This window comes from Sinohyriopsis cumingii, chromosome 18 (assembly GCF_028554795.1).
Source record: "Sinohyriopsis cumingii isolate HCF-2022 chromosome 18, ASM2855479v2, whole genome shotgun sequence".
NCBI classification, from domain to species: domain Eukaryota; kingdom Metazoa; phylum Mollusca; class Bivalvia; order Unionida; family Unionidae; genus Sinohyriopsis; species Sinohyriopsis cumingii.
In genome coordinates this window covers 92,550,336-92,612,809 of record NC_142978.1, presented here as the reverse complement: position 1 = coordinate 92,612,809, position 62,474 = coordinate 92,550,336, and the positions used below count along the sequence as shown (strand labels likewise).

The following is a 62,474-nucleotide window of genomic DNA, read 5'->3' as shown; positions in this document are numbered from 1 at the left end:
AACAAACAGAATCTGTAATAGATAACTCGAAAGTCGTGTTCTTAGATTCATCGTGCTTTCATTAACATTTATTTTGTTATGATGTCATCTGTAATTTGTGCTATCTCTGAATAATCCTTTTTTTCACAGCTCTGAGTGTGTTAGTTTTGAAAATAATCTCGTTAATTGTTTAGGTAAAATCATTTAGTATATTTGTAATCTATTGTTAATTTTGTTATATTTCATTATTCAAGTCTAAGTGTAGCTTTTTCTATTTAGGTATCAAAACATTTTTAATAGAAATATTTCGTTTACGCCTTCTCAGCAGTCTCAATGTACATTACTGAAACCATAAAACCTATTGTATTTTAAAGCTGTTGTTATTTTTGAACGTTGGACAACTTGCACGATTTAATCTATCTAAACTTTAAATGTTTGCAAAGCGTGTATATCATTAGACAAAATGTTTAATAGATATTTTGAACAGGTAACGATCATCATAAATCTTTTTTCTGTTTTCTTTTATTCATCAATCAGGTTTAGTAGCTATGTTATTTTCGAACTTTTCTCATTGCCATTCATGTTAATTAATGTAAATGTAATGTAAACTTGTTGTCACCATAAATGACTTGTTTCAAATTATTATCTTCACATCTGACTATCAACACATCTTGGGGCAAACTGACTAATTATTGCATCAATTAATTTGAAAGTTAATGTAGATTTATTGTCGACGGCTAAGTAAGAATTAGTTGTTTACTATTGTGATCCATCTTCTCAGACAATGCCGGTGGACTTATGGTTAGAGATACCGCCCGGGATGCGGAATTTCTCGGGTTGGAACCCCGGCCGAGTCATACCAAAGTCTTATAAAATGGCACTAACAGCTGCCTCGCTTGGCGCTCAGCATTAAGAGGTTAGTGTTTGGACTGATCGGCCTAGTGTCAGGATAATGTATCTCGGTGGGACATCATGCATGGTACTCCAATGAGAGACATCACGATAAACTGCCGCACTGCACACATCGTAGCGATATGACTAAAAAGTTGTTAAAAATACGTTAAAAATCCAACACGCACACACACAAACACACACTGATACATCTTCTCCTATTTGAATTTTCTTAATTCGCAACGCTCACACATGAATTATGGCACCGCTGTGTATTTCTGTTTAATGGCATATAACATTTTTATCAAACAAAGTTCGCAGGTAAAACATTATTAGAGTCTAGCAAAGGTGCATATTCTTTTTTAATGAATGTTTTGAATTAATCATTTAATCGAAATTATTGCATACCGTTTTCAGGTTTATTAAACCCACGAACCTTTATGAGATTCCTTATGTTTCTGTACATGCATGTGGCAGTGGCTCTGGTATGGTGTATAAAATATTAGCATTGAAGTTGATTGTTACTCGGAGTGATTTCGTTCTTGACATTAGTAAAATATTGTTTTTGTTCACCGGCAGTAGTGTGATAACTAAAAACATAGTCTTTTGTTTTCAATAAAATGTATAGTTTGCCATTTCTTTTATAAACTACATAATATATTTACTTATATTCGTTTACGTAGGAAATAAATTAAAATATGATAAGTTATGTTTCGGTTTAATTTTTTATTCACCAAAACGATGTTTCGCAAATCTTCTTTTACGTTTTGGTCGTCCCTGTTTTGTAATAATATGTTTGTTTCAATTACTTTATCGCTCGACTTTATTTATTGTTTATTTATGTTTGGACTGCAATTTGTAACATGTCTTTTCACTCGCTGATGGGTAAAATAAGCACCACGTTGTTGACTTCGCTGTCACTTATTCCCTTGACTATCGTGCTGTCGATGTCACATTGTTGACTTCATTGACACGTATTCCTTTGACAATCATGATGTCGTTATTACATTGTTGACTTCATTGACACGTATTCCTTTGACTATCATGCTGTCGATGTTACATTGTTGACTTCATTGACACGTATTCCTTTGACTATCATGCTGTCGATGTCACATTGTTGACTTCATTGACATGTATTCCTTTGACTCTCATGATGTCGTTGTTACGTTGTTGACTTCATTATCACGTATTCCTTTGACTATCATGCTGTCGTTGTTACGTTGTTGACTTCATTGACACGTATTTCTTTGACTATCATGCTGTCGATGTCACATTGTTGACTTCATTGACACGTATTTCTTTGACTATCATGATGTCGATGTCACATTGTTGACTTTATTGACATGTATTCCTTTGACTATCATGCTGTCGATGTCACATTTTGACTTCATTGACATGTATTCCTTTGACTCTCGTGATGTCGTTGTTACGTTGTTGACTTCATTATCACGTATTCCTTTGACTATCATGCTGTCGTTGTCACGTTGTTGACTTCATTGACACGTATTTCTTTGACTATCATGATGTCGATGTCACATTGTTGAATTCATTGACATGTATTCCTTTGACTATCATGCTGTCGATGTCACATTTTTGACTTCATTGACACGTATTCCTTTGACTATCATGATGTCGTTGTTACGTTGTTGACTTCAGTATCACTTATTTTTGTGGCTATCATGATGTGGATGTCAGATAGTTTATTTCACTATCACTTATTCATTTGCCTATCATGCAGTCGCTGTCACATAGTTGACTTCACCGTCACTTATTGCTTTGCTTAACATACTGTCGATGTCACATAGTTGATTTTCAGTGTTGCCTATTCCTTTGTTTATCATGCTGTCGATGTCACATTTTTTTATTTCACTGTCACTTATTCCTTTGCTTATCATTCTGATGATATCACATTGTTGACTTCACTGTAACTTATTCCTTTGACCATCATGCCGCCGATGTCACATCGTTGATTTCGCTATCACTATTTCCTTTGACTGTCCTGATGTCAATTCACATAGTTGATTTCACTGTCATTTCTTCCTTTGCTTATCATGCTGTTGATGTCACACTGTTGATCGCTGTTAGTTATTCATTTATTTATCATGCTGTCGATGTTACATTGTTGATTTCACTATCATATATTCCATATATATATATATATATATATATATATATATATATATATATATATATGGACATGGCAACATAGTGATGAAATAGCAATATGCGAGAATATGGGCGGTATAATTTTTCAAAAGAGTACAATATGTTATATATTATAGCCTATTCAAACACTGAAAATGTTCCGTTTATGACCAAACTCCACCAAGCATGCTATTGTCAGTGAAGATGACCTTCACATTGATCGTTTCATTCATTTCGATCATTTGTGTTGTTTAATTATAAAAGCAGGAAAATTATTAGACAGCTGATAACAGGATAATAGAAGAACATTTTCAGTAATTTAAGCTTTTGGCAATATCATTGAGGATATTTGTAATGATACGTTCTATTCTGTTTGTTCCGCATGACTTATTTTCATGGTAAATGGCCACTCCTGTGATGATAACAAATGTCATTTTGTTGTTCAATGCACACAAAAATGATCAGGAAGTATGAAACGATCCAAATTTATTTATCAACACATTTTCGTGTTAATATATTTCTTGTATAGGCAGCTAGAGTGTTATAAGAGGTGTCCACAATGTGAGAGAGATATGCTAACTTAGCTCTTAATCGACAAAATCGAGTGTAATTTCTAGTACAATTCGATTTCATGTAATCTTCTACACGCGGATTCTATAATATGCTAATCAGTGATGTCAAAGAATGCATGACATCATCTGATAAATTATTTAGGAATATTTGCACCTCTGTCATTGACGAACATTTCATATTTATTTTTGATTGGTTCCTCGTTCACTGTTTTCAGCTCTTTTAATTTAAATCTTGACCGGTTAGTTCCTTTGTAAGTTTCAACTTACATTTGTTATGCTCACTTTCTGTTTCTGATTTTATGCAGACTGTAATATTTCGTTTTAATCAATTAAAATCTCATTTATTTCTTCTATGACTGGTTGTTTTCAAATGGGTCATCGTCAGATGAAGGTATTTTACATTCAAAATCAGTTGTTGCATCTGAAAAGAATCACTAAACCTGCAAATGTTTTAAGCAAATACCGTATATATTTAAATGTATCATAACACTAAAATCAGATGTTGCCGTCAACGCCTTAGTTTAGTTGATAATGCATTGGTCGCACATCACACTGGTTTATTTAGCCCTAATCGAGAAACTTTAATAAGTGGTTATCAAAAATGTTTATTAGATTGCATGTCAAAACTGCATTTCAGTACACTAAATTCTATATGGCAAAATCGTTTTGATATCTTTATTTAGTTATGATTTGATAACCGATGTATTATATTAAATTAAACAGCAGTACAATGACAAAGATCTGATTTAATTAGTTGACAATTTCAGCGTCGATCGTCTTAGGCAATGATGAAGGCACAAACACATTTTAGTGAAAGGTTGTCACTGTATTAATGGAACTCAAGTGCCTCCAGTGTTATCACCTTGCTCTGCACGTGGGTTATGGGTATAGCTCTGCACGTGGGCTATGGGTATGGCTCTGCACGTGGGTTATGGGTATGGCTCTGCACGTGGGTTGTAGGCATGGTTCCGCGGCAAGGCACCTCCGTTTTGCATGTGTCTATAATGTCAAAGTCTAGATATGTCAGTACATGATGTCCATTCTGTATGTACCATCGAATTAATGTGAATTAACATTTCAGGCTTTATTAGCAAATAAGACTTCAGTTCCTGAATTCCATATTCACATGCACTTCTTTACTGGTTTCTCCGTCTGCTAGCCTATACTACCAGTATAATCTAATTTATTGTATAGTCTTCACATTTACATTCAGTATTTCTTTCGCTCTGTCGGTTCTTCTCAGTTGCATTTGCAACATCTAACAACTGATTGTAACTCCGATACACGTTGCTTTGTGTCATATCGAATCATTTATTTATTTTAATTTATATTGTCAAATCAAAGTTATGAAAATGTATCTTCAGACTCTCTGTCTCTCTCTGTGTCTCTTTCCGTCTGTCTGTCTCTCTCTTTCATCCATTTTAAAGACGGTTAAGTTAAGCATCTACCGGGCCGCCATGATACAATGATATTGGCAAACTCACCTTTTAATGAATGTGTCTTTTACTTTGCAGCTTTGACCGTTATAATAAATTTTAGCAAATTGACCATCTCGCGGTCTATAGATTCTGCCGTTGGGAGTAGTTAAATATGAACTCTACCATGTACCGATGCCGGTGAGAGGTCACTTTCTTACAGCAGATCTGTATTTGTACTCTATCATCATACTTTGTGCTTCTTAAAATAAAATTTTCTTTGGTTCATTTTATTTGCGACATTCTAGACAGTCTATTGTGTATGCACTATGAATGTGTTTCACTGCTCCTTGTTCGACAGCCAAGCAATGAAAACTTGTCAGATATTTTGGTAGTTTGCAGTCGTTTTCTTGCATGACTTCTTAAATACATATTGAGTGCACAGTGTGATATTTATTTTGATCTCAGAGCATGTTGATCTTGTGTCTTTATTTAATGGCCGCCTGCGGATAACGAGTTTATTTTCAATTCGATAGAAAATGGTCGTCTCTAGCAGAAACAGAACCTTGTACTCTTCGTTTAGCTAAAGAGTCACGTTAAAATATCATATTCTCTCACTGCAATTACTAAAAATACTACTTTAGAATCCATAACATTTTCAGAGCCTTTCTAAATAGGACAGACGCTAGAAAATAAAAGTATTCAAATTGATGCTGACCTTGTAGTTATCTTTCACTCTTAAGTGTCGTCAAGCGGTTCATGAGCAGACAATCTAGATTGGAGCCAGTTCTATAGAGAATCTGATATAGCTACCCTCAAAACCCCCCTACGGGAATCTGATATGATTATTCTGAAAATCCCCCTACAGGAATCTGATATAATTACCATCAAAAGCCCCATGCCTTGTTAAATTCATGTTACAGGCTATACGGCAAAGCAAGTTTACTTTCCAGCTTTAAGCTATGTTACATATTTACCTGTAATATAAAAGCAGAGAACATCGCGTTTGGCCACAAAGTGTGTCTCCATGGGACTACGACACTATTACTTTAACTTCAGTTGTTGTTGTTATACATTTCTCAGCACGTACTATGCTACACATTGCGGCCAATACATCTGGCTGAGAAAGAATCCGTGAAAACCACGGGAAGAACAACCGACCCACGGGAAGCTGCTATCAAACTTTCTCAAATATCCACACTGGCAGAGCCCGAAACCGAACTCACGCGGACAGAGGTGAGATGTCAGTAATCTATACGATCGACTTAGACCACTCGGCCACCTGAGGTCACCTTTGAATTCACTCTGACCGGTTCAGTACTTTTTTAATTCAAATTAAATATTTCAGAATTATTAGCATAGACAGAATTTGGATTTTAATTTATGGAAATTTGATCGATCTATATATTTATATGTCCAAAAAGGATTGTAATTTAAATAAAAAAATTGAGTGTAGAATTTTATGTAAAACCTTTCTTGCAACTGTAGAATTTTTAAACGTTTTGCGGTTTGAGTGTGTGTGTGTGTGTGTGTGTGATTTGGATTTTAAATGTAGCTTTCACAATTTTTCACTCATATCGCTACCATGTCTGCAGTGTGGCAGTTTATAGTGATGTCTAGCACTGGGGGAACATGTCGCAGACATGTAGCAATGATGTCCCACCCAGTCACATTATCATGGCACCAGGCTGACCAGTCATAACACTAATCTTTTAATGCTGAGCCCAACGCGAGGCAGCTATTAGTACCATTTTGTAAGTCTCTGGTATGACTCGGCCGGGAATCGAACCCACGACCTCCAGTTTCCGAGGCGGGCGCTCTAACCACTAGGACACCGGAGCGGTTTGATGTAATGTTGGGCGTATATTATATTATTGCATAAGACTGTCCTCTTTCCTGAAACTAGATTTGTTGTATAAATCCTGTAAATGTTGGGCTTATATTACAATGATGGTCTAAATATTGGATGTATATAAGGTTGTTTTATAAAACCTGTAATATTGGGAGTATACTAGATTGCTGTATAAAGCCTGCAATGTTGAACGTATTTTAAATTGTTGTATAAAGTCGAAAAATTTTGGGTGTAGAACTGGGCACCAGTATAAAGTTTGTATTTCTGAACATACCGACTTACGTATCACGGTAGATCTTAATTTTAGTAGAGACGAATAACTTAATGTTAGGGGGCAGGGTTCAAACATTTGTTATTTTTGAATGTTGATGTTTATTAGATTTTTGTATAAAACCTGTTATGTTCATGTATATTAGGTTATTGAATACAGTCTGTAATGTTGGGGTATATTAGATTGTTGTATAAAGCCCGTCATGTTGGGGTATATTAGATTATTGTATAAAGCCTGTAATGTTGATGGTTATAAGGTTGTTGTATAAAGCGTGTTATACTTATGTATATTAGATTTTTGTATAAAGCCTGTCATGTTGGGGTATATTATATTGTTGTATAAAGCTTGTAATGTTGGGGAATATTAGGTTCTTGCATACAGTCTGTAATGTTGGGATATATTAGGTTGTTGTATAAAGTCTGTACTGTTGGGGAATATTAAATTTTTGTATAAAGTCTTTAATATTGGGGTATATTAGATTGTTGTATAAAGCCTGTATTGTTGGGGAATATTAGATTATTGCATAAAGCCTGTAATGTTGATATTTATTAGATTGTTGTATAAAGCTTGTAATACTGATGTTTATTAGCTTGTCGTATCAAGCTTGTAATGCTGATGTTGATTAGGTGGTTGTATAAAGTCTGTAATGTTGGGATATATTAGATTGTTGTACAAAGTCTGTAATGTTTTGTATATTAGATTGTTGTATAAAGCCTTTAATGTTGGGGTATATTATATTGTTCTATAAAGCCTGTAATGTTGGGGTATATTAGATTGTTGTATAAAGTCTGTAATGTTTATGTATATTAGATATTTGTATAAAGCCTGTCATGTTGGGGTATATTAGATTATTGTATAAAGACTGTAATGTTTATGTATATTAGATTATTGCATAAAGCCTGTCATGTTGGGGTAAATTAGATTGTTGTATAAAGCCTGTAATGTTTATGTATATTAGATATTTGTATAAAGCCTGTCATGTTGGGGTATATTAAATTATTGTATAAAGCCTGTAATGTTGGGATATATTAGATTATTGTATAAAGCCTGTAAAGTTGATGTTTATTAGATTGTTGTATAAGGTATCACGGTACCACTTGTTTTTCCATATGCCTCAATAATAATGTTTTGTTACATACATATACTGTCTATCCTACCTCAGCACGCATGGCACACATTGTAATAGAGAACAATGTTAGATTGTCAATTTGCAAGGACATAAAACCAGGTACTTCGTTGCATTTAAGAGAGATAACTCTACTGGAACTAGACAGGGGTAAGAGTTTTCTAGTCACAACAAACACATTTTCAGGTATGTGAACCACATTTTTAAAAAATCTTAAAAAATTCAAAATATGATCTAAATATGAATCAACATAATCTTTTATGTTGCCAAGACGATCATCCTTTTTAAGCGTTACAGAAAGTATAACTCTTACATAATGCACCAATCACAGCTAGTTTTGTTGTTTATTTCTAAATACAATGTTCTCTACACCTTAAGTTCCGCCCACCTGGGTTTGTTCATTTGGTACCGTTATGCCATAAGCCTGTAATGTTGATGTATATTAGATTGTTGTATAAAGCCTGTTATGTTCATGTATATTAGATTATTGTACAAAGTCTGCAATGTTGATGTTTCCTAGATTGTAGTATAAAGCCTGTAATGTTGATGTATATTAGATTGCTGAATAATTCCTGTAACGTTGGGATATATTAAATTGTTGTATGAAGCCTGTAATGCTGGGATATATTAGATTCTCGTATATAAATGACATGTTGGGATAAATTAGATCGTTGTAAAATGCATGCAATGTTGGTGTTGTGATGTGATTTGGATTTCTAACGTAGCTTTAACAATTTTTCAGTCATATCGCTACGATGTCTGCAGTGTGACAGTTTATAGTGATTTCTTGCACAGACATCTAGCATGATGTCCCACCCAGTCACATTATTCTGACACCAGGCCAACCAGTCCTAACACTAACCTCTTAATGCTGAGCGCCAAGCGAGGCAGCTGTTAGTACCATTTTTGTAAGTCTTTGGTTTGACTCGGTCGGGGATCGAACCCACGACCTCCCGCATCCGAGGCAGACGCTCTAACCACTAGGTTACCGGAGCGATCATGCAATGTTGGGGTATATTAGATTATTGAATAAAGCCTGTAATGTTGGGATATATTAGATTCTTGTATATAACATGACATGTTGGGATAAATTAGATCGTTGTAAAATGCATGCAATGTTGGAATTTATTAGATTGTCGTATATAACATGAACCGTTGGGTTATATTAGATTGTTGTATAAAGCCTGTTATGTTCATGTGTGTAACATTGTTGTATAAAGTCTGTAATGTTAATGTTTATTAGATTGTTGTATAAATCCTGCATTATTGTGGTATATTAGATTTTTGTATAAACCTGTAATGTTGTGGTATATTATATTGTTGTATTAAGCATGTAATGTTGGGGTATATTATAATGTTTTATAAAGCATGTAATGTTGGTGTATGTTCGACTGTTGTATAAAGCCTGTATTGCTGATGTTTATTAGATTTTTGTATAAAGCCTGTTATGTTTGTATATTAGATAATTGTATAAATCCTGTAATATAGGGGTATATTAGATTATTGTATAAAACCTGTAATATTCGGGTATATTAGATTGTTGTATAAAGCGTGTAATGTTGATATTTATTAGATTGTTGTATAAAGCCTGTTATGTTCATGTATATTAGATTGTTGTATAAAGCCTGTAATGTTGATGTTTATTAGATTGTTCTATAAATCCTGTAATGTTCATGTTTATTAGATTGTTCTATAAAGCCTGTAATGTTGGGGTATATTAGATTGTTGTATAAAGCCTCTAGTTTTGGGATATATTAGATTGTTGTATAAAGCGTGAATGTTGGGATATATTAGACTGTTGTGTAAAGCCTGTCATGTTGGGGTATATTACATTGTTGTTTAAAGCCTGTAATGTTGGGGCATATTACATTGTTGTTTAAAGCATGTAATGTTGGGATATATTAGGTTGTTGTATATTGCCTGTAATGTTGATGTTTATTAGATTGTTATATAAAGCCTGTAATGTTGATGTATATTAGATTGTTGTATAATGCCTGTCATATTGAAGTTCATTAGATTGTTCTATAAAGCCTCTGTTGTTGGGGAATATTAGATTGTTGTATAAAGCCTGTAATGTTGGATGTATGTTAGATTCTTGTATTTGTGTGAAAATCATTTTCATTGAAATAATTAGACCTATAATTAAGACTAATCTTTCAAAAATATTGTCGTTGTTACTGATAAGGTATATGGGTCTGTACGTCATTCATTTTGTTTATTATCACAAACACATTTACGCTGATTAGGTTATGAGTCTTCACGTCAGCGATAACAGTCTATAAGTGTAAACATGTATGAACTATTGTTTTGTCAACATAGGTATCTTATGTGTTTTGTGCGTTTGTGGTTTTATTTTTAGTTTTTTAATAAAAGAAAAAACATTTTTAACGTAGCTTTCACAATTTGAGTCATATCGCTACTACGTCTGCAGTTTGGCAGTTATAGTGATGTCTAGCACTGGGGCATCATGCTGCAGATTTGTAGCATTACGTCCAATCCCGTCACATTCTTCTGACACCATGCCGACTAGTGCTAGCAATTTTATAAGTCTTTGGTAGAACTCGGCCGGGGTTCGAACCCGCGATCTACCGCATCCCAAGCGGACGTTCTAACCACTTAGGCTAATTTTATATTAAACTGTTCTAATGTGCGGTTTGTGTATGTAGAGTACTTGCCTAACAGTTATAGGGGCAGCAATATATAGACTGTTATGAGCTGAAAATTTGCGTTAAACAAAAACAACAACATAAAGAAAGTACACGTTGATTGTGATTTACCAATTATTGTTTTAAAATTATCAGTTGTCAAAATTTCGGTGTAAAATTACATTTTGAAACCATTTAAGTCAAAAACGTTGTGAGGCAAGTAACAAATCTTATTCCACTCGTTCTCATTTAAATGTTCAAATTTTCTATTCCATTTTGGAATAGATGCCGGCTCCGGAATATTGTAATTCTATTGCAGCCTGGCTAATGTATTATCAAAACAGACTGGTGCAGAAACGGATATTGTATATTAAAATCGATACTGGTATCAAATTTCATTTTGTTGATTTTTATGGCATTCAAAAGTCTAGGAGATTTATACAGAATCCTAATACATTACGATACTTAAGATTGATCTATGAATCATCGTAGGTAGTAAGGTCATTAGACAGAAGACTCATTTTTCAATACAGTGTGTGTACATTACACCAAAATTTCCAACAGTGATGTTTTTGTCACTGAAGCCTGTATTTAATGTGTATGCATTATATCTGAACCAAAATGTGTTCGGGTTTTGTTTTCACGTACATCGTTACCCTAGTGTTGTTTATCGCATCGTACATTATTTCCAAACTCAGTTCAGTTTATTCAATGCCGCACGAGCAAAAAGTGCTTCGAGTTAGAAAACCGATTACGTTGAGCTGTCTAGCCGTGGATTGCACCATAACCAGGATAATTATAGCATCACAAAGCAAGTTTTGTTAGGAAGCTGTCCACTTTACGTGAGTAATCTTCAGCTGTAGAGGCATATGAAAAATAAAATTTCATTTTATTTCTGCTTCCATGGTATGTCATAAAATTACTTGATATATTAAATTTTCCAGTATTTATTCGAATAATTTACAGATAGTCAGACCTGTCATATAACGTCATGCTATTAGATAGACTTTAGTCTGTTTTGAAGTCGAACATTTAAAAATTTAACAGATGAATCGCATTCATTTAAATGTTACATGCATGCAGTTCTTATTGTTTTATAAGATTATTCCTATTGATACAGATTAATGTACAAACCTGGTCATTACAGAAATAATCTAGTAAAGGAGTTCTACGTGATATATATCATTGCAATAGTCCTTCATCATATCACATGTACTGCACCGCTGTAGACATTATATGTCCAGCTGAAGGTGTGATATCGGCTGTATAGCAGCCGAGTCGAAGGACTCAGTTAAATTTCGTGTAACGTGTGTGCTGCTGTCGGTGGTGACGCTGGTTCGGAGGAAGATGGTGGTTTCTTTGTGGTGAGGAACCAGAGCTTCGAAATCAACGGTTTGCAGTGAATAAGGGGGCTCTTGAGGGATCCATCGGTAGGTTAGGAATAGTGGGTCAAGCGTTTTGGCTCCTTGATCATCCAACAGAGTGTTGGGACAGAAAATATTGCTTGGTCGTCAACTAGACACCTCACGTTATATCCATGTTTGAATCCATCAGTAACACTATTTGAGTGAAAATCAAATATATATTGATTATCACTATTTGACTGAAATCAAATATACTTGTATATATCCCACTTGATGACGAAACCTTTCTCGCATTTGTACAAATTCCACAATTTGATCACACCTGGTGACAGAATCTTAGCATATCCTTTGTTGTGTAAATCCATATACTTTGATACCCTAAGGAGTAAATTAATAAGTTCAGATTTTTAAAATTTGAATAGTTTAATTTTGGACCACTAATGTAGAGAAGAAATCGGTGACTATCCAATATATTCGTTTGTAATAAGTTACATTACATTCTAATAATATATTTGATTACTTTTATTGTTTTTAAACAGACAAATGTCGTATGTTCCGAAAAATAAAACAACTAATTATACCAGTTGTAGTTAAATAAATGTGAAAAGGTTTGAGAATCGTGTCCAATCAAATTTAAGTTTCCATCTAATAAAAATTGAAATGTCAGTGTCCTTGTTGAAATTAGATTCAAATTAAAATCTTCCCAACGATAATCAGCTGTCTTAGTTTATTGTCTGGTCCTTTTCATACATGTTCAGATTATTGATTTTAAAACGAGTACGGTTTTTCTAATTGTCATACCATTATATTGTAATAAATTTGGAGGATACGCATTTGGCTATAGCGCCCCGTTTTAAGGAGTTCTTAGATTTTTGTGATTACTTGTCTGATTATTGGAATTCGGTTTAATATAAATATTCCTTTGCCCGAAATAATTGGCTAATTACTAGAAGCAAACGGCACGGAGTAAAGTGTTAGTGAGTTTCCGTGATGCCATGGTTCACTAGTAGTGAATTCAGGTCCAAACCGAATGAGTGTCCCTGGAATAACAAAGTTCCTACTAAAATCTAGTAGTGTAATTAGGTGGTGTGACTGCAATGGCATTATTTACGGTAAGAAACTGGTAAATTACACAATGAAATCAATAGGAAGGGACTCGGCAGATACCATTTATGTCGCCATGGTGGCAAATGTTAGATTCAGTTTGATATATAATGATATTTTATGCAAGAAGTAGGAGCTGTAACAGTTGCGTATATGATTTATCAAATTCTTGTGAGTGCTGCACTATTCCGTACATGATTTATTAAATTCTTGTGAGTGTTTCAGCTATTACATACATGACTGATTAAATTAACGTCATCAACTATTTTGTGTATATGATTTATCAAATTCTTGTGAGTGTTGCAACTATTCCGTACATGATTTATTACATTTTTATAAGTGTGGTAATTATTGCATACATGATTTATTACATTTTTATAACTTGCAACTATTGCATTCAAGATTTATTACATTGCAATGAGTGTTGCAACTATTGTGTACTTTATAGATTACATTTTTAGAGTCTTGCAACTATTACATAGATCATTTATTACATTTTGTATGAGTCTTGCAGTTATTGTGTACAGGCTTTATTACATTGTGATGTGTGTTGTAACTATTGCGTACATGATTGATTACATTTTTATGAGTCTTGCAACTATTACATACATGATTTATTACATTTGTATGAGTATTGTAACTTTTGCATGCATGATTTATTACATTTTAGGAGTCTTGCAACTATTGCATACGTGATTTATTACATTGTGATGAGTCTCGCTACTATTGCGTACATGATTGATTACATTTTTATGAGTCTTGCAACTATTGCATACATGATTTATTACATTCTTAGGAGTCCTGCAACTATTGCGTACATAATTGATTACATTTTTATGAGTCTTGCAAATATTGCATACATGAATGATTAAATTTTTAGGAGTCTTGCAACTATTGCATACATGATTTACCCAACTGCTATAAGGATGAGGATCATATGGAAAATTCATTCTTCATGCTAGATATGTTCTTCTCAGTAAATACAGACATTATTATTGTTGCTACTATTTTAATATTACCAATTTTTAATGCACTGATGGTAGTAGTAGTAGTTTTTGTTGTTTACGTTGTTTTTAAGAGTCACATTTTGTCCTCATTTAACCATCCTGCGCCCATCTTTTCTTCCCCTTTCTTGGAACTTATCTACATGATTTCTATAAAAAAATTCCCTTTTAGTTATTGTCGATTTGTATAATTATCAAATAAATTCATAAAAATCTATAAATCGATCATAAGTACTATAACTATGTGGACATCTTTCAAGTAGTTTCATGCGTTTGTTAGTAACAACCTACGAAGAATTTTTTCCTATTTCTAACTATTATGAAGGTGTAAAAATGCCACATTAAAATTGCCTGCTTTGCCTGTCATCTTAAATTTGGTATTGCTTTAGCCTTAAACCAGGTATGAATAACAAAATAAATCACGCGTAACATATAAATAGAAATCAGTTTTAGGTAATCAATGAACACGTGATACTAGTATATGCAGCCTTAAATTATTGAACTATATGCTGCATTTACTGTATAGAATATTATATCTTCGTTTTATCACGAAGAGGAAATCTCCATTGCTGTTACATGAGCTTATACAGACGCTTGACCTGACCTTTTCTGCTTTCACGAGAAAAGAACTTTTAATAGAGAAATGAAGTTTTGCATAGAGAAAAAAATTATATTGTACTAATTTTATCCACAATTTTTATATATTGTCAGGTTCCTCCTCTGTTTATATTGCTCTGACTCACCATTTAATAAGTGATTTTGTAACTGTAGAACTGCATAATTGAAACTCTTGTTTCTTTTTTTTTATAAATAATATATTAGGTACGAACCAAATATGAAGTATCAAGGGAACAATTTGTCACGAGTTATTTTGCAAATGGGTCTAATTAAAATCTTAATTGCCCTAATTACACGAAGTACATAGTCGTATTATAATTAAAAGAAACGTCTAGATGTTTAACTGTCAGTCAAAAAACCAATGTTTTGACCTCTGTCATGCACTTGACCTTTCATGACGGTGTAAACGTTAACTGTATATACACCTTTCTGTCAACCTATTATTTACATGAGAGGAATGAGACATTTATGTTTTCTAAAATGAGGAAGCTATTATAACACTTCACACTTCGTCGTCAATATTGTCTACAGCTAGACGCCGTCAGCGACAAATTTGATGCACGTTGATACCGGTTGAAATCAGAAGACGACACAATGCAGCACTGATTTAATTCGTGCACTTCGGAAAATACAATGTTCATGGAATAGACTTAACTAATTCATTCTCACTGATCAGAAAATGTAGCGTGTCTATTAATATGCTTGCACATGAATGCTCCACACCTCCTTTGTGACAGACATAATTGCGTTCACACCAAATATTCTTGACTATTTCAAGACTTATGTACTATTTTGTCATTTCGTCGACAGTCTCCTTTGTAACTTGTCTTCTTTATATATCACTACCTTTCTTGTCAATTATTCTTCTGTTTCTTGCAGACCCTCTCTTTTCTTCACTGGTGTGCGTTCAATGCTTCTGTTTCTTGCAGACCCTATCTTTTCTTCACTTGTGCGCGTTCAATGCTTCTCAGGGCAACCAATTGATTAATAACTGGTGTTCACATGTAGCCATTGGCAATCAGTTGTGAGTTATGTACTCGTGGTATCAGTAGCCAAAATTACCGATGCGCTTTATCACACCAAGAAATGACGTCATTGCAGTTGGTACACTGAAAATCAGCACAGATTATGACAGTTATGTCTGTCATTGTATTTTCATTTATTAAGGACAGACGTGAGTTGTAATAAGATATAGGCAACTATTTCATGAGAGTTTCTTCCAATTGATTATTTCGTGCTTAATTTTATTACCCAGGATATTATACGTTCACCTAAAGTATGCAAAGGAGAACTACTGGTATAATTGCCATCAGTGAATTACTTGATTTGATAGCAGTAGGCAGAACTCTAAAAGCGCACTATATCGGACGGTATCCGATAATTTTTAGAATGATTGTGTTTTGTCAAGTTGAAGATTCCACTAATACCATTGTTATATTTCATCAATGCAAATAATTCACACAAATATAACTCTTCCCGTTGGCGAATGTTTACGCTTGACCTTTCAATTCCCTGTTTCAGAAGGTTTTATAATGTGCAAAAGCTTTCTTAAACAGAGAACCAGGCTAAAAATCCCCATAATGCATTAACGCGATATGGGGACAGACAAGATCAGTGAATGAGATCCGTTCGATGTGTGTCGTACACTTTAACAAATACTGCAGGGATTTTGATTTGGAAGCAGATGCGGGGACGATTGTCGTTCAGAAATAAATTCCCTGCATCTATGGATGTAAGCGATTTAGCATGATAAAACGCAAACATTTTTAAACGCATGCGCTGAATGGCGTACGATGCACACTATCATGGCTCTGAAAATTGTTGCGCAATAGCATGCACATTCGCCTACATCCATGATGGTATAGAATATGAATCTTGACCTGCAGTGCAGAGTGGAGGCGGGGGTGTTACACAATTGTGCACGACAATTTCAGATTGTTGTTGCATTGATCTAGAAGGTGGGATAGCGGCTAGAGAAACAGCTAGAAGAAGAGTAGAACGGAGAGTGGCACGAGGAAAACGAGAGAGAGAGAGAGAGAGAGAGAGAGACAGAGTCTGTGAGAGGCACCGGATCAAACATTGTGTGGAGATTTCTTCTCACAGTTTTCCTTTATAAAACAGTATAGTTTACACAGTTGCCAGACTATTGCGATTACAATTCTATGATAGGTTAAGACTTTTATTTCCTAACTTATTGTCTATGTAAATTATATTTACGTTCACTAAAGAATACAGGTTTATATTCTCATTTTCCTGGAATCTAATTTTAGAAAAGTTGGGTGTTTTACTGTTTTCCCTATCAATGAAACTTGCTGGTAGCTTCTCGTGGGTCGGAGGTTCTTTCCGGGGTTTTCCCGATTTCTTCCTCCACCATTAATACTGACCGCCATTCATAGCCTATCGTGTGTTGAAAAATGGCTTTAAACCCAACTAAAACAACAACAACTCTCTCTCTCTCTCTCTCTCTTGCAAATAACGATACCTATATGTACTACATGCTGTCATTAATCTGAAAGAGATGAACAAGTAAGCTGGAAAACATTTCTTTAATTCTTTTGTAAAATGTGACCTTTTATATTTGAATCAGTAAAATATGTCTCAACGAAACTGTTTTACTTCGATCGTCCAACACAGTCTCCTGACTTGTAAACGTTAGAATGTACTCTAGTCGGCTAATGTTTTGGCGTAAGGACACCCATTTGTTGAGAGCTTTTAATGATTAGTGTAGATTACATGTGACATTTTTTAATTTGATCAGTGATTCTCTTTCACTTTTATAAACATAATTTAATATGTTCTAAATTGTTATTTATAAATGTAATCCTGGAATGCCAGTTATAGCTGCTAATGGTTGAACCCATCTTTGAAGTAGCTGCCATGTGTCGTTTAAACCTTGTAAATGAACTAATTAACCTATTTTGTGAAGAGCATGAGCATAAACCTTTCAACGAAGCACGCAAACACCATACTTGTCCCTGACAAATGAAGGAAGATTACTTGCTAATCCATAAGTGAGGAGGTGTGAAATAAGAATTTTTGCTGTCGCTGCTGAATATGTACCGGACCGGATTCATGATATAACCCTAAAATTAAAGTCATAAAGGGATGACAAAAATATCATCTGCTAACATTTTATCGCTAACAAAACATGGCAAGTAAAGCGAAACTTTAAAAACTCAAAGTGATGCGGGGCTTCATAACTTTTGTTTGAGGTTGAGGTTCCCCGATTTGCTTAGGCTGCAGGCAAACAAAACTAATTACTGGGCCTGAGAAAGTAATTATATGGGCCTGAGAAAGTCCTTACATGAGCCTGAGAAAGTGAGAAAGTCATTGAGAAAGTCATCACATGGGCCTGAGAAAGTAATTATATGGGCCTGAGAAAGTCCTTACATGGGCCTGAGAAAGTGAGAAAGTCATTACTGGGCCTGAGAAAGTCATCACATGGGCCTGAGAAAGTTCTTACATGGGCACGAGAAGGGCTTTACATGGCCCTGCGAAAGTCATTATTTAAGACTGAGAAGGCCGTTATAGGAGACTCAAAAAAAAAACAACAACTTTAGAATGATGCCAAATATTCAAGTGAATGATAGTGGAGCTGAATATTATGTTTCACTGTACACTGTAAATTTGGTGCATAAACGACAAAAAAGTAAGAACTGTACATCATTAACTAGTCTCCTGCAGACAGATTATGTCAACATTATGACGGTAGGATGCAGTGTTGATGATGGTTCGTTTGGCTGCTGAGAGACCATCGACGTTAAGTTGTAAAATTCAGCGGACATTGTCACGTCTTGGGCTGCTCTTGATATGGCACGTAAACGGGATTAAATTTCTGAATTCGGCTTGCAAGTTAGATCCTTTGTTTCCACAGCCTTGGGTGAAGCCTTAGCTGAGCATGACGGGGAGCTCGACATGAATGTGGATCCATGCTCCCTCTTTCGGACAGGACAGGGTCGTTGTGCAGTCAACCTTGTCCGATAGAGCCAGGCCACTAACTCTTCTTGTTGCTGTGGAGCTCTAAAGACCATGTCACACACTGTGTGCGACTGTCCTCTGACAAAATTCACCGGTGGACTGCAGGCTCTGCACCTTGCGGATGATGACGTTGTTAAATGGCTGAGCACGCACTACACACGATAATCATGTAATTAATTAGTCATTGGTATGTTTGCTTCTTTGACGACAACCTCGGTCTTGTAGTTATTCTACCAAAGCAGGTAAACTGACACAAACTCCTAAAGAGCTGACGAGAGTAAACTTTGGTTTGGTCTGATGTTTTAGAGCAAGTAGTTTATTAAGTGCCGAGGTAATTTAGGTAAAGTGAATTGCCAAGAGACACTTGGATAGCCGACACGGACTGATCAGATGGCAGTATTTGAACTTGCACCCTGTCGGTTACAGAATCCTGTGACACTGAGCCGTAGCGCCGGCCTCCATTTTATGACATGAAGAAGAGCGCATCGAGCCTATTCTTCACCCCACCACCCGAAGGTGGCAACATAGAACCTATTCTACATCCCACAACCCGCAGGTAGTAACATCGAACCTATTCTACATTCCACCTCCAGGGTAGCATGGAACCAGTATTAAACCCCACCTTCCGCAGATGGAGACACCGAGTCTATTTTACTTCCCACCACTAGTAGGTGGTAGGTGGTAGCTCGAGTCTATTCTACAGCCCACCTCCATCGGGGAGTAGTGGGTAGCATCCAGCCTATTCTACATCTCACTTCCTGCAGATGGTACCACAGAGGATATTTTACTTTCCACCGTCCGCATGAGGCAACTTCTAGCCTAATCTACATCACCTTGCGGAGGCCCAGAGTGGCCGAGTGGTCTAAAGCGCTCTCCGTTACGGATCACTGCCATCTCACCTCTGTCTGCGTGGGTTCGAGTCTAGGATTCGGCCAATGTGGGTATGTGAGAAAGCTTGCCAGTAGCTTATCGTAGGTCGGTGGTTCTTCCCGGGGTTTTCCCGGGTTCTTCCTTCACCATTAATACTGGCCGCCATGCATAGCCTATCGTGTGCTGAAAAATTGCGTTAACCCCACAACAACATCACCTTGCCCGAACTGGATAACATGGCATAGTTATTGTCACTAACTGACGGCTGGGGTATTTTTTGAACAAATAATACTGTTTAACCTATGAATCACGATTTATTGATCGATTGATTGATTATTTAAGCGAAAGAAAAACGAGTACTTGGATGGGAGACCGAGTGAGTGAATGGGCCAATAAGAGAGAATGTTCATGGTGATTTGTTGATTGGTTGATTGATTGTTTAAATAGTTGGTAAGATTTTATGACTTAAATGCTGAAATTAGAACAAACACGTGTGGAATATAAGAACTCATGTTCAAATTTAGCAGCAGAAGTAATGTAGACTCGAATATCTTTGTCTTTTTAAAATCATTGTTTATTCTAGATTTAAAACTTTTATAGTTTAAAACTATGCGATGAATTAGACTGTAGATAATGTAAATTCATTACTTTAATTCCATGTTCTTGTGCTTAATGTTTACGTTTAAATCATCATTATCATGATCGCCTCCTCAACCACCATTGCTCCATCTTCACAAATATTATTATTATAATTGTTATACATTTTGGACAGAAGACCAATCATGAACAGCCAAACTCCGTTGCAATACAAGCAATAAACAGACATTGAGCCTCATTCTTCTTTTAAATATGTATATTTCAAACACGTTTCCTCAATTACCTACCTATACGCATGACAAAGAATCTCTAGGCAAGCACATGCTTATATTACTGTCGGGTTGCCGGGTTAAGGTCGGTAGACGCTTGGGAACGTCCTCCGTGCTGGTTCGCGGAGTGGATTAACACACTAGACTCACCTAGCTTGTGAACTGACTTTGTGCACAAGAAAAGCGAATTTTCCAAATAGAGGTAAGAGTTTTCAAAGAATATGTTTAAAAAATATAGCATCATTTTGTTTGTGAATTTTTAGCGAACGGTTGAGTTAAATTAAAATTAGTAATTTATTATTGAAGCTTATAATGCAAGAAGAAATGAGTACAACTATATTAAAGACGTATGTTAGAACTAGAAAGAAATAAAACAAGAAAATCTAAACACTGTAGTTGAGCAGTTGTTTAAGCTTTTACTGCGTATGTTTTTCTTTATCTGCTTTAAATTTATTATTGAGACAATGCTAAATAATAACTTTGGCTTTTATAGCCATCACAGAGTATGCTCAACCACAGGCATGGGATTGTATGCAGGTAGCTTTAAAACGGCCACTGAGAACCGAATAACATCTTTGACTTTTACAATGATCACAGCCCGTGCTCATCCTCAAGCCGGGCTCCGGGTGGCTGATTGGTGTAAGGCGCCCGCCTTTACAGAGCAATGAAATCTCTCCTCTGTCCACGTGGGTTCGAGTCTCGTCCCGGTCAACGTGGATGTGTGAGAAAACTTGCCATGATTTTCCTGTGGGTCAGATGTTCTTCCCAGGATTTTCCTCTACCAAATATAATGTGCTCAAAAGAGGCGTTAGACTGACACGACCAACCAAACAACAACCAAGCATCCACAGTAAAAGGGTTTCTATACATAAGTCGTTAGAATTCGCATTTAGCACGGATACAAACTTATGCCGACACTATCCTATGTTTATCAAAAGAATGATAAAACACATAGGTATATGAATTGCTATGTAGAGAAAAATAAATTATTCTGACGACACCATCAATTGTAGATATGTATAATGCAAACAATATCACATGAATGGAATACAAGCCGCATAGGAACAAATGCAGTGGCACTTTTGCTTACGTATTGGCTCAGTTAATTTATGTGGCAGTGTCGTTGTATTCACATCATGTGTCCTTCCTCATGCTGCTGTTACAACAACAGCAGCAACAACAACTATTACTACTACAACGATTTTAATTGAGAACAACATTAAATCTAATTTTAGGCTACAGTTGATCGAAGTACTCAAGGTATATATCCTAGCCATAGCTTTCAAGTATGTATAAATGTATGTATGCATGTTTTCACATGACACAAATTATTCAATTTTAAGGTCATTCATACATGACGTCCTATATTTTCAAAATGTCGCTAAACACGGACATATTTTAAAATTTGTTCTTAGCACAAACCACCTTCATTTACATCAGAAAATATTTCTTACGGCAATAACAAATGTGACATTTGAAATATAATGCGTTAACAACATAGTTCAAATTTTCAGTAATATCAATGGAGTGGTTTCTGATAAACTGTTTTTCTTCTTTTGGCTAGGTTCCTAGGTACCATTTTTTCCCCATATTTCATTCCCTAACATTTCCCACGTGTTGACCCACAATATGTAACCTGATGCAATTCCTAACACCTGGCCTTTGCCGAATGCCCTAGACAATTGGATAAATAGCTGCTAGCAAGGTTGACTGACCTGTCCAAAATGTCCATCCTGGCACTATTATGTAAGGAAATATACAATAACCGGGTCTGTTTGATTGCTTCCTCAACAAACCACAAACTCAAATTATGTGGGAGAAAATTATAATTTCCTGGCAAACACGTAATGCACATTTTCATATGGGAAAGATATACGAAAACCACAGAGGCACTTGGCTAGGGAAGAAAATTTATAAAAGAAATCAGAACACGTACATTAGGTCAAATTTACTTAAACATTGGATGAGAATAGTATAATTGTTTCTATTTATTTCTACGATTTTATTTGTACAGTGCACTGAGGACTTAAACGTACTTAAAACTTAAGTGATCAAAAATCATTATTGAACATCAGCTAACAACTGACCAGAGCCTATGAGAGAACTGCGCTGTAAGTAACTGGATATTGTTAAGTAATGTGCGACACAACATATGGGTATTCTTGAGTAATGTGGGACACAATACATCGGTATTGTTAAGTAATGTGCGACACAACATATGGGTATTCTTGAGTAATGTGGGACACAATACATCGGTATTGTTAAGTAATGTGAGACAACATATGGGTATTCTTGAGTAATGTGGGACACAATACATCGGTATTGTTAAGTAATGTGAGACAACATATGGGTATTCTTGAGTAATATGGGACACAATACATCGGTATTGTTAAGTAATGTGAGACACAATGTATGAGTAATGTTAAGTAATGTGGGATACAACTTATGAGTATTGTTAAGTAATGTGAGACAACATATGGGTATTGTTAAGCAATGATGAACACAACATATGGGTATTTTTAAATAATGTGAGAAACAATATATGAGTAATGTTAAGTAATGTGGGATACAACTTAAGATTATTGTTAAGTAATGTGAGACACAACATATGAATATTGTTAAGTAACGTGGGATACATCTTATGGGTATTGTTAAGTAATGTGGAACACAACATATGGGTATTATTTCCCCAAATTGAATAACGATATTCGAAATATATTGCAAATGTTAGCTTAAATTGTTCGGATACTATTGCTTGCATTTTGTTCGAATTTTAAATTTACATTCAGCTGAAGCGTTTGTTGTGTAAAGTTTTCAATTTGCTACGCTTTGATGTATATTACAACGAGTATATGAAAGGTCTATAAAATTGGTATGTATGAATAACATAGCTAGATTGATGAATTTTAATCCTTAATACTTGATAAATGCAAGGTTAAAAAGCACCACTAAAATAACAACAAAACCCACATTAGTTAATGTAATGTAAGTTTAGCGTGCAAGATGGTATCATATTTTTATTTCTACTGCTATTATTATTATTATTGTTATTATCATTATTATTTTTATTATTATTTACTTTGTTGTACAAGAAATAATTGTCCATTTCATTGTCAATTCGAAAATGGTTTGGAGACAAATTTGACAGAGTCTGTCGAAAGTTATAAAATATCTTGGTAGATTATGCTTTCTTTTAATAGACACTTATATCATGTCATACTTTAACTGAACTTTAATAGACACTTATATCATGTCATACTTTAACTGAACTTTAATAGATGTTTCAGTAAGAGTTAATACCATTAAAGTATGCTGTATTCTAATTGACATATGAACGACGCAGATATAATGACTTAATAACATTCGATAATGTTTACCTATATAATGACTTAATAACATTCGATAATGTTTACCTATATCATGACTTAATAACATTCGATAATGTTTACCTATATCATGACTTAATAACATTCGATAATGTTTACCTATATCATGACTTAATAACATTCGATAATGTTTACCTATATCATGACTTAATAACATTCGATAATGTTTACCTATATCATGACTTAATAACATTCGATCGTGTTTACCTATATAATGACCTAATAACCTTCGATCATTGTTAATTTTAAGTGAACTTCAAGAGACACATATCGTGACTCATTTACGTCAGATTATACTTTCTTTTAATTGACCTTTGATATACCCTTATATCACGACTGGATAATTTTAGATAATGCTTTATTTTTTTAGATTAAACTTCAATAGACACTTATACCATGATGTAATAACAAACAATTGTTTTTTATTTTAATTGAATTTGGAAAAATTATATCTGGACTTAATAACATTATTTTTGTAATCGTAATTCAACATCAATATAAACTTACATCTGACCTTATAATATTCGACTATTCTTTTTTATTGAACTTAGATTGACAATTATATTATGATTTAATAACAAAAGAGCATGTTATGATCTCTTTATGAACTTGTTCTGCATATTTTATGATCGGTAAAAAAAATACTATATTATACGAACTCTAGAAGCTGCTATTTTCCAAATATCTTTAGAATAAATCCACGCTATTTTGGTTTAAATTGTATGCAATGAGCTGTTTGGTTTTTAAACTATTTATTCGTTGATAAAGATTTTTTTAAAGGTCATTATCAGAACAGATTGATTGACTAATCGTACAGTAACGTGACATAGTAACGTGTCAACCATACATTTCACAGCGACTTGTATTTCCAGATTTTCATCTATATAATCGTGACTAATAATCGATCTATTTATCATCCATGTGACAATTTTGAAGAAAATTAAGTATGTTTTTATTATAACTTTGGACAAGGACGTCTATAAGACACGAGACGTGTCTGCTTCTTTTTCTTTTAACTCTGTATATGTTAGCGTGTTTATGACTATATTCATTCAACGCTTACTGGTCTGTCTGAATAGTTACCGAGGCTCTTCTAAAATTAAAGTTCACCCTTGATTTGGTGGTAGTTTTCTCCTCCCAACGTGTTTCATTTTCCACCAACTTCATTTTCAAGAATTGTATCAGTTTTATTCTAAGTAAGAATTGAAATTCACTTAATGTGGGATCTCCTGTACTTCCCCACTCTCTTCGCTTTTCATAACTCTAACAACAGATTGTCTCACAGGTTTTACAGGCAATAAAATAATAGACTGTGTCTCAGCGATCATTTTAAATTTATAAAGATACGGTTCTAATATCGAAGACACCTAACCTATGCAAATCAGTAATTAGTATCTTTTGGAATAAAGCGAATATGTATCAAGACGTTCGGCCAAATGAAAGTTGTACTTCTGTTTTTGGTTTCTCAGTCTACCCATCGTCGATACAGATGCAGATATGGAACTCGAAACGTCGTAATAAGAAGTGTCTCGATTCAAATGAACTCAAACTTACACAAATTGAAACAACACAATTCCCCCAAGTTATGCCTCTTCCCCTTCATCCACAGAAGAACAGAAACATGAATGTTTACTTTGCCGTTTCAAAAGCAAAATTATTTGACAAAGAGCATTTAACATATTCATGTCAGGCGATGAACTACATAACATATTAATGTCAGGCGATGACTACATAACATTTTCATGATAGGCGATGAACTACCTAACATATTAATGTCAGGCGATGAACTACATAACATATTCATGTCAGGCTATGAACTACATAACATATTTTGTTGTCAGGCGATGAACTACATAACATATTTATGTCAGGCTATGCACTACATAACATATTTATGTCAGGCTATGCACTACATAACATATTCATGATAGACGATGAACTACTTGAGATACGTCGTGCACACAACACATGCAGTTGTTTTAAAGAAAAACTAATTTTGAAAGTATATTACTTTATATGATTTAAGACGCATGTGTGGTATTAGTTCTCATTTCCTTTTTATTGTCTGTTTGTCCCGATGGAATTTTTAAACTTTTAACACATTAATGATTATATCATGCAGAGTAAGTGTCAGTTTTATTTCTCAATTGTCATGAATGAATCATATATATATATATATATATATATATATATATATATATATATATATATATATGTGTGTGTGTGTGTGTGTGTGTGTGTGTGTGTACGCGTATGTATGGATACATGTATGTATGTATGTATGCATGTATGTATGTATGTATATGTGTGTGTGTATGTATGTATGTATGTCCGCACGCACGCATGTATGTATGCATGTATGTGTGTGTGTGTGTGTGTGTGTGTGTGTGTGTGTGTGTGTGTGTGCATACACATTAATTAGTTGATAGGTAAACTCACGTGTATGTAGGAAGGTCATCCCTGGTTTTGCTTATTCAATTTATTTTTATTATTTAACTTTTTTTTATGAAAATTTAATTGAGCCGAGATATTTGGTCGCATATGATAAAGATTTCCGTATGGCTTTTTAATGACTTAATATGCGTTTTGTTATATTTACAAAGAGTGACAAACTATACCAGCAATATGTACACGTTATTGTAGTAGTACCTGATTATTATTCCTCTTGCAAACACTGGACCATATGGATAACTATATTCAGATAACTAACCATGAAAGACAAATGAGGGAGTAATATGAAATATTGGTAAATTCTCTAAATTCCATCATCCCTAACACAAATCCAAAGGGGGTTTTACTGTGGTAGGCCTGTAAACTCCATATCAGAAGTAACGCGTCAGGCTGACGAAATTTTATTTGCTGTTGTCAACTTAACAAGCTCAATAAGTACGTGATTAAAACTCGTATAGCATCGGCTTTAACACACATATAATAGTAAAGGCCCTGTAGCATTGATCTTAGCACGTACGCACTGGTATCCTGTTGCATCGGCTTTGACACAGTTAATAGTTCACGCCCTGTAGCATTGGTCGTGACACACATTTACATTAAAAGTCTCTTGTAACACCGATTTTGACACACATGTAATAGTTCAATCCCAGTAGCGCTAGTCATGACTCGCATTCACTAGCAAAAGCTTTGTAGCATTGTAGGCTTGCCAATGATTCAATAGCAAAAAGCACAACAGGTTTCGGCTGTGACACGGTAAATACTGAACAGTGTGTAGTATTGGCCATGACACACATTCAATAGCAAATGCCTCGTGACATCGGCCATGACACACATTCAATAGCAAATGCATTGCAACATCGTCCATGATACACATTTTATAATAAAAAGAAATTCTGTAACATCGCTTATGGCATACATTCAAAATGTTTTTCGGTATTTAGTATGAGCATGGCATGTAATGATATCGATAACAGTTCCTTTGATTTTAGCTACTCAAGAAGAAATCTTTATATTCGGGTTTGTCGAAATTGGATGAAAACCATAAAAAAGTAATGATCACCGGTAAATGTAATATCCAAAAGAGACTGAGCTTACCCAGGGATTTATCAGACGTTGTTAACTGAGGTATTTAGGATATTATCACAGGTTTTATGATTGAGTGTTGGTCAAAGAGACCAGTCAACGTTGTTTATGTCTCTTACTGAAACTCCACTGTGACATGTTTATGAAAATATATATGAAACCCGTATTGCGTCGCAGGATAAATCAGCCGGCTAAATTATGAATATACACAAGCCACAATAACCTGCACGCCATTAATAAAACAAACCAGATCGTCTTGTTGAAACGGATTGTGCATACAGCTGTAAAGTAACATACATAATTTATTATTTATTTTTATTCTACTTTTCACAGGTGAACACTGTGCTTAAAGATGAAGTTTCTACTGAACGTATCTGGGTTCTTATTCCTGTCCCAGGTTTTTAGCCTTCAGGACCCGCCACCTTTCGTTCCTGCTGGTCAGGAAGCACAGAAAGTTTACGCACAGGGCGAAATATCTAGAAATGGCCTTCCCATAACACAGTGGGGCATAGGAGGGGGAACGGTGGAACCTGTGTTACCAGAAGAAACTGTCACACCCACTCCCGATCCAAGGACTACGACACCTTCATGGAACCAGCTGCAGGGGGCGAAGAATCCCTACTGGGGTGTCAATCAAACATGGTGGTTACAGAATGATACATTTAGGTCCTGGGATCATCGGACGACAACCCCATCATACTGGGACCCTCGCACCATCACGCCATCATTCTCAGAAGTGTATAATGAATCAAATTCAAATTCTTCACAAGTCAATGCATCATCCATTTTGTTGGCAGGCGACAAGACAATTGTAGCTAAGTCACTGAATTCCGTTTCGTTTGTCCAAAACGCTTCTGTTCCAGAAAGCGTCCTTGATGTTTCGATCAGTCTGACAGGATCTTCGAGTAAACAAAATCAAACATTTGTTAATGTTCACGCTTCGCACTCGGGCACATCTATTGTGACATATGCCACTTCACTTGTTGAAGGTGGAAATGCCGGGGTCGTAATCACAGAGAGAACCATATCATCGAGTGATCAAGGACAAGAAACGAATGCATCGAGCCATATTGAAAGCCAGCCATTAGATAAGCCAGGGTTGCAGGTAATTAAACAAAATACCACTGAAAAAAGTACCACAGTAGTCGATTCAATTACTACATCGGAACCGACTGACCAACCCTATACGAGTTCGGTCAGGGTACAAACAGGAGCAGAAGTTGGAGATGCTCAAATTGTTGGGGGAGTTCCTATAATTTCAATAGAAACAGGTAGCCTTGGATTCGGCTTAGATTTGAATTTGGTTGAGGAACGAAAGTCAGATGTTGACAATGTTCATGCATATGCCAAAGAGGATGGTGCTAGAATCGACTCGAATGTTCCTCTTGTTAATGTTGTCGTGAACGGTCATGATCCACATAGCCCTGTAAAGCCCATTGAACTTGCCCCAGGTACGATAGAAGCCATGCAGTCTTCCTCTGAGAAACAAGAGCCAGTGAATAATCAGTCAACACATTCATTGAATGTACAGGACCAACCATCGAGGACATCATCAGATAAAGCATTTACCCCTTCACCCGTCGATGCCTCATCAACCCATAAACCCAGGCTTGCAAATACTTCAGTCTTGACTGATTCTTCAACAACTGCCGAATTGATTCCTCACGTGGAACCATTAGCACAAGCTAATGTAGTAGACCAAATGAATGTTTCAAAACCGTCTACATATGTTCATGCAGCTGACATTTCAAATCAGTCTGAGACTGTTCGACCTGTGGACACTTCTACGCCAGTCCTTTTAATACCACAGTCCACTGCTTCACCTTTGGCAGGTGTGTCCCAAGGTGCTAAAAGTGAACCACTCTATCCGGTCGACTCCACCACAACATATATTACCGGACACGCTGTCAGGGACACGAACACGTCTGCTCATGTCGAAACTACACCATACGATTTCACTGAAACAATACCTACCAGTACAACGACTGTAGATGATCAGACTACTGAAGCGTCTTCAGGGACGATGGGAGGAGGAATTGTCATTGGACTTGATCATCCGTTCGTTATGAGTGGCTTTGGTAATGGGACCGATGTGTCTCAACCCGATGTGGAAACACAGTGGTCTGCTGCTAGTGTAGATCACGCCGAGAGAGTCAAAACGGAGTCTAGAACTACCTTTATTTCATCTACCTCGTCGACACCAGTGGTCGAGGAGCAATCACGAGAGCCCAAAATAATTCCTGCCGTTTATATACCTCTGGAGCACACAGCAATTCATGAACCAAATGCTACTACTACAGATCAAACACCGGCATCAACCAGAACAACTACAATTAAAGCGACGACAATCGCCACCACCATTCCGCCTTCTACAGCGACCACAAAGACAACAACGATTTTGACCACTACCAAACTACCTGTCACAACTACAACAACACAAGCACCAACAACAACTACTACAACCGAAGCGATGACAACCACCACTCTGCCACCGCCAATGACAAAGACAACAATAATTTTTACTACGACCAAACGACCTATTACAACTACAACAACTCTAATGCCAACAACAGCTGCTACAACGAAAGAGTCGAGGACAACAACTCTACCGCCGCCAGCAGCTACAAGTCCAACAACAATTTCGACTACTACTAAACGACCTATCATAACAACAACAACCCAAGTACCAACAACAACTACATCCGAAGCTATATCTACAACTACAACCACAACCACACCAACTACAACCACAATTAAAGCAACAACAGCAACAACGAGAACACCGTCAACGAAAACAATAATAACTAAAACAGCAGCAGTAACGATGACGACAAGAAAGCCAACAACCACAACAATAACTAAAACAGCAAAAACAACGGAAACACCAGCAACGACCGCATCATATCAAGTAACTACTGCGGCCAAGGCACGAAGACCGTCTGCCGTAAGAAGCACCCCCCTAAAACCAGATATTAGAGGGGATCCAATAATACTCCCAGTTGCTGAAGAGTCTACCTTACCGGTTGGACCAATCGGAACGCCAGTTTCTCTGGAGAGTGAGTATAATAAATACAGTAATTTAATATAATGAGTTTACAGTATCCATACGCAGTGCCACCCAGTCTATAACATTCCAAATGGGTAAATCAGGTTAACACACGAACAACAAAACTACACAGAGCACCCCTTACTAAGATAAATTAAAGTCAACAACAGACACACTGCTTAAATGTTATTGTCTTTGAAATGATATCGTGAACGTAATATAATGTTGCTGTTGCTGCTACTACTACTACAACTACATATGTAAACACTGCTACTGTTCATGCTGCTGTTGCAGTTACCAAGACTTATTGTTGACATCGTCGGCACCACCATCTTCATCATCATCATCATGCCAAGGACGACGACGATGATGATAATGATGATGACAATAATGACTACAAAGAATTTTACTTCTATTTGTAAAAGTATTGATGTTACTACCATTACTACTACTGCTAATTAGTATCGTTATTATAATCATTTTATTCATTACTATTATTATTATTATTATTATTATTATTATTATTATTATTATTATTTTATGAAGACGATGATGATAGTAATAATGATTATGATAACGACGATTATGATGATGTAAAGATGATAGTGGTGATGGCAGTAACGAAAACTAATATGTCAACAATGATGATAACGATGGAAGACAGAAGACGACGATTAAAATAAAACTCCGAATAATGATCATTATGATTTGGCGGTGGCAATGTCGACAGTGATGTAAAATCATCAAGAAATGAAGTAAATTTCAGGTGGTAAAATGTTATCTAACTGACAAAACAAAATTGAAATAACTATTAATAGTTTTTTTTTCTCCATCTTTTCCAAATAAACCTCTTTTCCATATTTAATAAATTTCCAAAAGTGTTTTTCGAACGGCTTCAATTTTGTATCAATTTCACTTCAATACAATTCGATTAGTTGAAGACACTATGGAATTTATATTATCTACATGAAACTATCATCTTCACAGTAATATTGTACATTTTAGGTCTCTGCGCTGATACATTCCAAACCATCTTTGTCGACTCCGTCGGATATACATCCTACCCTGGACATTGTGATAAGGTCATTCAGTGTTTCAACTTTCGAGATAGGATTTTCCCCGTAGTGCGAGAATGCCCCTATGGTTTTTTCTGGGACCAGGAGTTGGCACAGTGCAGGGAGCCTGTTAACGTTCTGTGCTTCGACGGTGAGTTATGAAATTTGTCTTGTGCGAGATAGATTATAACGAATTCGTTCCAGCAAACAAAAAAGATCTTTCATTTATAGATATTCAGCGATGCTATTTCTTTTTATATTTATCTAATATTCACATAAAGTTTCCATCAGAACATCCTTCCTGCTTAATGAATCAGTAAGCTCCACTATTTCCAGCGACATATTATTGGTCAAAGTCAGTAAACTGGCTTTTGATAACCACTATTTAATTTTGCATAGTCCAGTACATCTACAGTAATATTTATTCCAAACAAAACACTCCAGGGACCAAACGTTTCTACCTTTTGACAGAGGTATCCCAGATTGGTGTTAGAATGGCCCTAGTTGGAACAAAAATATGTGACCAGTCTTAAGTCGGGCTTCAGGAAGAATGGTCTACGGAATTTTCACTGCTTCTTGAAAGCTTGACCAGTATTCATGTTGTATAAGCTAGATTAAAATAAGCGCAACTTACGTTCAACCTCACTGTCCTCTGTGTGTTTTAAATGATTTTATTTTCAAATCTGTATTTCTTCTGTTCAATCTTAACACAAGACTTTAGTAAACTTTTATGTTTTAGCTTACATTTTAATTTCACTGTGGAATTGTTTAAATTAACAGATCCATGTCTGGATTTCCGAATGTCCTCCTACAAACGAGGCAGGAGCTGTAGATCGTACTTCGAGTGTGATTTTGGAGCCTCGGCACCAAAGTGTTGTGATTCTGGATACGAGTATGTGTACGGAAGAGGATGCATACAAAACCCGGCTTGCAATGACACGTGTGACACTCCTGTGACTCTCAACGAGAAGCTTCAATTTTCTTGTGAGTTGAAGTGTATTCTTTGATCACCATGGTTCAGCTTAATTCCAAATTTTAATCCGCTTCCTTTGCTTGAAATCATCGTAACAACATATCTGTATAAAAAAACAAACTGTTTATTGGTCCAAGAAGCAAAACACAGTTTGGGATTAAGCCCTTATATAATTAATACATATGTTATGTACGGTAATACGAGGCAACACGATCCAATTCGCCAATTAATATTTAATACAAATGATACTATCATACATGTTAGAGAAATTTTCATTCGTACTCGACGGAGATAGTATTATTTGTGTCAAATATTAATGTAGAACTCAGGGAAATCACTTTACGTTTTGTTTGGTGTATATTTGCAATTTCCTTTAATCAATCATATATACCTTGATTTCATTCGTATGAATCCGAAATAACCGTGCAGATAGATGTGCATTAATCACTAGGTCACCATCCTATTGTGCCTGCTACACACGAGTGGATATAATACAGACTCAGCTTATTTATTGTTGGTGATATGTACTTAGTCATGATGGAATATGGAATATGGACTGATGCGTGTAGGCAAGGAGATGGGTGCCGTTTACCCACCAACTAGGGTTTGTACTCCGCAGAGTACCAATTAAAAATTTTCTGACCTCTATGATAGTAATATATATATATATATATATATATATATATATATATATATATATATATATATATATATATATATATATATATATATATATATATATATGGTATCAGCACAATACGTTCATCTAGACTGTCCAATTTGTGTTTTTAGACAAGTAGAGGTAACGGACATTCTATTGTATGATATGAAGTTTTCGTTCAACAGTTGATTTTTTAAATATTATTCTTGAATATAGCCTAGTCCTGCGATTACATATGGCCAACTGTTTGAAGCTTTTCTTTGCGGCTCTCATGCTTATTTTCAGTTTACTTCACTATGCAAACTTACCAACAATATTTGTTGTTATTCCAGCATGCAAATTTTTACCTGATCAAGATAATCCGTTTGGTTACATCACTCACGAACACGACGGGATACGCTTCCGCGCTTGTCCAAGTGGAACTATTTTCAGCGAGAAACAGTGCGGATGTAGATGGTTGGCTTCAAAGAGGCAATCTGCCCATATGCGAATGAAAAGTAAATATTTCAGTCATAAGTAAAATATTATTAGTATACTGTATTCAAAATGTTACGCATTTTACACTACCGTGTTTTCAAAAGAAAATGTTGTGATTAAATGTTTGGTTGAAAAGAACTAACTAACTAACTAACTAACTAGCTAGCTAGCTAACAAACAAACTAACTAACCATTCTTTTCCTTTACACACAGAAATATACACAAACAAAATCACTTGCACGTTTAGAAAGATTTGAATTGTTAGAATATTGGAGCTATTAATTTACTGATCCATCGATTCATCGATTATTTATATATTCAGAATAAATTCATCTTCACTCAACGTCTTTCTTTCTCTCTCCTAAGATACTCTTGTATTAGTTAAAAATGTTCACACGCTTATCAATATATAGATAGATAGATAGATAGATAGATAGATAGATAGATAGATAGGTAGGTAGGTAAGTAGGTAGGTAGGTAGATAGATAGATAGGTAGATAGAAATTGAAACAGTTGGATACATAACATATTTTAAACATACATACATGTATGCATACAGTCGTATCTATTTATTTTTGTTTTTTATATTCTTATTCATATATTAAATGATTTATTTAAATTGATACAGCATGATGTTAAAAATATTTTTCCTTTCAGTGTGTAGCCCGGATTTCTACATGAACTTTAATAACGGTTTCCAGGAACTTTCCGGATCCAACATGGCCTTCGATGTTTCGAACGTCATTCTTGATACCGGTGCTTCCGATTTCACTGGCGATGGTAAAATCATTCTATGGGGCTTCATGAACAGGGATCTTGGTCAGAACTTTGCCATTAGACTTAAGTTTAAAGCTGACGCCATCTTGTCCAGTGGTACGATAATATCCAACTGTGGAATGAATGGCGGCCCTACAATTCAAATAGCTTTAACCATAGAGAATGTGATGTTTCTTGTAAAAAGCGTAGAGAGGTCCAGTCCAGTGCAAGTTCAGATTCCATATGATGTAAGTTTTCCTCTTTCTTTCTTTCTTTCTTTCTTTCGGTCAGTTAAACTTGTTTTTCCAAACATGCAGTATTAAGAGGGCAGTGAGAAAATCAAAGCAAAATAAATGACGAAAGGAAATCAAGTTATTTCCTGGAATCGTACGAAAATTTAATTTCATTTATCTACTTGGGTTCAAGAAAAATAAATTTACCACCAAAAACAGCTTGACGTATCGAAACCTGTTGCCTCAGTATACAGTACGTAATGATTGCATGAAAACTGATTACTCGAGAAATCGTGATATGTCACATGAAAGAAAGACAACAATATAGAGATTGAAACGTGCTTGCACTACAAAATCGAATTGTGAAGGTCTTCGATCTTACTTAAGCCGCAGTGTTATAACAAAAACTAGAAACTCAAGGTTCTATTAATGTCATCACTGTCCTGTTGTAGATGTAGTAATAGAGATAACATTTAAAAGCACAACTTGAGAATGGTTACGTTTGCTAAGGCTATGGATTTTATAATTCATTATATTGTTCAGAGTACAGAAAATTTGCAATATTGAATTACTAAGTCTAGACATATTATAAACAATTCGCCACAGCGTCATATTCCGTAATCTTGAAAGGAAACTGCCAGAGAAAAAATAACGGGCCAGTTCTGATGAAAAATTAGAGGGTATACTTTCTTGTAACTTGGCGAATACAAACATAAACCAGTCCACAACTAGTTTCATCATTATACCTGCGCCACGGCTCGTTAACGTCTGTTTATTACTCATGTAGAAACAAAATGTAATACCTTTCAAGACAGCAGGTATACGTGAATAGCATAAATGAAACCTTTTATTAATTAAAATCTAATTTGCACCATCGAAAAGTCACTTTTAAGATTACTAATGAGGGCAGTTACAAATAGAATCGTGTCTGAATAAAAGAGTTAACCTCATTCAATGGATCCTTACAGAGGTATTATGTTGAAAACATTTAATACTAACATTCATTGCAGTCAAAAAGAGAAATTTATCAAATTAAACAAAGGAAAAGAGCTCAATTCTTAAAATGATATATATCTATATATCTTCGGTAGGCTACTACAGGTTTGTTAGGGAGGATTAACTTTAGTGCGTCCGACGATTCTACGATGGGCCAGTATTTCCTGAAGATAACCTCAAGGACATCCTAGCCAGGGCGAAGCTAACGCCAATCACTAATCAAGACCATCCTAGTCAATCTGGCCCTTGTGGTGATGAAAGGTGCAAAACCTGTCAACATATGATAGAGACCAGGACATTTTCTAGCACAGTGACTAGAAACATAAATAAACATAAAGAGTCCAAACAAAATGTGCAAAATAGAGAATGTAATTTATCTCATCACATGTAAGATCTGTAGCCTTCAGTATTTCGGAGAAACTGAGAAGCTACACAAAAGGATCAACCTCCATAAATCTGTTTGGATGACAAAGAAGCTGTATAGAAGCCGGGTCGCAGAACACTTCTCCTCCCCATGCCACACTTTCAGTGGTATAACACTTATTGCAATTGCTCACAACCCCAAATGGAGTTCCCAAACCAGGAAAGAAAAGGAATCTCACTGGATACGCTGCCTGCGAACATTGAAACCAAGCGGTTTAAACCAAGAAGACTAGAAAAAGACAGCCATGCACAAATAAAATTATCTTTTGCAGCCGACACATTTTCTTTGAAATAATCTCTAAATTTGCTTAATAGCATATAATGACTACTGTGACAACGAAATGTCCGCGATATAATTTGCGCTTAAATAAATTTACATAAAGTAACAGATGTCGTTATGCTTATCGATTTTAGGTAGATAAAAATATTTTCCAGTATCAGCAACAAGTTGAAATAAACTAGTTGAAACATACTAAAGGCAAAGGTTTTTAATTCCTGAAGAAACAGCCATTTTAAGTTTTGCAAGCATAACCGTTTTTCTGTTTTATTTGTTTGTCTTGTCTATGTATTGCATTTGCCTTTGAAAAAGACTCATTAAAGAGTCGAAAGCGCTCAGGCTAGTTAGGTACTAGTTTCGCTCTGTTCGTTGTCAGTTTATCTTAATGAATCCCTGACACACGTGATCCCTTGCTGGGTTCAGTGCACTTGAAATGATTGTTTTTCGCCATATGATTTGTATTCTTTATATATATATATATATATATATATATATATATATATATATATATATATATATATATATATATATATATATATATGCAGCTACTGTACCATTTTCTGCGGTTGGTTTACATCCAATTAAGTACGGAGTTGCATTAACCAGTTCCAGTAGTTTTAGTACCTAAAGATAAGACGGATGTAGTTCCATACAAGTAGGCATAAATCTACAGTTTAGTCACCTTAAAAAAGGAGGGGTAAATTAGTCACCATAGCTTTTCATTCATAAAAACGTCTTCATTTTTTTTCCCGACTTGGAGCAAACTATCGGCGCATGTCAATATATGCAAGGAAGAAATATTTCCAAAGCTGATCGCAATATCTGCAAGGATGTGAATTGAATACATTCACACAAACACTCATTGAATCCCCCCCCCCCGCCCATTGCATCTATGACAATCATAAATTTCGTGATTGCATTCTTAACTGAATGCTGCATTGTTTCAAACGAGTCATGATATCATTTTCAGCTGAAATGTACGCTAGAGATATAGATCTTATTGGAAGTCCATTTTCGGCCCTAATAATAGATTTTCGATACTATTTTAAACAGTTACATTTAGTATTCGACATGGGAATAGTATCAACAACTGTCAACCCCTCCTGCCGAAAGAGCAGAATTAAAAATGAATAAATAAAACAGTCAAGAATTTTAACAATCTGCACATAAATACTAATATATATATATATATATATATATATATATATATATATATATATATATATATGGCCCCAGTGTCGGATAGGGGTGGGGGTGAAGGGTTTCCATGACTCCCTCGGCTAAACAAATGGTGCACACACACACACACACACACGCACACACACACACATACAGACACACACACACACACACGTGAAGTCACTTGAAATTTGACCATCAGTTTATTCGTGCGCATGTTTATTGAGTATCATGCACAATTTGGAGCAAATGGACAATCTTTTGCTTTGGTGCCTTTCGATGACAGTCAGGGTTTTGACCACCTCCCCCTTACAATGACTTCACCCGGCCCTGGACCCAACGAAACATATAGCTAGTAGATGCATTTTTTAAAATACAAAATACTGTACTTAACTGGCCCAACAAAACATGTATCGTTTAGACTCATTCTTTATAATACGTTGTAATGGATTTCACTGGCCAACAAATCACCAACATCTCTTGTACGCGCATACTTTTGAATACACTCTAATGTATTTTACTTCACAACAAAACATAATACTTTAAGACAAATTCTTCTGAATACACCAATGCATTTTACTGGCCCAAGAGGATCGAGATTAATGTCTATCATGACCGCATATTAAAACATAGCCGTCATTTAATTTCACTGAACTTTATCTGGAGCAAACCAAACGCATTTTGATTATAGAGGTGACATTTGCATTTCTGAGAGTTAACACATGCAGTTGTTAGCTGCTTGTCCTTTTAAAAGCACATAAATAGAAAATTAGAAAGAACTTGTTAAGAACTACATCTTGCTTCGCAAATGACTTATAGTGCTATCTTCAGGTGAAAGGGCATGCCTATTATAATTTTGTCTTGTTTCGTTAAATGTCTTTCATATTAATAATAAATTTGTTATGTTTCATTAAATGTCTTTCATATTAATAATAAATTTGTCATGTTTCGTTAAATGTGGCATATTAATGTAAACATACATATCCAAATTAGGCGTGAATTAATATTTCAGTGTTTGATTATTAAAAGGTATGTAGTAGCATACAACAGTGTCGTAATTATTGCATGTCATGAGCATTGAAAAGATTTATTTCTTTGTTTATTGTGGAATGCATCTTGTGGTCCATATTTAGTTTTCTTGCATATTTATTTCCTTGTTTTAAGTCAGTCCGAAAGAAAAAATACTATTTCCCATCGTAAAGTTTACAACAAAACAAATGGAAATAAACACATTAATTCTTATTGAAAAAATAAGAATAATAATAACTATATATTGAACAATTTTCGCAAAGGAGACATGTACAACTAAGATGATTTAACACACTTTTTGAGACAACTTTCTTTGAGACCGGTGTTACTCCATATAGTATTAAGGATTTTACTAATGTATAGTTCGTTTTTGTTGGAACATGACACTGTCTTATTTGACACATTTTAAAATCATACACCTTGTCACTTTCAGCCATATCAGTGGAATGATGTGATAATGTTCTACAATGGAAAAGTACTACTAACAGGAGTTAATGGAAGAAAACGTAGTGTACCACTTGGAGGTATGTTCAGTGTCGTAAATGGATATTAGAGTTGATTCTACGATCATACCGTCGTTGTACATTTGATGAAAGACAGACAGACAGATAGTTTTAGTTCTTAAAAATCAGGAATGATCACAGCTATGAACAACTGACCTATGCTGTATAATAGAATTAAACGGGAAGTAATAACTTCTTAAACGTGCGTATGAATTTGTCCGTTCAGTTATACATGCCTTTATTTTAATAGTGTGTATTTATTATAGGTAGTTACTTCATTAAACGCTTGTATACTAGTGCACTTTAAAAGACGTGTAATAGAAAACGTGTTTCCCTGGCATGCCATGCAATTTTCCAATAATCGATTCGAGTTTATATCACAAAGTATACCATGTTTCAGCCACAAAATTCTTTTAAAGAAAAGTGTTTGCCTTTGTAGTCACTATTGTTCTGCTCGTGTCATTTTCTCTGTATGGGAGTTTAAGACCTTCTGCTTTTAAACTTCAACTTTCGCCACTCTTTATCATTAGAGTTTTCAAAAAGTCCCAATTCAGTTCAGCTGTCTCTTGTGATGATTTCAGATTTTCAATCTGAATCATTCCGTCTAAGGAACAGTGTTAATGGAAAATAGGTGGTAACTATTTTTAATTAGCTTTGTATCCTTCCATATACGATCTCAGACCCAATAAAATTACAAACAGCAAGGGTAATGACACATTTTCTTGGCAAATACTTTGTTTGATTCCAACAACATGGGGCTTTACTCTTTGGGTTGTATAAATAATGTTTTTTTTTCTTCCTGGAAATACCGACATTCTCCAGACCATTCAAGATTCATGCATGAATTTTTATTTTTTCAAGCCTTTTGTAATTATCAACTAAAGCCAACATAGATCATTGAAGTTTATCTGAAGATAAATAAATAAGAAACTAATGTAAAATAGCAACTCAATAAACAACCTGTGCGTATAAATACAAATTACAAAATTCACATTTTGAAGTCCAAATGGATTATTTTTTTTCCAAGTAATGCGTTGCAGTTGTTAGCTTCATGATGATAAGTACCATTGCTTTTTCAGGCCGAATTGAAACAAGGTCGAATTCCATTGTGTTGGGTGGATGTCCACTAGAGGGAAAAGGGTTCGAAGGAAAGATAGACGAGGTAAATCTATATAAAAGAAATGGAACAACATACATGCATACATACATACATACATACATACATACATACATGCGTGCGAACGTGCTTGCGTGTGTGCGTATGTACGTACATATATACACACATACATACATACATACATACATACTATTCGTGAGGGTGGGAAGGATGGAGATAAAAAGAAGTAATGGATGGATTTACAAACAAGGTAAAATATGTAGTGCTGGCTGGATGTCCACCTGAATGAAAATGATTTGAAGGAAAGATAGACGAGATAAATGCACATAAAGGAAATGGAACGAAAGAAAGATGTATAGATAGAAAATGGAGGAAGGGATTGAGGAATTTCGGAAAGAAGAAAGGTCGGATAGATAATTCATTGGATACATTAATACTTTTAAAGATAAATTTTTGATGTAATAAATGATTTTGCAACCGTTACATTCATATGATTTCCGGATAACTTCCATCACCATCGACAATTTCTTGAGGAAAACCATATTTTCAGTGCTTCTTTGCATATAGGCACCTGTAAATGATAAACGGTGCGTAAACATTACATTCTAATTAATAGGTTTCTTTTTGAGTCGCTAAACATTACACTCTATTTAACTCGTTTCCTTGCGGATAGCTACTTGAAAATGTTAAACTCTGTTTAATTGGTTTCATTACAGGTAGCCAATTTTAGTGTTTTTGAAGAAAAAAAAACAGGTTTAATGTGTTCTAGCAAAATTATACCGATAACTCAAATCATTTAGTTTTTGAGAAAAGTATTAAAACAAGTAATTTGAAACATTACATCTTAAATATAAAGAAATGGGTGCAGAGCAAGATATGCTATTTGCTCGATTGTCATTTATTATTTGAATATTTAACAAAATCCTGAAATTATTTGGTTTTCCTACTTTTGCCGAATAGCACATCCAGTTTATCACGAATTTTTCATCTAGTCTACGATGTATATCTAGTATATGTCTGATAGTTAATCTTGTCAATGATGGTTAGTTAATCTATTACATCCTGGATTTGAAATAGTTTGTATACCACTAGCGGAATACATTCGAGTATGGCTGATGTTCAGTATGTCGGTAACTGTCGAAGGTGGTAGAGTTCTCTTGAATTCTGATTGGCCAGTCTCTAGAAATAGGGGACTAATATCACTATCTGCTATCTTGTTCATATTTTCACGATGAAAGAGGAAAACTGGTTCCTCACTTTTACACTACCAGGACTAACGTTTATAAATATAATCAATTGATGAATATAGGTAACCTTAAAAATATTTGCAGGTGTTTAGATTGTGTTGTCCGAATATTGTAACCCTAGTATGCACTATGTAATATCATCACACGCTATGTACTCGTATTCTTTTTCTTTCATAGCTTATATGTTGTAACATTTACAGCCTGAGTGTAAAAGGTCTTGTCTTGTCCTGAGAAAGAAATTAGCAAATTTACGTTCGAAAAATGGCACCAATTTGATCCGTGTGCTTTGTGTATACTAGCATGAAAGTTTGGATTGCACTCGAATAAATGTCATTTCCTGGCTCTGGTGAACTAGCCGGATTGTTCGGTTAGTGTTGTAACGATATTTGTATGACTTATTCATTTTACGCACATATAGTCGATCGTAAATGGTAAAGAGGAAATGTTCTGTTGAGACAAGCCATGATAATGCATAGTGCAAAGCGAAGACTGTTTTCGACAAGTAATGAGAATTAATCACCATCTCCTTTAAATCCAATATAATCTATCTCATACTTACATGAACCTTTTTTCTGATTGAGACCGTTGCATGTGTCCGCGGAAAATGACGAATTTTGATTTGGAATTTTTATTTTCCAAAACCAATACATTTTATATCCGAATTGTGTTTCTTTTACAGATCGCTGTTTATGCCAGCTGCATCCCCGAATTTCCATCCAATTAAAAGGTGAAAACCTTGGTGTCTTCGACATAGGAATTTGCTGAAATTTTGATGTAACATGTGACTGGTCCTTGAACTGATTTATGTTGCCGTTCATTTGTAAGGCTAGCAAAGAAAGACCAAATGGAAGAAAAGAGGACTTATGGTTCATATCAATGTTAAAACGCATTCTCACTATATACCCGTTTTCTTTTCAGTGACGAATAACGAGAAAAAGCGAAAAGTAACGACCTTTTCATCATTACTTATTTGGCATCATTTGTATTCCTAGACTTTGAAACAAAATCATTATCTTAATTTTTGGGATCGTCTGATCTTCATTATCAAAACATTTCACTGGAGAGTACAAGGTCCAGAGTAACGTCAACTAAAGATATAGTTATTTTCTACGTATAAAGTTGAAGGTCATGAGGGTCAAATAACTGGATCAGAGACCTATATGTGTCCATATTAGTAAAATAAACAAGTTGATTGTCCACTGCAGGTACAATATGATGTCAGCAGAGTATGATCTACGTATATAGCGCCTTCTGTTTCAGACAAGATAAATTCACAGACCTAGCTTCAAAGGCAAAAGACACGAAAAGCCCATATATTGTTTTCGTTGTAGTAAGACTCATTCAATAAAAAGTAGATCTCCTTCAGAATTTTTTTTTACCTTTAAGGCATGCAAGGATAGTGTGTTTTTAATAGGGTAAACTCATCTTCCACAGACAAGAAACTAACTGTCGTACTTTTCTTAAATGGACATTTGTACTAATTGGAAATCGAAGAATAAGATGTTCAAAGAATACGGATATAGCTGTTCATCATCAATTTTATTTTAACCGACGCCTTTCACTAACCTAATGTGGTGTAGAAGCGATGGGCGGTAGTACACTCAAGGTGCCTAAAACAAGTTAAAGTCTAAACCCAGCAGCAAAATGGAAGAGTATCTTAGATGATTTGACTGAGAAACATAAGTAATATATTTATACAAAGAAAAAGACTTTCATCGTGTCGAAAATTTGTGGTTAATGCATTGAAACTTTAATTGACACCAGGTAAAGGTAGCTTCTATATCGATTGTTGCAAAGAAAGAATGAAGCACAACGGATACATTTCAACCCTAAACGGAATCTCTAGTGTTAATTTTGTGTCTTCTTTATAACTTAGTCTCTTTACTAGCAGCGTACAAAGTAAGGAGGCACATCTCAATGCAAATGGTAACCTACTTTTTTTCCTGATATTTTCTTGAAACATCTATCATTCTAGTTAGGGGATAAAACTTGTATGGCTGATTACAGGTTCCGAAAAGGACTTTATTGAAGACCACGCTTATTTTCCACGGATCTTGAATGACTTCCCTTACATTGAAAATTAAGTAGAACTGTACTTCCAGGGGATAATGTTTTTTTAACCAATCTTGAACATCTTTAACCCATTTTCATTTTAAAATAATTGCCTATTTTATTTACCCAAAATTCAGCTTGGAATAGTTTGGATTAAACATTTGTTCATCGTTCTTGAAATGGATATAAAAAACTTTTTTTCACGGTAAACAGCAACGAGTATAAAAAAAAAAACGTAAAATGAAAATATTTAGGTTACTATTAAACAACAAAGCGTCTGTTGCCGAAATTTTTTAAATTGCATTTTTGTCATTATTTAATATTCCATCTCTTCATTCTTATGATATACCTCACGAAGAAACCAGCATTACCTAGTTGCCGATGTAATTTTTTAGTTATATTATTATATTTAGAGATACATATCCTTGCAAATTTAAGTAATATAAATATAATTAAAGCCTTACTTTCTTTCAAATGAGTGTGCTACACCTTATTTTATGGTTTTATGTTAAATATCAGGTCTCGAATTAAAATCATACATGCCCGACTCCTCATGGCGAAATGTGTCCTTAAATAATTTAAAATGATAACTTTAGGAATTGGTCAACAAATTTATAAGATAGAAGTATACATATATAATAGCTTTTGCAATAGTATTGAATATATCATATGTGTAAGATAATTGGCGATAATTTCTAATCTTGCACAGTAAGTGTACATATGTTTTTTATATTTTGTATATCATTTGTTGAATGAATTTCACTATACATTCTATCTAAAGCATTATACTTTGTCATAAATAGATTCTCTCATACGAAAAAACTTCACAAAATGACTTAAAGAATTTATACTATTTTACTATCCACTGGCGAGCAACAAAACGGAATATATACATTTATCACAGAATTTCTTGAGTTTCGTTTAAAATAAGCATTAATGTTAGGTTGTATCGATCACGTGACGAGTAATCATACTTTATGTGTTGTACATGACAAAACAATATTCGAAGATATCAAAACGAACACTTTTGTTTCACGAAGTGCAAACAATGTTTTCATTTTGAACAGTGCATTACAATGTTTAAATTTAGAAGGAAAGAAAACAGATAAATCAAACAAAACAAACAAGGAACGCAAAAACCAGCCGTCATTTATTTTCTTTTTGCAAATATTACTGCTTTATTTTTTTTTTTAAATTGTCTCTTTAATTTGGGGTCTAAAAAGAATTAACCGTATTGAAGAAAACAAATTGCATGATTACCTTCTAAACGGTATATTTTGTTCATAAACTAATCTAATTTCCTAATATTTGATGAAAGCGATGCATATCCAATCATAAACAACTGTATTGGTTACGTGTATTATTGTATACTAAAAAAGGAATAAAATAAGTTATTACCAATTGATTGTCTCCTTTTCGTTTTCATTTTTGTCTTAAAAGTACTGACTAGTATGCTGATAACTGCAGCTAATTTCTCCGTTGTGATTCATTTCCATTTCTGTCTTTGGCTTAATTCATTTGCTTTCGTACACACCAAAGTTTGCTGATTGTTGAAAATAAACTTTCCGTCATTTTCTAAATTTTAGGCCTGTCTTAGTTGAAAAATGTTATATTTTGTCACCAATAGATAATTTCTCATTGGATTACTTAATTTATCACTGGTAGCTGCACAAACCCTGGTGCCCCAAAAATGATAGTTGTTAAATGAACAGAAGGTAGACCACAATCTGAGATGACTCACCAAACAATGCCAAAGGTTAATAGCTAATGTAGAACGCAAATCCTGCTCAGAATATTAATTTACATTCAAGATAATAAACCTGGGAAAGTAAAACCAACTTTTTATTTTGATTCTTTTATCTCGTGCAGTTGCGAAGAACAAAAGATTACCACAAAACCTCCTATCATATTCTTCTCGATCACAACTAATATTGAAAGTCTAAAGTTTTGTTTCTTTTTTAATCATTATATCTGTTGAGAAATACATTGTCTCAGTACATTAGGAAAACTTATTAATTGCTTTACATTTTCTAGATATAAAATGCATAGATGCGGCAGTGGAGAAACCATGATTTTCATCTGGTTCCTTTTATGGGCATTCGTCACTCCAAGCAAGGTAGCGAGTCATAAGCAAACAACCTTCACAAACCACACCCACGTGGTAAAAATACATTGACAGAGAGCATATTTCAAAACTATTGTGATTTTAACTAGAGCTTAGTATCACGATAAATTGTGTATTGTGGTATACCGCGGTAATTCTGAATGTACTGCAACACTTACCACGGTATACCATAATTATATTAGGGACCAACAATTATATATTCTGGGGCAGGGTCTTGACACCTTTTTGTTTAATTTCTGTGAATAGTTAGATAAATATTTTGCTCTGATTTATAGCACAATAGCACAATATTCGAACCATTATATGATTTAGAAAAAAATTATTAATTATATTGAGATAAAAGAAAAGAAAATATTTCAGCTTAGAAAAAATTTACAAAGACCTCCTCCCCCAAAAATTAAATGGCCAACACCTTGTAGTAGATGAATTTGCTGTGCATATTAATTGTTGTATAAGTTGCAATTTAAAAGCTCTAAATAAAGTGGGATGACTAGTCTTACGTTTTAGTTGGTACCAACTACAATCAGTTCTGACATTCGAGAGCCTATTGACAAAAATAGAAAGTATTGATGCTGAAATCAACAATTTACTAGCTACACTATTGGTATAGTAGGCATAGAAACCTTGAGTGGGACGTCAACACGTCGGCAAGCTATGTATCATATAGCACAGACAAAAAAGAGAACATATTTAATCGACTTGAGAAAATTACGTAAAGTTCAGACAGAAGACAAGCACAATCTTGAAAATCGTAGGATGATTCGCAGCCTTACAAAGAAATACGTGTACTTAACACATGACTTACGCTAATAGATAACTTGATCAGGACTGGCCTTTATTTTAATACGAAATTTTTTCCGAAACTTGGATTTCGTCTGAATGGGTTTCACAGCTTGTCAAACATGTGCAATGTATACTTTAAAAAAATATTGGACTAGGTATGTGACGTTTTATGAAAAGATATTGTACAATACGGTGAAGTTGGGTCATCAGTTTTCTGCATTGCTGAGAAGGTTATTTACTCTTTAAATTTGAATTTTTGCAAAATTTTGTATAGGGCAGTATGATGGATTTAAACAACAGTCATGGTCAAGTGAATTTACCTTACTCCTCTGATGGAACGTAGGTTTTAGACCAGCAAGTGACCCCCTTCAGACACCATACTGACTGACACACGTACACACTCTACACCTAAGCGAAAACCTCAGCTATATTTGAAAGAATTGCGGCAATTAAATACATTCTTTTGCACAGAAAGCACATTAATGTAAAGTAACATCAAACTCTCTAGTTTTATGTTTTCATTACAAGACATTATTGATGAATTGAACTTACAGGTGATAATTAAAGCATATATATTTTTTTTAACAACGCGAAGATGCAATCTGTTTCTAACACGCAGAGTAGATTTTTAAAGAATCAATTGGATATTTTTTGACAAGTAAATTCTAAACAATATTGTTATGTTTTCTTCACTTTATTATCCACTATAGCTATTGCAAGAATTTAATATGGAAACAAAGTACATAAGTACCGGTACAGTGAAAAAGTACCACAGAAAAAAAAAAAAAAAACGAACCCAAGAATCTACCGGTAATACCGCGCACTTCTAATTTTATTACAATCTATGAAAAAACTCAGCGATAAAGAAGTACGGGAGTCGTGTGAGAGTTACAGGTCATTGCATTGCAGAGCTGAGGAAATGCACGTTTAGGAAGTCTCGGATTCAAAATAAAGCCCCTGACGACCAAAGAAATCAGGTAAACCTGCATCTCTATGTACAATCAATTCCAGACAAAGCGACGAACGAGAGATCTTTAAAATAATAAATATGCGATAGACCAGGGCCATGCGAGGTGCATCGTGATAACCGAATTAATTTGTTTGTGATATCGCTGAAAAGATACTCACATTTGTTGGGGGAGGCTAAATCTCCCATGAATTTTCAGGACCCATGAAAAGAAAGAAATGATGACAGCCTGAATTTATTGTATCGGACATTTGGTCAGCATACAGGTAGAAGTGATACCACTTGACACTGATTTATTATGGTATTGATCAAACGATCTGCCAATCAGCTACATTTTCTTCATAAAACGCATTGCATCTTAGAATGTCTTAGCTGTTTAGATCAGTTGTGTAATTCTTACCTTATTATATATTATGTCAACCATAAGATAAGAGTATGACCGAATCATGTTCTTTTCTCCGATTGCATTTTGTCTGCTGAGACACATCGTGACCGCGCCTGTCAGAGCTTTTGTTTCTTATGCAATCTATCTTATGTCACGCAAGGACGATGTATGCATACCAAATACAGTATGGGCTGAATGGAAAACACGTTATTTTTTTTTATATCCTCTTCATATACATGTATACCTAATTCGAGTGTAGCCACTAAACAATGTAATCAAGGAGACCTTTTTAACCAACACACCCTTCGTCGGGTAAAGAAGAAAGAGAAGGACTTAATGAGAACCTCTAGATCACACTCTTCCTATCTTTCTTTTTTTTGTTACTGAATATCCATTTTCTTTCGCCGATTTATATAGATATGAATAAATCAGTTTCTGAGAAATACATGCTCATTCGGTATATTCGTTTAACTCGAATACGGAAAGAACAACAAGCATTGTCTTCCTGACAAACAATTTAATCTAACTTCGTATTCTTTGTTTCCATTGTATGTATGTATGTATGTATGTATGTATGTATGTATGTATGTATGTATCTCTCTCATCATAAGTGTCTTATATATAAATATTGAGATACATTCACAACTTCAGAAAGTGTCGGGACCCCCGGTGTCCGAATGGTCTAGTACACGCCTTTACCAATCACTGCCATCTCACACCTATCCACGTGGGCTTAAGTCTCTGGCTCATTCTAAGTGGGTATGTGAGAAAGATTGCCGGGTTCTTAATCCACCAGTCATTCTAGCCACCAAGTGTAGCCTATCGTGTTCTGAAAAATGTTAAACCTGCAACAACAACAGAATGTGTCTGACATTGTTAAAAACAAAATTATGTAAGACATTTAAAAAGTACTATCAAAGTAACACAAAGATTTCAAAATAAAAATTTTACTATTAGGTACCCGCATCATAATTGAAAACGTACTTTTTCATTAATTCTTGAAAACTAAATACACTTGTTTTCAAAAGCACAATTTGTTTCATCTGAAATTGATTATTTTTCTTTACTGATGTGCAAAAATCTATTCATTTTACAGAGTCAAAAAGAATGTTCTCAACATTTGTGTGTAACAAAGATTTATATAATTTACACAGGTAAAAATGCCTTAGAATTAAAGCTGATATTCCTATTTAAACCCATATGTCTGAAGCGTTCACGTTAGGCTACGTTTCACTGTAGGACCGTAAATCAGGACTCTTTTCAGGCATCCTTGTCTTTCTACGTAGATCCTACGTATCCACAGACTGGTGTTTGTCCTGTGGACAACGGTCCACTTGGATCGGACATACATGGGTATGTCCGTCCGGAACATCATGGAAGACACAAGCGTAGAAGATTGCACATCGGTCCACATCTTGAAGCGACGAGAACAGGTGAATCAATGCACTGAACTGCGCTTATTTATAGGTAGAGGTAGGATTGAAACGGATTGAGTTCATTCTCCAATCCAAACACGCGTTACAAAATTCAGTCAGCCCGCATCCAATCCGAAGAGATTAGTCTGTGACGTCAGTTGGTCTATATAGATTCGCTAGCGCTTGTGTGCAGTCAATCTATGCGACAGTGATTGAACATGACGGAAATTCAGAAAACGATCCATTGGGGTGCACCAGCAGGGGAGACCGCCCAAGGGAACCCGGACTTACTTTCAGAAGAGGTACATTGGGATTTTGTGGATTTTCTTACCTCGCAAGAATTTGTTCCGGAACCTTCGTCATTACCGCAAGTGGAGAATTTTAGACAGAGACAGAAAGAAGAATTGGAGAAATTTATGCAACGACAAAAGGAAGCGGAACAAGCTTTTCTCCTACAGCAACAGCAACAGCAACAAGAAGAGGTAAGAAAAAAACAACAGCAACAACAGCAAGAAGAAGTAGCAGCAAAGAAACAAGAGGGTGAAAATCAAACGGCTACGGTACTGTTGGACATTTTAGCGGAGTTAAGAAGTCTGAAACAAATGTATCAGACTTCTTTATCACGACCGAAGAGAATACGACCTTCCCGAGCTAAACACGCCAACCCTGTGGCTAAGCCTGTCGTACCACCCTTAGTGATTTCAACCCAATCATCAGAAGTAGGCCTTGGCCGTGGCAAAGGCTTAAGGCAGTTAAAGTTGATTGGTTAAACTCACTCCTACACCATAAAGAAAAAAGGCCCTTTTCAGGGCCACCCACATTTCTCGAAAAGAAATACAATTTCAATTTGCCAATAACTCAAAAAAAAAAAAAAAAAAAAAACCACCCATTTTACCCTTATAGTACGTGTCTGTGTATGAGTGCGTGAGTGTAGCTTCTTATTTTAAAATCAAAACTCAAAGACACTTACCTTATATCATTCATGTATTCTTTTATCCATTTTTTACAATCCAATTCACAATTCACCACAGAACACTTTAAAAAGTTCGTACACTTCTTCTTTCTCATTATTTAGTCTCTCTGTTTTTTGAAAATCTTCACCGTTTTTTCCTCATTTTCTTCCCTTCTTCTTTTCTTCTCCTGTTTCTTTGCCTCTTTTAAATAGAATTGTCTTCTTTCTTCCCCTTCTTCCTCTGAAGAATCCCTCTCTTCTTTCGAAGAATCCCTCTCTTCTTCCGAAGAATCCCTCTCTTCTTCTGAAGAATCCTTCTTTTCTTCTGACTCCTCTTGTTTCTTTTTTGGGCAATCTGGAGACCAATGTCCTTTTTCTTTACAATAATAACAGGTATCTTGACTTTTGTCTTTTTTAGCCCCTGTTTTTTTTTTTTTTTTTTTGGACGGTCTGGACACTCTGAAGACCAATGCCCTTTCTTCTGACAGATATAGCAAGTATCCTGACTTTTATCTCGAAAGGAAGGAGAGTAGTCCGTAGGCTGGTCTGAAGAGAATTTTCTAATGACCCCTCGCAAAGCTCTGACGAAACGTTCCATCTGGGTAGTCTCTTCCATCGTTGTGCTCGGTTTGAGAGTGAAATGAATAGCGAAAGGACAAGACACACACCCTTTTATATACGCTGGTTTGTCATGACTATAAATTAGTCTATGGTGTTTAAACTTGAGTCATTTGACGTTTTGCACTCAAGATGAAACGATCCTATTCATTCGAGAAGAAAGAAGAAGAAGAAGAAAGTAAGAGGCAGAAACGTGATTTATCGCCTCGTACCAGGGCTGAAATCTTGGCACAAATTCATGCCAGTGATTTTGAAGAGGACATGAGTGAACCAGAATCCGAACCCTCTAAACCAAGTTCACCACCCTTAGTCAACCCTGAAAAGTACTATTCCATTCGAGAGACGGAAAAGCGCTCCTCTAGAAAATTTAGAACCACGGCTTACACCTACACGGTGAAGTTTAAAGATTTCAAGACCGACGTACCCTTAGAGAAAGCAGAAGGGTTTATCACCGAGATGTGGGATTCTTTGCTCACCTCACTCAAGCGACAATGTCAACCCAAAGAAGACGATCGCTTGACACTATCCATAGATCACGACGGTTTGAAATCCCCTGTTTGGATCGAGTTTAGCAGACCCGCAGAACTAACCCCTTCCAAAGTCATGGACAAGATTCAACACGTACAACAATCTAATGACCAGTTTGACATCACCGATGGTAAAGCCACACTGAAAATGGCTGACGTCTCTCTTCCTCAAGGGACAGGACGCAAAAAGATGTTATTGGTGGACGACCTTCGCAACACCAAAACAAGTCTCGTCCGAATTAACAACCCTCAAGACCAGATGTGCTTAGCCCGTGCCATCGTGGTGGGACGAACCTATGCCAACAAGAACGACACGGTAGAATGGAAAAGAACCTGGGAGAACATTCGAAAATCGAACCGAACCAAACAACGAAACGAAGCAGAACTCCTGTTGCAACAAGCTGGCCTGTCCAAAGACACAACCTGTGGCATTCCTGAGATGCAAAAATTGCAAGATGCCCTAGCTTCACGCTACACCTTGAAAGTGCACCCTCAAGAAATGCGCGGACCTCTGTTGTTTCGAGGCCAAGACTTTAAGGACGGAAAATACATTCATGTTTATCATCACGATGACCATTTCGATACCATTACCAGTATCACCGGATTCCTGGGATACAGATATTACTGTGAGAAATGTGACTATGGTTATAATAATCGAGAACAACACAAGCATTGTGGATGGAAATGCCCAGGATGTTTGGCCTCTCCACCCTGTCTGAGCGAAGAACCAGTGCCTTGTTCGACTTGTCTGCGCACGTTTGTCAGCCCTACCTGTTACCAACAACATTTGAAAACACAAGGTTCACAGAAGAAATGTGCTTGTCAACTCCTGAGATTGTGCCCTACGTGTAGACAAGGCATACGTACCAACAGTACCAAGGCACACGTATGTCGAGGAAAGAAAAAATGTCACATTTGTCACCACATCGTGGACTTGGAACACGAATGCTACGTGCAAAAATACCAACCCCCACCAGAGAAAGAGGACGGTCACAAGAAGAAAGGCAATTTCATCTTTTTCGATTTCGAATGCATGCAAGAGACCGGCATTCACATTCCTAATTTCTGCGTGGCTCATCGAGCGTGCGAGAAGTGCATTCAAGAACCTATCTTCAGTCATTGCCCTCACTGCAGCAAGATTCCTGGAGGGCGTGAAAAAATCTTTCGAGGACCGAACACGTTAGCCGATTTTGCCCAATGGGTCTTAGACCCCATCGACAAGACGTGGAGCCAAGAGGACATCGAACGTCACGGAGATTGTCATCGTCATGCCACAGTGATGGCTCACAATTTCTCCGGATACGATGGACAGTTTCTTCTCAGATACTATACGGAACAAGGCACCGAACGTCCTAAAGTGACTTTGAACGGAGCCAAAATCATTTTCATGCAAGTGGGACAAGTGCAGTTTAAAGATTCGATGAGTTACTTGGCCATGCCTTTGAGTCGAATGCCTAAAACGTTTGGAATGACAGAAATGGCTAAAGGGTACTTTCCTCACTTTTTCAATACGGAAGCCAATCAACATGCCGTTCTACCCCATTTACCTGAGGCTCACTATTACGACCCCGACAACATGCGTACCGAACAACGAGAAGCTTTCTACGCTTGGTACCAAGCTCACGCCTCGGACCCTTTCGACTTTCAGGAAGAAATGCTAAAGTATTGTCGTTCCGACGTGGACATTTTACGGCGTTGCTGTGGAAAATTTCGAGAACTGTTCATGGAACACGGAGGGGTCGATCCTTTGAAAGAAGCTTGCACCATTGCCAAAGCGTGTTCCTTAGTGTATCGACAACGATTCATGCCTGAAAACACCATAGCTGTCATCAGTCCTCAAACGACCCACTTTGTCAAACGTCAATACTCGGTCAAAGCCCTACGTTGGTTACATTACTTGTGCGACAAGGAAGACAAGTGGATTCAGCATGCCCGCAACGGAGGGGGCGAAAAGACCATCGGAACGTATTCGGTCGATGGCTGGGACTTAGAAAACCCCAAGATCGTGTACGAGTTTAACGGCTGCTTATTTCACGGATGTCCCGTCTGTTACCCTGACCGTGGCACTAAAAATCAGTTTTTACAACGAACCATGGAAGACTTGTACCAGGACACTTGTCAGCGGCGCCTAAAGTTAGAACAGCAAGGATACCAAGTGGTGGAAATGTGGGAACACGAGTACGATCACCGTATGAAAACCGATCCCGAGTTTAAACGCCTCATGGAAAGTTACCAGTTCATGGACCCGTTGAACCCGAGGGATAGTTTGTACGGAGGAAGGACCAATGCCACCTGTTTGCTGTACCAAGCCGACGAAGAGAAAGGAGAAGAAATCAAATACTTGGATGTGTGTTCGCTGTATCCCTACGTGTGCAAATATTGTCGCTTTCCTGTAGGGCACCCGCGATTGCTGACGGAACACATCGACCTGAAAAACATTCGACAATACGAAGGCTTGATCAAGTGTAAAGTTTTGCCTCCCACGAACCTATACCATCCCGTCTTACCTCACCATTGTCAAGGCAAACTGATGTTTCCCTTGTGCCGTACTTGTGCCGAAACGTGCAACCAGGACCAACCTTGCCATCACAGCCAGGAAGAACGTGCCTTGACGGGAACCTGGGTCAGCATGGAATTGTTCAAAGCTCTGGACATGGGATACCAACTGTTAGAAGTGTACGAAATTTGCCACTTTCCCAAGACACAACAGTACCACAAGGGTGACCCTACTCAGAAAGGCATTTTCGCCGACTACGTGGATGCCTTTTTGAAACTGAAACAAGAAGCCAGCGGCTATCCTTCCTGGTGTCACACTCCCGAAGACCAAATACAATTCAAAGAGAAATACTACGAACAAGAAGGCATCGCTTTAGACCACAACGAAAAAAACGAAGGCAGGCGATCGTTTGCCAAAGTGATGTTAAATTGCTTGTGGGGTAAAATGGCACAACGACCGTGTTTACCCAAGACGGAATATTTTACAGAACCTTCCCGCTACTTCCAGATGATTCACGACAAAACCAAATACATGAAACACGTGGACGTCGTTCGAGAGGATTTGATCTTGGTCAATTACGAAGAAGATCTGGACTTTGTACAAGACGACCCTTTTGGAAATGTCATCATTGCGGCTTACGTGACAGCTCATGCTCGCTTAAAATTGTACGAAGCTTTAGAACTGTTAGGGGATCGCGTCCTGTACTTTGACACGGACAGTTGCATTTACATCCATCACCCGAGTCAACAGCACCCTGACATCGAAGGAGACCGTTTAGGAGCCTGGACAGACGAGCATCCCGACGACAATATTCTAAGTTTCGTCAGTGGCGGCCCCAAAAATTACGGCTACGAATACCGGGACAAACAAGGAGAAGTGCACACGACGTGCAAAGTGAAAGGACTGACTCTGAATCATCGTACCAGTCGAGTGGTCAACTTTGGGGTATTGAAAGAAGCCTTGCAATCGGGAGAGGATGGAAACTTTAAAGTGACCACCTATCAACCGAACAAGATTGTACGTTTACCCACTCACCACATCGTCAGTCGACCCTTGGAAAAAGTCTATTAAATTGTATACCAGAAGCGAGTGCGACTTCCCAATCACTTTACGTTGCCGTACGGTCACGTCGGTATTGGTCTGTATATAAAAAGGAACCCTACGCAAGATCTATAGTTCATTGTTTATTGAAGTAACTTACCATGTCGTTGACGAAGAAGAAACCAGATTGGTTAGGAGTCAAATGTTGGACATCACCGAGACCAGGGTTTTGAGGCTTGGACAAAAGAGGTGGCCCAGTATGCACGAGAGTTATTCAAGGAAAAAAGTTACTTTTCAACCCGTGTTAGTGACGGTGCCAGAAGAACCCGTCACCCAGGACAGGACTGTCGTGGACAGGCCTGAAAGACCCTTTCGGGAGGACACTTGTGTGACCTTACCCCCTACTATAGAACTGGTTACAACTTTACCCAAAACATGTAGTTGTTGTACAGACACTTGTTTTTATTCCACGTTCATGGTTATCATGTGCCTTTTATTCTTGTACTTAAGCCTTTGGCTTTTATGTATTTTTGTCTTTCGTATTCATGTTTGAAAAAAAACATTCAATAAACGTGTTCTGAAAAAGTATATAAACTCTTGTCTTGTTTGTTTTTCGTGTCACAAGTGACATTTCTCACACCATGGCTACCTCTGCTGTCTCTGCTCCCTCTTCCTCTACTGTCAAAGTCATCGACGAACACTTAGATCGTGCCAGTTGGGAGGCTTTGTATCTTCGCCATCCCTTTAACATGCTCATTGCTGGACCTAGCGGTTCAGGCAAAACCGAATTCGTCAAACGTTTGATCGAACATAAACATCATTTGATCGATCGGCCACCTCAACGGACCGTGTGGTGTTACAAAGAGTGGCAATCGGCGTACAACCTCTTGCGAGAAAGTCAAGGCGATTTCATCGTGTTTGTGGAAGGCATTCCTAAAGAAGACGACGGCATCGTCTCTGACTCCCGTCAAACCCATTTGGTCATTTTCGACGACATGTTAGGAGAAGACGAAGAAGAAATTAAACTGTGGTTTACGCGCAAAGGGCATCACCGTAATGCCAGTGTCGTTTACATCACCCAAAATTTGTTTCAACAAAGTAAAGCCCATCGCACCATCAGTCTCAATGCGCATTACGTGGTCTTGTTTAAAAGCCCTCGAGATAAATCGCAAGTGCAAGTCTTAGCCAAACAGTTAGGAACGCCTTGGCTGACTCAGGCGTACGACGATGCCACTCAAACGCCACACGCCTATTTACTCGTCGATTTGAAACCTACGACTCCCGAGGATTTGCGATTTCGTACCCACTTGTTTCACCACTGGTGCCAAGACGGAGGGCCTGTCCTGTACACGTCTCCGTCCTCGACTTCATTTCACTCCCCATAAAAAAATCTATAAAAAACCTCAGACCCTTTTCGTCTGTCTCACACAGTGTGAACATGACGTCCCTTCAGTCGCATCTTCCCGTCAAATTGATTCGTGCCTTGTATGGCATCAGTCGAGAAAAAGATCCACAAACACGAGCTCGTGTCTTAGAAGCTAGTCTCAAAGAAGTCTTACGATGGTTCACGGTGACGGCACGTCAATTACTCCAAGGAATCATTCAGATTCCTCATCAAACCAAACGCTTTTTTGATCGAAACAAAGTTGCTTTGGTCCAACTGGCCGATCCCCGCATCGACACTCAAACCAAAAAACAAATCATTTTGAAACCTGGAGGGAGCGGTACTCTAGGAGGGGTCATCATTCGCTCACTCTTAAGATGGGATCCTAATGCCCCCAAAGTTATACCCAAGACAAAAGTCCAACGAAGCCCCAAGAAGAAAAAGACCAGATCCCCAAGGAGAACTTCTCCAGTGGCAGGACCCTCCTCTGACCAGACACCACCACCCCGGAAAAAGAAAAGAAGCCCCCAGAAAAAGAAACAGAGAAAAAGTCCCCAGAAAAAGAAAAGTCCACAGAAGAAAACTAGTCGCAAGAGAGGTACTTCGGCCAGGACGCAACCTTACACTCGCAAACCACGATCTGCCAAGGCAGTGACTGCGTCTCCGGCATCCTCACGTTTATCCACTTCTCCGTTGATGACACCAGGAACTGAAGAGTACTTGGAGACGTTGATCACACCAAGAACTTCTCCGTTAATGACCCCCAAAAGAACTTCCCCAGTGGCAGGACCTTCCAATTTAGTGGCAGTGGCTGCTGCTCACAAAGTACCTTCTCCCAAAATCAAAGTTCAAGAAAGATCGGGCATGTTACAAGGTTTACTGGATTTGTCCAAGCAAGAACTGGCTCGATTTAGTCCGTTACGTACCCCTGCACGACGTGTCATGCCTGTCCTCAAACTAATACGACGTCAAGACAATCAGTGGCGACGCGTTCCAGTATAAAAAAAGCCTGTGACCAAGTCGGATATCAGTGTTTTTTGGTGCTCCTGAAGACTCAAAGATGTCACCCTCCAGAAAACCGCAAGGAAAGAAAAGGAAAGGATTGCCACCACGTTTAGCCAAACATGGGGACATGTTATCTGTCCTGTCCAAAGCTTCTCCACCCCTACGAAAAAAACTCATTCAAACGGCCTCCAAAGAGGTCATCGATACCGTGTGCGAATGTTGTTTGAACGTTTTGAAAGGCACGATCCCTTTGTCCAAACACCAGAAACAATGCTTAGGCAAACATCGTCACGTTCTTCGCCAAATGGTTCAAAAGAAAATTCCCATTCGTCAAAAAAAGATGTTAGTGCAACGTGGAGGTATTTTACCTCTCTTGTTAGGCCCCATACTGAAAGGAGTCTTGATAACCATGTTGGGAGGACTGGTGGGAGCAAGATAAAAAGGCCTCGGAAGTTCCAAGATCTCAGAATCGACCCCTGACAACCCCATGGAAGGACGAAAACTAGCTTTAGTGCCTTACAAACGATGGATGGAATACCATCGGTGGCAAGAACAACACACCCCGCATTTACCTCCCAATCCCCATTTGAGCGAGATGTCCCAGTTACAACACGAATTGCAGTCCTTGATGGATCGCCAAGATTTGTCCGAAACAGAAAAATCGCAAAAGTACGGTCAACTCTTGCAACGACTGCAACTCTTTCACCAGAAAGCTTTAGACGAAACAGCTCTACCCACTCTGAAAGATTTTAAGACCTTGATGAAAAGTCCAGCACCATCACCAGTACCAGTACCAGTACCACCAGTACCAGTGACCAAGACAGAAAAAGGAAAAGAAGAAGAAGAAGGGTTTCAAACTCCACCAGAAAAGTACGCAAGTTAACAACACCACCTACCTCCAGAATTGGATGGATTAAAAAGATGATGGCCACCCCTTCTTCCTCACAAGAGAAAAAGAAAGTGAAGACAGAAGTGAAGACAGAAGTGAAACAAGAACCGATATCCCCCGCTCAGACATCCTCCTCCTCTTCAACACCTATTGCCGGTCGCACACGCAAAGCATTGCAATCCAAGAAAATACCCCAAGAGAAAAAGAGTAGCCTCCTCCAAGAGTGGGTGCCTTATTAACACACCAACCAACACAAAAAAATGGAAAAAGTCTTAGCCAGCATTTACTACGATCCCTCCCATCCTGCAGGTTACGCAGGAGTTCAAAAATTGTATCGTGCTGTCAAAACGCAACTGAAAAGTCTCCGTTTACCTGAAGTGCAACGATGGTTACAAGAACAAGCTACCTACACTTTACACAAACCCATTCGATGCAAGTTTGCCAGAAGTCGTACCCGAGTGGAAGGCATCGATCATCAATGGCAAGCCGATTTAGCCGATGTCTCTCATTTGGCCAGCTACAATCGTGGCTACAAATATTTGTTTTGTGTCATCGACGTCTTTTCCAAATTTGCTTGGGTCGTACCCTTGACTTCCAAATCGAGCAGCGAGTTAGTGCGAGCCCTGCAACGGGTGTTGAAACAAAGCGGTCGTCACCCTCTTCGATGGCAAACAGACAAAGGTACCGAATTTCTGAACCAAGCTTTCCAAAAAGAATTAAAGAAACGTGACATTCATTTTTTTACCACCGAGAATCCCGAAACCAAAGCCAGCATCGTGGAACGTTTTCAACGCACTTGGAAAGAACGCATGTGGAAATATTTTACGCATCACCACACTCTGAAGTACATCGACATCTTACCGCACCTGGTGCAAGCGTACAACCAATCTTACCATCGAAGCATCGGACGTGCCCCGCAAGACGTGACTCCCGACAACGAAGTGCTGGTGTTTGAGCGTCTGTTTGGTACGTCCCCGACGAGGGCTGTCCCCAAGAAAAGTGGAGAGTTGGCCGTAGGAGATTGGGTGCGCATTGGCAAAACCAAACGCACTTTTGACAAAGGTTACTTACCTAACTGGACGACCGAACGGTTTCGCGTCACTGGACGAGTGCATGGCCGTCATCCTGCCGTCTATAAATTGGAAGACATGAACGGAGAAGTGCTCAAAGGAACGTTTTATTTGCCCGAGTTACAACGTGTCACCAAAAAAGAAGACGACGTGTACGACATCGAAAGCATTCTCGAACGCAGAACCCGTAAAGTGGGCAAACGACGTGTCAAAGAAGTCAAAGTACGTTGGAAAGGATATCCGCCCAGTTTTGATTCTTTTATCGACGCTTCGCAAGTCATCGACTATAAAAAGAAGTGACCATCATGCCTTTTCACATAGACGCAGCTACGTCGACCACTCCTCCTTCACCTAGTTCTTCTGTGCAAGATTTACAAAAACAACCCTTGTGGGTGTGGTGTGGAGAACGTGTGCCTAAAACGCAAATCGTCTTTTTCTGCCAAATCTTCGTGGTGTATTGTGTCATCGGGGCAGCCATCGCCAATTTGAGTTTGCAACAAGGAGACAAACAATTGTGGACCATTTTATTGAGCAGTTGCATCGGTTACCTGCTTCCTAATCCCTCCCTGAAATTCACCTCGAACGGGAACCACGGGAACCTTGTGTCCAGTGCCAGTGCCAGTCACCACTCCAACCACAACCAGAACCCCATTTTGGGCGGAGACACGCCTCTGACGTCCACTAACCCCTCGGACAGCCACAGAACTCTGGAATTATGAGTCACCAAAACCAATTTTACTTAACCTTACCCAGTGACAGTTCCATGGAGGTGTTTCCCAAGAACACGTTGTGCTGTTACACGGCCAAATTACCTCAAGCCATCCCCTTAGATCACGAAGCCCATTGGGAAGTGGCTTTAGTAGAAATGATTCACACGACCCAAGTCCTCAATGTCCTTCCCAATCAAAATTGTTTTGATGTGGAAGTTCATGACGAACAATTGCAACAGTGGATGGATAGCAATGTCAAATATGACAAGAAAACCCGTACACAAAAGTACACCACCTATCACTTGTTCATTTCCCCAGGCTATTATTTTAGTGGTCAACATTTGGTCAGCACCATAGCCTCCAGGTTTAATGCCGTGTTTCTGAAAGCTTTGGAGCATGTTAACAAAAGTGTCACCATGGAGTACCACAAAACAGCTCGTCGCTTCTTGATGAAATTTGAACGGAGTAAAATCCTGTCCATTTTATTTTGTCCTGAATTGTATGACATGTTGGGCGGAGACATGAACCTGAGAATGAGCATGATGAAGAAAAGCGAATTACCCATCGTTTACGACAACGAGTCTTTTAGCAAGTTATTTCGTGCCCCGGTAGAACTGAACCAAGGACTGAATTTGATCTTTGTGTACTCCGATGTGGTGGAGTATAACGTGGTGGGACACACCTCCGTACCGTTACTGCGTGTCATTCCTTTCAAAGTGGATTCTGCCACGAACACTGACGAGGAAGGTGGAAACACTTACCACGTCCACCGCGAATTTGTACATCCTCACTATTTGCCTGTCAGTAAGTCGTATTTGGACACGGTCAACATTACTATAAAAGGAGATTTGGGACAAAATAGTCCATTCACCAAAGGAAAAGTCACGGTGAAACTCCATTTTCGAAAACGGTTTTCTCACGATTCGTAAGTCATGTATCCAGTGTACCGAGGGGTTGCTCGACAGCGAGGACACGGTTTAGGAGATATGTTAAAATTGGCCTTTCGTTCGGTGGCCCCGGTGTTGAAACCGATGGTGACACGCGGATTGCACGCCTTGAAAGATGGGGCACTGACGCAAGGCAAAGAATTTCTCCAAAATGTCATCATCGACAAACAAAACCCTAAAGAAGCCTTCATGAGGGCAGGCAAAAATGTCTTGCTGCAAACGGGCAAAGACATTTTGGGTCACCGAGAAACACCTATAAATGCCCTGCACGCTACCGAGTCAGGCATTCAGCAAGGACAAGGCAGAAAGAGACGACGAAGAAAACACCCTTTCACCAGACTTCAAGCTAGAAAGGCCAAGAAAAGAAGAACCGTTCGAGACTTAGACGTTTTCGATTATTGAGAAAAGAGACAAAAATAATGATGCACCGAGAATCTTGCGCTTGTTCCAAGACGGAACTGGATCTGTTTGCCATGCCCCCCACGATGATGACGATGCAAGAATCCCAGTGGGTGGAATTTCACCCCGTCTACTCACTGACCGATTCCGCTCCCATCGAGTTTGAAATCAAAGGACAGCCCGAAGATTACATCGATCTGAATAGCAGTTACTTGTACCTGAAATTCAAAATTCTAGATAAGACTGGAGGTGCTATAGACGATGAAGCAGTAGCTCCCGTCAACAATTTCATGCATTCCTTGTTCAGTGGAGTGGACTTGTACTTGAATAACAAACTAGTCAGTAGCAGCATGGATACTTACCCTTATCGTGCCTACCTGGAAAATCTCTTGACGTACGGAATAGATGCCAAGAACACTCATCTCAATGCCTGTGTGGTATGGGAAGCTGACGAACCTACCAAGTTTGAAATATTGGAAACTGATGAAAAGAAAGACAACAATGATGGATTTCTAGAACGAAGAAAGAGAATCACGGGAGCCGACACAAGTTTAGAACTGATGGATCGTTTGCATTTGGACATGTGGTTGCAAGAAAAGTATTTGCTGAACGGGGTGGATGTCCGCCTGAGACTGAATCGTAGCAGTGCCGCTTTCCATTTGATGGCTGATAGTGACGGTTACAAAACCAAAATCCTAGAAGCCAGACTCTACGTACGCCGTGTGGAAGTGTTACCTAAAGTGGGAAACGACATCAGTCAGACGTTGAGCAGAACGACTGCCAAGTATCCCATACGACGCGTGGAAGTGAAAACCTTCACCATTCCCAAGGGACAGCGATCCATGATCGAAGATCATCTGTTCCAAGGACAGTTACCCAAACGTTTGATCGTTGGTATCGTCGAGAATACAGCCTTCAACGGAGCTGCCGAAAAAAATCCTTTCTACTTTCAACACTTTGGCGTGTCCAAAATCGAAGTCAGTCGCGATGGCAAGACCTTGTGTACCCGACCTTTCGAACCTGACTTTACCAAGAAGAATTACTTGAGATCGTACTTGTCCCTGTACGAAGCCACCGGACAGTTAGGAACCAACACCAGTCACGGTATTACGTACG

At 37.1% G+C, this 62,474-nt stretch overlaps 1 protein-coding gene across 1 annotated transcript; it reads left to right on the top strand.

Moving 5' to 3' along the window:
- The first annotated feature begins 20,746 nt into the window (after positions 1–20,746).
- On the top strand, positions 20,747–45,047 carry LOC149777506 (uncharacterized). Its single transcript, XM_089942083.1, has 9 exons — positions 20,747–20,902; positions 27,954–30,676; positions 31,672–31,872; positions 32,502–32,705; positions 33,688–33,852; positions 34,490–34,836; positions 39,159–39,249; positions 40,308–40,390; positions 42,272–45,047. Exons 2-9 carry the CDS (start codon positions 27,973–27,975, stop codon positions 42,314–42,316), a joined length of 3,840 nt encoding a protein of 1,279 aa, XP_089798209.1. The 5' UTR covers positions 20,747–20,902; positions 27,954–27,972; the 3' UTR covers positions 42,317–45,047.
- The last annotated feature ends 17,427 nt before the right edge of the window (positions 45,048–62,474 follow it).

Bases quoted from the DNA above. Each gene is read 5' to 3' on its own strand.
- LOC149777506 (XM_089942083.1), top strand. From the start codon at position 27,973: ATGAAGTTTCTACTGAACGTATCTGGGTTCTTATTCCTGTCCCAGGTT. The intron at 31,873-32,501 runs GTGAGTTATGAA...TTAAATTAACAG, and splicing joins TAACGTTCTGTGCTTCGACG to ATCCATGTCTGGATTTCCGA. The intron at 32,706-33,687 runs GTGAGTTGAAGT...TTGTTATTCCAG, and splicing joins CGAGAAGCTTCAATTTTCTT to CATGCAAATTTTTACCTGAT.